The following is a 72,089-nucleotide window of genomic DNA, read 5'->3' on the forward strand; positions in this document are numbered from 1 at the left end:
GGAGAGAACAACAAGAAGGAGAAGGGACTAGTAACAGGAAATACATACATATTCTTCTCTTGAAGGTCTCGGTCATTTTTTTGGTAGAATAAGTTGTGGTGCACCACTTTAGTGCTAAGATGTGACACTGCATCATTGCATTTTACATGGCAGATAGTATAGATCTTGTTCCTTGTGCTGGCTGTTTACATAGTTTTGATAATCACAGATGCACACATGCTATCGTAAGCTTACATGTATATTACCCTTATTTGCATTGTTGTCTTTAATATTTCTCTCTGCTTCTGCTTTGTTATGTTTAGGTATAAGTTATTGCATCTGCTGCTGCTATTTGTCAGGAAATGTCCTACTGAACTTTACATGTATTACTGTGATAAACCAGTTTCGCCATTGATTTATTTTTCTAGTTCTAGCATATTACCTTATGTTAGTTGTAATGTTGCATTTGCATTGCTAATTTAGATATGCTGCTGTTTTTGTCACTTCACACTTTCGTCATTGTTATTTGTGTTAAAGTTTTTGTGCACCTGCATTGCCTTGTTCTCTAGTTTATGTACCTGAGCTCAGTAGATTTAAGTTAGTGTAAGAGATGGTATGCTATATAAGAGAATGCGGTATGATGCGTTGGGAAAGAATGCATTGAGAAGGTATAAGGAAAAGGACTGGAGAAAAGGAATTCTATAATGAGGAAAAAATATTTTGAAAGAAGAAATGAACAGATACAACAGGTTTAGGAAGGATCTCCTTGGAAGCGAATGATGATGAAAGAAAATCATGGAAGTATAAGTACTGGTTGAAAGTATAGATACTGATCGATAGGATTTTTTTTCTCAGAACAAATGTTGAAGTAAGAGAGGTCTGTGAGAATTAAATGAAGTTTTAATTGGAAATGAAGTGGTTTTGGTTGAGAGTAAAGCTTATATGAGCATGTAGTATATTAGAAAATAGGACAAATGAAACAGAGGCATAAAATGCTCACCGCAACGACTGCAGTATCAAATGGTACACCGAAATTTCGACACATCTACACTCGAAAACAGATCCTGTGGTTACCTTTGTGTTATTCCGCTATGTTTGTGTGTACCCTTGTCTCTCTGTTTTCTTTCCATCTCCTCGTGTTTACCTTATAAAGTAAATTTGGTAGAATAATTATTTTTCTTTCTAATATTAGGCTGCATTCACTATGATGAGGAACATTGTTATCCTCAAATCTAATCTCTGTTTTTGTACCATGCTCTTTACGTTATAAAGATGTTCACACAGTAATTTCTCTGTTATGCTTCTACTGATATTCTCATTTCTCATTTTTTTACTTATGTCATAATTCCTGTAATACATGAATATATGCTTATTTTTATTCTTTTTGTAAAGCCTGTATTACTAAAAATGTTCCTTACTATAATGATGCTTTCTTTACGTTTTAATTGTATTCGTATGCTGTTAAATTTTAATTGACTAGACACCTGCTCTTCAGGTTAAGTAAACAGTAGGGATTCATTTTACATCACACATTTGTATGTTGGTCATACTCCATGTACCAAAACTCAGAGATTTGGTGACTGTTTTTTCCAAAGAAAATTCCACACTGGCTGTATGAATGATTTTTATTGAATCTGCCACCGGTTTCCCACCACTTATCGGTGCGTCCTCAGGCAGTATACGCTACTTGTAACATAGTAACGTTGAACATGTTATAAATAGCGTATATTGCCTGAGGATGCACCGATAAGTGGTGCGGAAACGGTCGCAGACTTAATGAAAATCATTCATACAGCCAGTGCGGAATTTTCTTTGGAAAAATGTCGAAGTTTGGCTGTGGTTGCCCTCCCTACAAAACAACATGTTATATAGCTGTGTTAGTCCTTGTACGTCTGTTGATAATTTAGCAATAGTGTGGTTAAAATCATTGATGATTGTAAGGACACTGCAAAAAAAAAAAAGGAATTGTTAGTGAGTACACAAGTAGTGGCTCAGGGACTTGCAATACGCATCAGTACTGACTACACAATGCTGGTCCATGGACTTGCTATATCATCATCAAGACTCTTCAATTGTGATTGTGCACACGCACAGTCGTAGCATATGGCTGCTGATCATCTCTACAAGAACAACAGTGGGTCTGCACCTTTGGTGTCCACTACTATCATAATCTCCACAAGGACTACTGTGGATCAGCTCTGTCGTGAAGCAGCAATACTACTAATATTCTTCAAGACTTTGACTGATACTGCGTTGCGTCTACTCTGTTCTGGCCCACTACCAATCTTACGATACCATAGATATACTCACGCCAAAAGGCAGCACTGTGGTCCTGTGGAGTGGTCAACACTACTTCCCAAGACTGCGTGGTTTTCCACAACTTACTTGACCATTTTCATATTTTGCTCAGCCTTTGTGCATTAAACTGTCGCAGACTTCTTTTCTGATGAATGATTAGGACTATCTTTGGGGAATCTGAGGAGAATTTTTCCCTTATTGACCAAGAGCATATTACTTAACCTCTGTGTGCATGTGATCTATTTGATATTGTTAACATAAAAACATTTTACAACTTAGTTTTGGCCACTGCCCGAATCAATTTGTAATATTTTTCAGGGGAGCAGCGGGGCTATGTAAGTAACCTGTTTGTATGTTGTCATCCTATAAACTGTTTTAATATCGCTGTCAGCGTTCTGTGCCCTCAGAAGGAGATTCTGTGGTTGGATGGGCTAGCTGTTGTCGAGTGGACAGGGAAGGACTTGGACATGATTTTCTTAGTGGAGACTCAGTGTTAGTAGGACATGAATTGTAAAATCAGGTTGGGTGTAGTTGTTAGGGCTTGGGTGTTGACCCAAAATATCTTAGAGGTCTTCGTTTTAGGCTATACACAAACGACTTGCCAAATTTGAGCCGAACCGGTTGGCCATGTCTGAGGCCTTCCCATTGTAAGTGGAAAGAGATTAAGTGGTAGCATAAACTATTTCTATTCTTATCGATATTGATGGAAGCGTCTTAATACAAACTGGCCATAATACGACGGTATATGGAATAGGAATTTTGCAAGAAATTAAAATATTACGCGTGTTTTCCAGAGATAATGTACTGCGTTGTGAGAATTTCGTTGTGTGAGAGAGCAATTGCAAGATAGTTCGGGTATTTATCTCGACATAATATAAACAGGTACTGTATTTAAAGAGATTTGATGCTTGGATTCGAGCAGTAGCTTACATAACGAGAGTTGTTATCTAAATTGGCCTATCGCGTAATTACTGCTGGATATTGGTGATCATTGTCATTAAAATACACTCCTGGAAATGGAAAAAAGAACACATTGACACCGGTGTGTCAGACCCACCATACTTGCTCTGACACTAAGAGAGGGCTGTACAAGCAATGATCACACGCACGGCACAGCGGACACACCAGGAACCGCGGTGTTGGCCGTCGAATGGCGCAAGCTGCGCAGCATTTGTGCACCGCCGCCGTCAGTGTCAGCCAGTTTGCCGTGGCATACGGAGCTCCATCGCAGTCTTTAACACTGGCAGCATGCCGCGACAGTGCGGACGTGAACCGTATGTGCATTTGTCGGACTTTGAGCGAGGGCGTATAGTGGGCATGCGAGAGGCCGGGTGGACCTACCGCCGAATTGCTCAACACGTGGGGCGTGAGGTCTCCACAGTACATCGATGTTGTCGCCAGTGGTCGGCGGAAGGTGCACGTGCCCGTCGACCTGGGACCGGACCGCAGCGACGCACGGATGCACGCCAAGACCGTAGGATCCTACGCAGTGCCGTAGGGGACCGCACCGCCACTTCCCAGCCAATTAGGGACACTGTTGCTCCTGGGGTATCGGCGAGGACCATTCGCAACCGTCTCCATGAAGCTGGGCTACGGTCCCGCACACCGTTAGGCCTTCTTCCGCTCACGCCACAACATCGTGCAGCCCGCCTCCAGTGGTGACGCGACAGGCGTGAATGGAGGGACGATGTGTCGTCTTCAGCGATGAGAGTCGCTTCTGCCTTGGTACCAATGATGGTCGTATGTGTGTTTGGCGCCGTGCAGGTGAGCGCCACAATCCGGACTGCATACGACCGAGGCACACAGGGCCAACACCCGGCATCATGGTGTGGGGAGCGATCTCCTACACTGGCCGTACACCTCTGATGATCGTCGAGGGGACACTGAATAGAGCACGGTACATCCAAATCGACATCGAACCCATCGTTCTACCATTCCTAGACCGGCAAGGGAACTTGCTGTTCCAACAGGACAATGCACGTCCGCATGTATCCCGTGCCACCCAACGTGCTCTAGAAGGTGTAAGTCAACTACCCTGGCCAGCAAGATCTCCGGATCTGTCCCACATTGAGCATGTTTGGGACTGGATGAAGCGTCGTCTCACGCGGTCTGCACGTCCAGCACGAACGCTGGTCCAACTGAGGCGCCAGGTGGAAATGGCATGGCAAGCCGTTCCACAGGACTACATCCAGCATGTCTACGATCGTCTCCATGGGAGAATAGCAGCCTGCATTGCTGCGAAAGGTGGATATACACTGTACTAGTGCCGACATTGTGCATGCTCTGTTGCCTGTGTCTATGTGCCAGTGGTTCTGTCATTGTGATCATGTGATGTATCTGACCAAAGGAATGTGTCAATAAAGTTTCCCCTTCCTGGGACAATGAATTCACGGTGTTCTTATTTCAATTTCCAGGAGTGTATTTGGATGTGTCTATTCGTAGTGTAATTGTGTCATTGTTCGTTCTCAAATTTGTGTAAAGAAAGGGTGCTGTGTTTCAGTATTTGATATTCGAGCCGACTGCATAGTCATTGGTTGATGTTGTCGCAGTAGTACTCGTAATTATCCTAAGGATGATCAGTCTTCAATTTGTTCCTTGAGAGTGCGATTACGGTACGAGCTAGACTTCGAGTGGTCGCCAGGCGCTCCACTACTACTGGAATCTTCTAAAGTAAGATAAAGATCCGCTGTCATAACATCGACTGAGGAATTAAAAACTGTGCCAAATTAAAGCTGTAGTAGTCGATTGATTCGCCCAAGTATTTTGCGCGGCAGGAAACCATACATTAACGACATAGTGACGTTGGTAGAGTACGATCCATTGTAAAACTGGCAGATGAAGAACAAGCTGGTGAGAATGGAAATTTATGAATCACCCGTGACACAGGACGGAATATCTGCCGCTAAATTGTTCGCTGATGGAGGTAAAAAGTTCTTTTTGGAAATAGCGTTTCACAGATTCTTAGACGTAGTACGTATGTGGGATGTTCAGACGAACAGAAAAATGAAGTAAGAAATCGATGGCCTCATCAATATACTCGATAGAACAAAAATAAACAGCCACTCATATTAGCGTACAAAATAATATTTCCACTTTCTTTTGGATCGTTAATCTCTTGACGTAGAGGTATTTTCTGTGACCATGTGGCACAGCTTCAGTCGTCATTTGAAATAACAAAACTCCGATGAAATTATTGCCTGTCTGCGACAGGAAATTACAAAGAAACAAATGTCATACCTATATACGTTGTTTCCTTACATGCTGATTAAGTATGTTTGACACCGAATAATAACGTCTACTTGCAACGTATTCGAATTCGCCAATCACTGTCTACTTCAAAAAATATATTTCAAGGCCATATTATCGTGCTATTTAATTATCGGACCACTTCTATCAAAATCCTCGCTAAACGTATCTCAGATTTCTCTAAGAGATTAGCAGTTAAGATTTGCCGCACAACGTAAAGGTAATTTATGTATCTAATTTCTGGAACCGACTAGAACAATGTGATTTGCAGAAATGCACGCTGGGCAATTGTGTTTCAGCGTTAATAAAGTGAGTCCTGTATTAAAGAGGAACAACCATTGTTAGCACTCGAAACACCTTCACACTGGCCTCCATCACAGCGTTTAGCGAGATCTGTCACCAACTACCCCTATCAAAATGTTTGTCAACTACTGTACTGTCAATTAGGGTTGTAGAGTGAGTCACATTGTTAGCAGGAAGAAAAGTGTTCTGAGATGCAACAAAATGAAGATGTCTTTTTACTAAATAGAGTATAGGATTAAGCTCAGCGGGTTTCATTTAGATCACAGCTGGCGACAACTGAAATGAAAGGAGTGTAATAGAGATGAAAACAGCATAAGAGGAACTTAAAAAAAATGAAGACTAGTTTCAATACAGCAGTGCCCACGAGGTCATACAATTGCTGCAATATGCTGCGACACAGGCATAATAACAAAGGGTTGCTACACAGACCTATTTTACGGATAAAATATATTATTCCTTGTAGGCAGATCTGAAATAAATTTCTTTTCTGAATAGGGCACTCATCATGCATTTCAGGTGGTCTTACGTCCGTTATAGCAGTGTAAATTACCAAGCGTCCCTGAAACACCAGTAATACGAAACCGAGATAAAGGTTGCCATGGTCACAATGCCCTGCAATTTCAGTGGCTTCACACCACATGAAATGTGATTTTTAATTGCTCTGCTGTTAACTAGTTACTGTGATATGACAATGGTATGTGTAGGGTCTCAAGTTTTGTAAAATATGCAAGAAACATAAATTAGTTACAAACTACGGCATACACACAATTCATTCAACAAGAAAGCGCCACTAAAAAAATTGGGATTTAGTTCATGACATGTTCTATATCCCTGCTATCATTGGCGATGATGTAGCGCAAATGAATAGCGAAATTCTGTATGACCCACTGAAGTATTTGAGCATCGCTCTTGTCGATGACCTCCTGAATGGATGTTTTAAGCTTATCACTGGTTTTGGGATTATTGCTGTACACCTTGTCTTTAATATAGCCCCATACGAAGAGTCGCATGTTATCATATCCGGAGGATATGCTGCCAATCGAGGCTCCAGCCAGCGGTCTCTGGCTACTCCAGATCCAGAATGTTGTCCCCAAAGTACACCTTCAGAAGATTAAACACTCTCCTGCTTCGATGGGGTCGAGCTCCGTCTTGCATGAACCACGTCATGTAGAAACCAGGTTCACTTTGAATAATGCGATTAAATCATCTTATAAAAGATTCACGTACCATTTGGTAGTCACCGTGCCATTAAGAAACATCGTACCGATTATTCCATGACTGGCCATTGCATATTACACCGTCATCCGTTGAGGGTGAAGAGAATTCTCGGTCACGAAATGCTGATTCTCAGTTTCCGAGATCCGCCGTTTTGCTTCTTGACAAACCCATCCAAATAAAAGTGGGCTTCGTCGCTAAGCTAAACCATGCAAGCATGCTTCCGCATACTAGCTCCCGTCACGCCCCGAGGCCAACCGTGCAGTTTGCACGTCCTAACGCAAACCGTTCAGAAGTTAGGAAGATTTTACATCGTACAATTCAATAACTGTTAGCCTGTAGGTGCCTGTTGTTCCACTAATGACCTGCAATATTAAGAGCACTACAGCGCTGATGAACCAGCGGCTTTATTATTGTTGAGCAGGTTATACAGTTTCCACTGCAAATGCGCTGTACTTGTTAGTTGTGTTTTCCATCTCGACATTTCAGCTAAATTAAACCTCTATTGCTGCTCTTATATCTAACCAATAATGAAAAACGTTAATTATCTAGCACGACTGCTGCGGTAATTTATGTCGACAACAGGATGACGTTAATTTTGTCTGTAACTTCAAATTTTTCATATTGCATAACATTCCATTTTCTTCTTTCTGTTGTCAGCAGAATGTGGAGGAATATATATTTTACAATAAATACATTTTAATGCCACGTAAATCAATGTTGCATAAAATAAAACACAGGAAAATGATTTGTGAAATGAAATGTATCAGAGCAAGGGTGCAACATTTAGTAGTAATCATTTCTTTGAAGGATTAAATATTTAAAGTATTGAACTAATTAGCAAAACATGTATAAATTCACGTAACTGTGCTGTACATGTCGTAAATTCCTACCTTAAAGAGACGTTACTCGTAATTTATTTGAGATGGAGAATGCAGAAAGCAGAAAGAAGAATGGTCGAGTGATTACATTGTGATTAATCATTTAATGCGATCTTTTATATTCATTTTTTATCACCAAAACCACTGAAATTATACGAGCAAAGTGTACATCGTCCTATTGAGCTGACAAGCTTTCTACTGGTAAGGGAAATTTGTGCTAATGGTTGGAACAATAATCTTGCAGAAATTCCGTATTTGTAGGAGACTCGCAGTTTTAGTTGGAAGGAATGGTAGCTGACTGCCAAAAGGATGAGTCACAATCTCGAGGCTGCTATACACCGGCAACCCAAATGCCCCCAACCTGGCTCCAATGAAGAAGATGAAATTTCGGTTGTTGTTTCGACTGCATTATTTAATGACTGATGTGCCAAGTACACACTTTATTTCATAATGAGATTTTCACTCTGCAGCGGAGTGTACGTTGTTATGAAACTTCCTGGCAGATTAAAACTGTGTGCCCGACCGGGACTCGAACTCGGGACCTTTGCCTTTCGCGGGCGAGTGCTCTACAATCTTTTTTTTAAAACTTTTATTAAAAAATACAATGTTACACATTCCAAAGACATACTAAGTTACACATATATGAAGTTATTTAAACACAACGGTTTGATCATTTCAATTACGCTGACGTTAAGGAAAGGCAACAGAAGATTGTGTTACTGACTAATTACCAGAAAGAATTAAATTAAACACAAAGAAATTTTTTTTGACGTTCAAACTTCATCGTGAAGAAGTAAAATATGCACTTTGAATTACATGAGCTGCAATCTTTACAGAACCATAATTTCTTTATGATGGATATCAGCAAGTTGGTGGGATAATTTTAAATATAAAACAATTTAATAAGAATGGCGGAAAGGCGGTATATAATAAAGTTGACTAGCCTTCCAACTACACTTTCTGGACAGTAATTGAATATTAAGTATCTGAAGTGATCAGATCTGTATAATCAGTCTTTCACTGCAAAACTGACTTACGCATCACAGTGCAAAAATGAACAGGGCATGTGCCAGCCATTGAATATTACATTTATCAGATAGAATCTTACGGTTTTATCGAATCGATAAGGACATTTCTATAAAAACTGTATTTCCAAATTTCTAGTATAAGCCAATAATGCACCTATAATATTTTCTGTTTTGACACTATTAGACACACAATCTCAATGTCACATCAGTTCTGTACATTAGCTTATAAATTTCAAAAACAACTCTCTGAAGTAGAAAAAACACACATCATAAATATACTGTAAAATCTTAAATAGTATCCTTGAGGTAACTACAATACATCACTGTCAACACAGTCTTCTTTTTTATATTAACCACTGCCCATTCTTTCAGATACAATTTTAACATATTACCGAACTTTTTCTTGTGATTCGAATAGCTTCTAATTTTGTGGAACTCACACAGCATGTGTACCTTGAACTCTATGATGCTATCGGATCCTAATTTCTTAAGGGCATAGTTAACAAAATTTTCCAGCAACCAGTACACAGCTTTATTTTTTGCTTCTGGGAGATAGCGTGCTTCAGGCCTGTGTATCAATGACAGCGATATATACTCAGGGGATGTTCTTGTAATCAGAGCTGTTTGCTCCCGGGTCCACTTCCAAATATTAATGTGACCACAGCAAGTATATCTATGAATTACTGTGGCATCTAGATGGCATTGTTGACATCAATTTCATTCACAGAGTCCAACTGCGTGCAGTTTTTCATTGGTGCTAACTATGTTGTTAACTGTATTGTACCATGACGTTTTAAATATTAGACGTAAGCACATTAAAACTAATGTTTTTCCAAATCTCAGTCGACTGAATGTTTGGAAACTGTCGTTCTAGTTTGTTTCTTCCTTCGCTTTTCTTTCGTTCCCGGATTATGGCTCTCGATGTTAAGTGTCAGGACTGCCTGAGTTCGACAATGACATAACTAAACTCGACATAGAAAATCCTCACGTGCTGTAAGCGACTGTTGATATTCTGCACGTCAATCGTGGGAAGCAGACTTGCATGTTTAACGATCTCGAAAAGTTGGCTGGTTATGCTTTCTCGCGAGTCTCTTATTAAATTAACTTGCCTATTGATAAAAAGAGCAGAGGCTTTATCCGTTATATCAGTTAATCCTAGTCCACCATTTTTAGGTTCTAAAGTGGCTACTTTAGCAGGTACTCTGAACACTTCACCTCTCCTCAAAAAGTTGGAGACTTTGGACATTATTCTTCTCGCTATCATTCTCGGTACTGGAAACAGCTGGGCAGTATAAAAAGCCATAGCAAGGATGCATGAGTTGATATACTGTGTTCTTTGAACTTGGTTCATATATAGAGTTAAATTCTCTACAATGGCTCCTTGTACTTTATCTGCTGCAACTTTCCAATTTAAAGCCGTCATTTTCATAGGGCATGCTATCAGGGTGACCCCAAGTGTTTTGTGTTCCCGGACTAAATTTGCCCACTCGACGTTGATATTATCAAAACCTCTGAGATTTAACATCTTACTTTTTTTCGTTTGCATTGGCTCCAGATGCTCTACAGTACGAAACAATCACTGTTGATAGCGTGGTTACCTCGTCATTATTCCTTATAATGACCCCTATATCGTCAGCATAGGCTCTTATGACGCTTTATAAAAATCTAAAAACAATAAAGCACACTTTATGTTTGTTACAGAAGTTATTGCAATGATATCCTTGAATTATGAAATAAAAGAAATTATTCAGATGGTGAAGGGAGACGAAAATTTAATAGTCATGAGTGACTGGAATTCGAGTGCAGGAAAAGGGAGAGAAGGAAACGTAGTAGGTGAATATGGATTGGGGCTAAGAAATGAAAGAGGAAGCCACTTGGTAGAATTTTGCACAGAGCATAACTTAATCATAGCTAACAATTGGTTTAAGAACCATAAAAGAAGGTTGTATAAATGGAAGAACCCTGGAGATACTAAAAGGTATCAGATTATATAATGGTAAGACAGAGATTTAGGAACCAGGTTTTAAATTGTAAGACTTTTCCATGGGCAGATGAGGAGTCTGACCACAATCTGTTAGTTATGACCTGTAGATTATAACTGAATAAACTGCAAAAAGTGTGGAATTTAAGCAGATGGGACGTGGATAAACTGAAAGAACCAGTGGTTGTACAGGGTTTCAGGGAGAGCATAAGGGAACAACTGACTGCAATTGGGGAAAGAAATACAGTAAAAGAAGAATGGGTAGCTTTGAGGGATGAAGTATTGAAGGAAGCAGTGGATCAAGCAGGTAAAAAGACGAGGGCTAATAGAAATCCTTGGGTAACAGAAGAAATGTTGAATTTAATTGATGAAAGGAGAAAATATAAAAATGCAGTAAATGAAGCAGACAAAAAGGAATACAAACGTCTCAAAAATGAGATCGACAGGAAGTGCAAAAGGGCTAAGCAGGGATGGCTAGAGGACAAATGTAAGGATGTAGAGGCTTATCTCACTAGGGGTAATGTAGATACTGCCTACAGGAAAATTAATGAGACCTTTGGAGAAAGGAAAACCACTTGTATGAACATAAAGAGCTCAGATGGAAACCCAGTTCTAAGCAAAGAAGGGAAAGCACAAATGAGGAAGGAGTATATAGAGAGTCTATACAAGGGCGATATACTTAAGGACTACATTATGGAAATGGAAGAGTATGTAGATGAAGATGAAATGCGAGATACGATACTGCGTGAAGAGTTTGACAGAGCACTGAAAGACCTGAGTCGAAACAAGGCCCCGGGAGTAGACAACACTCCATTAGAACTACTGACGGCTATGGGAGAGCCAGTCCTGACAAAACTCTACCATCTGGTGAGTAAGATGTATGAGACAGGCGAAATACCCTCAGACTTCAAGAAGAATATAATAATTCCAATCCCAAAGGAAGCAGGTGTTGACAGATGTGAAAATTACCGAACAATCAGTTTAATAAGCCACAGCTGCAAAACACTAACACGAATTCTACAGACGAATGGAAAAACTAGTAGAAGCCGACCTTGGGGAAAATCAGTTTGGATTCCTTAGAAATGCTGGAACACGTGAGGCAATACTGACCTTCCGACTTATCTTAGAATAAAGATTAAGAAAAGGCAAACCTACGTTTCTAGCATTTGTAGACTTAGAGAAAGTTTTTGACAATGTTGACTGGAATATTCTCTTTCAAATTCTAAAGGTGACAGGGATAAAATACAGGGAGCGAAAGGCTATTTACAATTTGTACAGAAACCAGATGGCAGTTATAAGAGTGAAACCTTCCCGTCTAATATTGGATGAATGTTTGCTTGCTGACTGAACGCTGCGTCTCTTAAAATCTTTTAACTGCTGCTCTGTCAAGACTACCTGCTGATTATTACGACGAAACATAAAATGTGTTGTCGCCGTGGCCCTCAGTCGTTACCTGAAATTATTAAGACTGATTCTTACCTTTAATTATTTATACTGGATCGCCATCTGACTGCTACAGCAAACTGTGGAATGAATATACTTACTTCTCTTTAACATAATTATAAGCTGCTGGTGGAGTTTCATAATACTTTGTGACTGGAATTCTTTAAGTTGAAGTTAATTTAGATTTGATAAAAGCTGAAGCTCAGTTTAGACTTTTCTTTTAAGATAACAATAAATTCCGTAAAGCATTTACGTGAATGATTTTGGGATAGAAAATTCTTAATGCATTTAATCTGGTAGAAGTTAACTATATTCTGAGAACGATCTTGACAAACAATTACAAGGGGCATAGTTCTTTACAAAAATTCTTAAAAACTAGCATTGCGCTACATATAGCGAGTGGCTGGCGAGCACACCGCTTCTTTCAAAGTGTTAATTCATACCTCGCTTACAGCGACCTCCTCTCATGTCTCGCTAGCTACGACTGCCTCGTCTCACATCTTACTCGCAACTGCTCGCTTCCAACGCTCAATGCTACAAAAGTGCGGTCTCGCCGCCAACAATGGTTTTTGGTGCAGACAATCCCTGCTACCATTACATATGTATTACTGCGCGCTGTTTCCCGCTCTTTCTCAAAATGTATCTATGCGCGGTTTCCCGCTCTTTCTCAATAATACACAATGCAATTTAATTAACAAAACAATTTAAATAAGAAACAGTTCAGATAATTACATGCTAAAACAGTTTAAATACGCCTATTACATAATTACATATGCCGCTACTCGGCTTTCTTAAAATTTTACTACGTTGTTGAGTCATATGGACTCAACATAAGTATAAAATTTGATTATAGAAAATAGTTTGAACAAAGTGTATACACAAATGCTGTCATACGAAATGATTTGTCTATCTCTAATAAAGAGAATATGTAAATAGAAAGGGTTTTAGTAGGAATTGTACATCAAGTAAAATTTGGTTCCCTTAAATTTAACAACAAGAATAAGAGTAAATGTGAAAATCAATATACAGATCATATGAAGCAATTGAAAGTTTACATTATGAAACATTTAATTCAAATTGGCATCTCTTATATAAAACATTCAGTATTAATTATCGTCAGTGCACGGCATGACTTCAATAAACATCTTCTGGTACTTCTCGTCCGCTCCAGGCATGACCTATAAAACACTTTATCATAATATTAACCGCTGCAAAATCACGTCAGCTCCCGGCATGACCTATAAAATTTCTGTAATGGCAATTAGCGTCAGCTATCTGCGTGACCTAAAGATTCACATCCTTATTCTAACTAAAACTACGTTTCATTTTGATGACGTGTGACAACAATGCTGCATTCTGGAATAAAGAGTACATGTTAATGTTACCACTAAAATAATTGATTAATGAACGATCTATATTATCAGTTTAGCTATTGCAAAAATCGACATTTTCTTAAGTAATTATGTCACGTTATAAAAAAAAATTTCTTTCATTTATGAGCTCTCAGTGCACAAATTCATACGTCGTGTCGTTGTCTGCATGTTCTCTTTAAGTTAGGAAATGTTTCTCGTGTTTTTATTTGTCTTGGCTGGCGTAGCATCATTAAGTACTGCTGTGTTCTTTAAGGTGCGGTGAAATATTAGCGGCCCGCTGCGTGTCGCGGCTTTGTTTGTTACTGAAGCGCGCTGAAACTACCATTGTTGCATACTTACGTGTCACGCCGTCCTTTCGTCAGCTGAAATGCAAAAATTTAAGTCAAGAAATGTTTCACGTTGGATACATGATGATTCCCTAATGATTTCTTCTTACGTAGCGTTTCCACATGCACTACATTAGCGTGTGGAATATTACGAACTCTGTAAGGGCCTGCATACAGAAGTTCGAATTTACGGCATCTGTGCTTACCTTTGTTGGAAAGAAAATGAGTGCGAATCAGTACTTTGTCGCCAATCTCGTACTTCTGTAGTCGACTTACCTGCTTCTGTTGTTTCTTCCGCCGATCTGCAGCTCTTTTAGTGTTTGCTAATGCTGTGTCTATTATTTCACAATGTCGAAGCCTACGCGTCTTAGGAAAAGTAATTAGTTCGGTAATTTTGTTCGTTGGGTCTTTATTTGTCAGTATTACGGTTGGTGATAGCATCGTAGATTCATTGGGTATTGCATTTATCACTTCTTGAAACTGTAAAATATATTTATCCCATGTTGTATGTCTTTTATGACAATAAATTCTGCATAACTTCCCGATCTCTTTCATTATTCTTTCTGATGGGTTGGAAGAACTGTGATATCTTGATATGTAAATAGGTGTTATGTTCTTACTTTCTAACATTTTCTTCCATACGTCTGACCTAAACTGCGGACCGTTATCCGAAATAACCTTCTGTACACGTCCTACTACTGATAGAAAATCTCTTACAAACGCTCTTGATACTGTTCTTGCTGTTGCTTTCCTTAGTGGAGAAAATGTTACAAATTTGGATGTTAGTTCTACAGCTACAAAAATATAACTATAACCATTATTTGTTCTGGGGATTGGACCGAAAAGATCCACTGCTGCCATGTGTCTTAACTTAACCGGTATGATGGGATACAATGGTGGAATGTGTGACACTGTTGATGATTTAGCTTTTTGACATATCTTGCATGATGCTATTACTTTTCTTATGTGTTTTTCCATGTTATTAAAGTGGCAATTTTGTCGCAGAATCAGAAAGCATTTCCTCGCTCCGTAGTGTCCATAACTTAGATGTGTATACCATATCAGTTTATTTACGATCCCTTCCGGAATGCATAAAAGCCAATTATTACCGTCTCGGTATGATCGAATAAAGAGTATATTTTGATGTACAGTGTAATGAAGTCTGACTTTAGCGTTACTTCTGTCTTTCCAAAGCGTTACAATCTCTTTCAGTGTTTCATCTTTCTGCTGTTCTCTCTCTATATCCTGTAATGCTGCTGATATAAAGTTTTCGAAAGCTACTTGTTTAATATACATAATACTATGGTTGTTGTAGCAAAAGGTATTTTCTTTCTCCATGCGTTTATTGTGAATGGACCTCGACAATGCGTCGGCAACAGTATTCTGCGTGCCTGGAATGTGTATAATGGTAAAATCAAACTCTGGTAAGTATAATTTCCAGCGGCTTAATCTATCGTGCGTAAGTTTTGCTGACAATAAAAACTGGATTGCTCGGTGATCGGTATATATTGTTGTATGTCGGCCATATAGAAAATGACGGAATCGCTTAAAAGCGTAAATTACACATAGTGTAATACAGAATAATTGCGCTCTGCTGGAGAAAGTATCCTGCTTGCAAAAGCAATGTGTTTCACGACTGTCTTATCTTCTTCCTTTATTTCTTGGAAAATATGTACTCCTAGTGCTGTGGTTGAACTATCTGTTGCAACGGAAAAGTTTTGTGTTGGGTCAGGGTGTGATAACAAAGGTGCTTTTAATAATGCTTCTTTCAAGTTCTCGAATTCAGCTTCAACGTCTTCATTCCATGACCAAAGTGTGTTTTTACTTGTAAGCTGGTATAGCAAGGGCGTGTCTAATCCTTTGTAGTGGATAAATTTTCTAAAATAATTGATAAGACCTAAAAAGCTCCGAAGTTCCTTTTTGTTTGTTGGCACGTCGATGTCTTTCAGTGCTTGCAATTTGTCAGGGTCTGGTGCGATACCTGTTTGTGAGATAATGTGCCCTAGAAATTTTATTGACGCTTTACCAAATTCTGATTTACGCAAGTTTATAGTTATACCATTCTGCTCGAATGTATTCAGTAATTGTTGAAGAGTATGATTGTGTTGTTCCCAGTTTTCTGCTGCAATTAAAATGTCATCGACATATGTAGTAATTTTGTTTTTCAGATCTTGTAGTAGAATAGTATTCATGCCTCGTATAAAGGCGGCAGACGAAATCGTTAATCCAAACGGAAGTTTACAAAATTGATAGCATTCCCCAAAGCAAAGGAATGCCGTATATTTTCGGCAATTTGGGTGTAGTTGGATTTGCCAAAACCCTGATTTGAGGTTGAGTGTAGTATAAATGGAGGTGCCATGAAATTTTTGCAGTAACTCTTCTAACGTCTGTGGTCGGTCGGTTTCTGTAATGATTATTTTATTAACTTGACGTGAATCTAAAACTAAACGTAGTGATCCATCCTTCTTTTCAACAATGTGTAGTGGATTTATGTATTGGCTGGCTGCTGGTTCTATTGTTCCTTGATCGATCATTGCTCGTAATTCTTTCTTAACTGCTTCTGTGTGTATGTGTGGGATTGGATAATGCTTTGCTTTGAAAGTCTCGTGTGGTTTCACCTGAAATTCGTACATAAATCCTGTCATTGTTCCTGGAACATTGGCAAAAACTGCTTTGTGTTGTACCAGAATATTTTCAAGTTCTGTGCGTTCTGCGTCGCATTTTGCTACACTATTGTCTACCTTGCGTGTAATTGTCTCGAACATATTGTACTCCTGTTCCTCTACCAAGTCATTATTAAGTGTGTTCGTGTATAGTGCGATATAACAATCGTTATCTTGAGAATCAGTAATAATCTCGATCCTGTGCATATTTTGTTCTTCGGAGGATACTGTGTTTTGAAATCTTACGATCACTTGTCAAGATCGTTCTCAGAATATAGTTAACTTCTACCAGATTAAATGCATTAAGAATTTTCTATCCCAAAATCATTCACGTAAATGCTTTACGGAATTTATTGTTATCTTAAAAGAAAAGTCTAAACTGAGCTTCAGCTTTTATCAAATCTAAATTAACTTCAACTTAAAGAATTCCAGTCACAAAGTATTATGAAACTCCACCAGCAGCTTATAATTATGTTAAAGAGAAGTAAGTATATTCATTCAACAGTTTGCTGTAGCAGTCAGATGGCGATCCAGTATAAATAATTAAAGGTAAGAATCAGTCTTAATAATTTCAGGTAACGACTGAGGGCCACGGCGACAACACATTTTATGTTTCGTCGTAATAATCAGCAGGTAGTCTTGACAGAGCAGCAGTTAAAAGATTTTAAGAGACGCAGCGTTCAGTCAGCAAGCAAACATTCATCCAATATTAGACGGGAAGGTTTCAAGAGTCGAGGGACATGAAAGGGAAACAGTGGTTGGGAAGGGAGTAAGACAGGGTTGTTGTCTTTCCCCGATGCTATTCAATCTGTATATTGAGCAAGCAGTAAAGGAAACAAAAGAAAAATTTGGAGTAGCTATTAAAATCCTTGGAGAACAAATAAAAACTTTGAGGTTCGCCGATGACATTGCAATTCTGTCAGAGACGGCAAAGGACTTGGGAGAGCAGTTGAATGGAATGGACAGTGTCTTGAAAGAAGGATATTAAATGGATATCAACAAAAGGAAAACGAGGATAATGGAATGTAGTCGAATTAAGTCGGGTGATGCTGAGGGAATTAGATTAGGAAATGAGACACTTAAAGTAGTAAAAGAGTTTTGCTATTTGGGGAGCAAAATAACTGATGATGGTCGAAGTAGAGAGGATATAAACAGTAGACTGGCAATGGCAAGGAAAGCGTTTCTGAAGAAGAGAAATTTGTTAACATTGAGTATAGATTTATGTGTCAGGAAGTCATTTCTGGAAGTATTTGTATGGACTGTAGCCATGTACGGACGTGAAACGTGGACGATAAATAGTTTGGACAAGAAGAGAATAGAAGCTTTCGAAATGTGGTGCTACAGAAGAATGCTGAAGATTAGATGGGTAGATCACATAACTAATGAGGAAGTACTGAGTAGGATTGGGGAGAAGAGAAGTTTGTGGCACAACTTGACCAGAAGAAGGGATCGGTTGGTAGGACATGTTCTGAGGTATCAAGGGATGACCAATTTAGTATTGGAGGGTAGCGTAGAGGGTAAAAATCGTAGAGGGCGACCAAGAGATGAATACACTAAGCAGATTCAGAAGGATGTAGGTTGCAGTAGGTACTGGGAGATGAAGAAGCTTGCACAGGATAGAGTAGCATGGAGAGCTGCATCAAACCAGTCTCAGGACTGAAGACCACAACAACAACAACAACATCCTTCAATTCTGCATTGCGCACAGTTCTGATGTTGACTAATAATTTTATCTGTAAGTCATAAAATTCTCTTGTTTATTATCCTAGCTATTAATTTATATCTGAATTCAGCAGTGAAATTGGAAGAAAATTATTTAGGTCTTCCTTTACAATATGTTTTGCACCAGAACAATTTTACTCTCCTTAAATTCAGCCGGAAACATTTTACCATGAATAACCTCATTTACAATGTCCGTGATTTTCGCACATACTATTGGCCAGTAACGGATGTAAAACTCTGCTGGTAGACCATCCGGTCCTGGGGATTTTTTTGGTGGTGAGACGCACAGAGTCTGATACACGTCTTCTTCACTGACAACCTCGAGAAAATTTTTGTGGTCATCTTCTGTCAGCTGTGGGGCTAGGATGTCATGGAATTCTTCCAAGGAAACATCACTACTCTGATGTAGATAATATAGCACGCAATAATAGAGATAAATCTCGTCCATGATATCCTGCTGGGTTCTGCGAATCGTACCGTGTTTTGTTCGAATTTCAACAATAAAAGTCCTTCTCCCGTATCACTAAATGATATAGGGAAGTAGTTTCATATTCTGACACCGATTTAGCCTTCGATTTTGTTTTCAACCCTTCCATTTGACTTCTTTTGATATTAAGTAACTTCACATTGACTTTTTTGATGTCTGCTATCCGAAGCGAGGAACCTGTTGAGACTTGATCATATAGATCTCTCAAAACGGAATAGTAATCCTCTATAGTGCATTTCATTTCCCTTGCGCTGTGGGCACTGTATTGAATACGAACTTTCCTCAACTGTGGCTTTACCATTTTAACCCACCAGCCAATAGCAGTGGCATATCTACTACGGGCTCGCAGGCATATTGCCCATGTTCCTTTAATCAGATCTTCTAAATCATGATTTACTAACAAGGAAGTGTTCAAATTCCACTGATTCTTGAATCGGCGAACCGGCTGTCTTGTTAGATACATGCAAGCTAAGACACTTGAATGGTCTGAAAAGTACGTGGGAATGGCTTCTACTTTTGTCACGGAAGTTTCAAAATTTTTTTAATTATATAGCCTATCAATCCTGTTATGTGATGTTGCCGTAACATAAGTGAACTCAACAGTGCAGGGGTATTTGATTTCCCATATATCCCTTAATTCTAAACCAGTAACTAGTTGTTTTAATTCACTTGAGAAATTAAAGTTAGGTACCTGATCTTTTCGATTTAAAACACTATTAAAATCACCTCCAAGTAATAACTGTCTTGGCGATTTCTTTAACAAGTATATCAGGTCACGTTTGAAGAAAAGTGCCCTGTCAGCTCGATGAGAACTTCCTGAAGGGGCTTACAAGTTGATGATAGTCACATCATGGATATTTAGTCCTATTTCCCTTCCGGATTCCAGTCATTCCACATCGCTTACTGTAATCCCTTCCCTCCCCAAAATAGCTCTTCCAACTCTTATTTCGGGAGACACATTTTTGTAACTGACAAAGCCGCGAATTACCAAATCCGAAATTAGAACTTCTTGTAACAGGGCAATATCAGTCGCGGATTCATACAAAAATTCCTTAAGGGCCGATAATTTCAAACCGGTCGTGATTTTATTTATGTTTATAGTGGTGACAGAATAGGATTGCGTCATTGTGCTGTCACTATGTACTAGTTTCGATGAACTAATTTAGTTTCCTGTGGTTCAGGATTCAGTTAAGTTGTGACAGTTTTCTCGGAAGGCTGAACATGGAATAACACTTCAATCAGTTTATTAGTTAATGTCCCGTTTTTTTCTACTTCTGATGTTTTCTCTTGTAACGCAAGCAGACTGATTTCCTGGTAAACTTTCTGACTTTTCCGCCAGTGATTCGTGTACGACCGTTTCGGACCGAACATTCTTTGGGCTTAGGTTGCCCTTACCGGATTTTCTCTTCCCTTGGTTACGAGCTACATTCTCATTTGGTTGCGTCGGTATTTTACTTCGCGGCTTATCAGGAGCAGTAGCAGAGTCTTTTGCAATTTCGGTTGCCGGCGCCTGCCCTAAGGTGTTGACCGTGATTTCACTTTGGCCACCACTTCCTCGTTCTTTATTAATTTCACTTACTTTCTGATCGACGGAGACTTCAGTTTTGCAACCTCTCCCTGAATTTGTTTATTAACAGATAGATTCTGATCTTTGCAATCGGCTACTGCACCTGCTACTTCTTGCAAATTAATTCTGCTTACACCCCCTTCATTTCCTGGTACTGTATGTGTATTATCTTTCTGTTCATTAGTTTCCATTCGTATTTTGCCTTCAGGTTCCTCAGCCTCCTCATCGCACTGTTTTTGCTTGCGAAGTGAGGGAGTGGGACAAGACAGCTCGTCCTCTGAACAACTATCAGTTATCTCAAGAGGTCGTTTTTTCGGTTGCGTTTCAGTTTCACGAGTAGTGCCAACAGGGTTTCCTTTTGTTGTCAAAGGGGGAAATTGATTGTTATCGTGAAGGGAGACACCAGCGTGGCCCGCTGCGTTAACATCCTCATCCAGTTGTTCCGGGCTATTCTTTGGTAACAGATCATTTGAGGTAAGGTTCTGACGCTGTATCAAATTACTTTTAAGAACAACAGTTCGCCGCGGACATTCCTGTCTGAAGTGGCCGGTTTCGTTACATATATGACCTGTAGCTTCCTGACCTGTTTAAACAATTTGTGCCTCATACCCACAAACAGTTATGTGAGACGTAATATTCGTCTTGACGCCCATCTCTACACAGCGGACCCCGTTAAAACAATGCAGTTTAAAGAGAGGCGACCATCTTTCATTTGCAATTGATTTAACGTCTCCGCAGTTTGAAAGGGTTTACTTAATCTTACCATTTTCAATATCAATGGGAGGATTCAAGACACGAACGGTTTTGTAATGAATGTCCGCTCTATAGATGGAAACCTTACTTTTATAACCATTTCTATGCACAAAATCTACTTCATAGCCCCACTTTCGTAACACAGTATTTTTCCTGATCCAGTTGCCAGGTATGAACGGTTTCAGAATTTAGACCAATTACCTGTGTAATCCAGTCATCTATTTCCAGGGATGTCGGCTGAACAGGACGGGAGTCCTTGTCAGAAGCAAATACCGGAGCATTCTTCCTGAGGTTTGTAGCCATGGTTAATCCAGCGAAGCAACTTCGGTTAAACAACCGAAATTCCAAGAAGCAGCTGCAATACCAGACAGAGCGATCAGTTCACTAGGAACAGGAACAAACACGGAGATTAACGGACGGACGGCACTCGGCAAAGCACAAGTACAGCGACGTAAACACTGAAGTGCAGGGCGCGGCTGAAACGGAACGCTTTACTTCTGCCAGTGTCTCGTCTCCTACCTTCCAAACTTTACAGAAGCTCTCCTGAAAACCTTGTAGATCTAGCACGCCTGAAAGAAGGGATACCGCGGAGACATATCCCCCAGGCTGTGGCTAAGCCATGTCTTCGCGGTATCCTTTCTCTCAGGAGCGCTAATTCTACAAGGTTCGCAGGAGAGCTTCTGTAAAGTTTGGAAGGTGGGAGACGAGGTACTGGCAGAAGTAAAGCTGTGAGGACCGGGCGTGAGTCGTGATTCGGTAGCTCAGAGATCAGTCTGCCTTCGGCAGGGCAACAGAGCGGACGCGTCCGTGTTGACTGCGTGCGGAGCGCTAGCTCGCCTTGTTTACATTCTGGCGGCCATTGCTTAAGTGCCGGCTTACCGTGTACGATCCATGGCGAACCGTTACCGTAAATCAACACTCCGATTTACTTTCTGCAACGATTATGTCCGACCCAAAGCGCTCGAGGTGGAGCGTTTTCTGCGAGAGGAAGTGAAGATCCCGGTGACCGATATGATCGGCATACATTTGTCAGTCGTGAGCAGTACGGTCTATGTTAAAATCATTAACGACGCGGCGTGCGAACGCATACTACGTGAGACCAAACAGGGGCTCCGCTTGCTGATGGGAATGTGTGGGAGGTAACCGTCGATCACGCAGGCTTAGGTATGCGAACGATACGCATTTTCGAATTGCCGTTCGAGCTTCCTGCTGAGGAAGTCGTCGCGGCACTCCGCCCATACGGCACAGTCCACGGCCACACTGCGGAGAAGTGGACACAGTTTCGGACGTATGCTGTCCTAAACGGGGTTCGACAGGTCACCATAGATCTCCGAAGCCATGTCCCGTCCTACTTACAGATCGGCGGATGCAATGCAATAATTATATACGACGGCCAGCCTCGGACCTGTTCAGGGTGCGGCAAAGAAAGCCACCTTAGATCCGAATGGCTACAACGGTGTATTATGCAACTTCTAGCTGCTGAAGAACCACCTACGTCGCAACCTACAGTGCTACCTATGACCTACGCCGCTGCTCTAGCTACTCCTACCGATCTGCAACGTCGCCTGGTCACCACATACGACGCCACCAGCGAGCCCGACGAGACACCGACGGAGAGCGCCTCGGACGGCCCGCCGCCTGGGCCGGCCATCGACGCCGCTCCGACAATGCCGACGCAACCGGACGCTGACCCTGACCCTGGAAACACGATGGATATCAACTCGTTCATCGTTCCTACAGCGGCCTTTCTGCCAGAGCGACGCGACTTCCTTCCGTCGTCGGACACGGCGGGTCGCACAAGGAAACAACGTTCTCCGAAACGTCGCAAGCGAAGACGTCGCACTGTTTCCGGCCAAGAGGAGACGCTACAAGGCGAGGGGGACGCAACCGTCGACCAGCACGAGGCCTCAGAACCCGATACTGCTGAGGAAGACGTTATGAACGAGGAGACATCCACCGGTGTGCCTGCGCCTCGTGCTGACGCTGAACTAAAACATGAACGTATCACAGGCGACACTACACCACGCACCATTACAACATCTTCTGCAGACAAAATGGAAGATACACCAATGTCCACTTCCACGGCGTGGCACGAGGAGGAGGTCGAGGAGCAGGACCCGTTACGGGGCCCTGCGCGTCTCCCCAGAATCCCCTGCGGGCCAGCGTTACAAGTTCTGCCCGGACGGCGGAGCGGACCAGTCTTCAGCAGTCCGGCACCAGGCCTACCGGATAGCAACCATCAACACCAACAACATCCGTTCCAGGGTGAAAATCTGCATTATGTAGGAGATGTTCTGGGCTTCGGATACTGATTTCACCCTTCTGCAGGAAGTTCATTTGGCTAATCTCCGGGATATCAATGGCTATACCGCCCACGCCTACGCGAGTGATCCTATGGGCCGCGGAGTGGGCATCTACGTCCCCAACGGGATTTCTGTGACCGATGTCGCCTTCCTTCCATCAGCTCGGGGCATGGCACTCACTGCCATGGGGACACGCATCATTAATGTCTACGCCCCCGTAGGCACCGAAAGACGGCCAGAAAGAGCCCAGTTTTATTCCGACGATATCGCTCCCCTGTATTTAGGGCGTTATGACTACTGCCTACTAGGAGGTGACTTTAACTGCTTTCGCCCTCCCAAAGATCATATACACCACTATACTACATGCCAGGAACTACGTATAGTGGTGCGAGACCTCCTGCTTCATGACACCTGGGAAGTTCAACACGGCGACCGTTCTTACCGAACCTTTCTTACCAATCATTCCACAAGCCGACTAGACAGGATATATGTCTCACAAACTCTTAGATCTACGATACGGGGCGCCGAAAGCTGGCCGCTGGCCTTCTCCAACCATTGCGCTTACATCTGTACCGTCTTTCTTCTGCCGCAGTCAGTATGGTGCAGCTGTCCGCCATGGAAACTCAATACGCCACACTTGCATGACCTGGCGTGTCGCCAACAAGTCACTGAAACGTGGACAGCCTGCGAACGACGCCTTCCCCGCCACCACTCGACACTGACATGGTGGTTTGACTGCGTCAAGCCGGCGATCCGGAGGACACTGATGAGATACGGGAAGGACATGGCCGACTGGCACCGCAACACTGTTGACTTCTATTATGAGATTCTCCGAGATCTGGACGCTCAACCGCCAACCCTGGACAACCAGTTGGAACGGCAAAGAACTAAGGCGAAGATAATTGCACTGGCACGCAGGAAACTGCAAGGTGTCGTGATACGGACGCGACGCCACGATCACGTTTATTTAGAAATTCAATCCATGCATCATATAGTGTCCGACGAACGACGGCGTCGTCGCAGATAATCACCAATTTGACCACACCTCATGGCAGGCAGGTGACCACTCAGAATGACATCGTCCACGCATTCGTCGAGCACTACCGTCGTACTTATAGTGTAGAAGACGCTGAAACTGCAGCAGACGACTCCATTTTGCATAACGTTACGTTCACTCTCCCCCACACGGAGGCGGATGCTTTAACAATGGTGGTCACGCGAGACGAAGTCAACACCGCAATCGCCAAGGGTGCTGTCACCAGATCGCCCGGCATTGACGGCTTACCGATTGAGTTTTACCGTACCTTTCGGGACCTCATGGCACCACGGTGAACGACTATGTATCAAGAACTGATGACATCTGAGCAAGAAATCCCACCCGCCTTTCTTGAGGGCATCATCATACCAGTACACAAACCAGCCCGTGGTTCGATGGTCACGAGTTACAGACGGCTCACCATACTCAATGCCGATTACAAGATTTTCGCGCGCTTACTGGCAATGGGGCTCCGAACAATACTCCCTCATATCCTCTCGCCAGAGCAAACGATGCCTGGAGGACAGGTTAACATACAGCCTGCTACAGGGGAATGCCGCGACTTAATTGCGATGGCAGCGGCCTGCAGACTCCGTGCAGTGGTCGTCGCTATAGACTTCGACACTCCTTCGATAAAGTGCGTCATCGTTTCCTGTTTTCCGTGGCAGCCCGAATGGGTATCCCCCCTCCGTTTTGCGACGTCATCCGGCGTCTTTACGACAGTGCCAGTCCACGTGTCCAGGTCAATGGACGTTTAGCAGGGCCGGTACCTATCTGCCGTTCGATACGGCAAGGGTGCCCCTTTCTACCTTCATGTATGTCATTGCCTTGAGCCCCTATTTGGGGGCTTGACAACCAAGCTCTCTGGCCTCAGCCTACGCCAACTCACCTTTCGCTGTCGGGCATTTGCTGATGACCTCCTCCTCCTCATTCGCACCGGCTCTGCGATTCGAGAAGTCCTCGAATTCATTACCCGTTGTGGGGCTGCCGCTGCCAGTGCCATGAATGTCGCCAAATATTCTGCAATGCACATTGGACGAGGCCTCCAGGAGGGTGAAGTGGCACCTTTGCCGCTTGTGCGGACTTTCCGGTACCTGGGCATTACCTATACCCCCACGGTCACACGCACAGCGGCAACGAATTTCCGTCGCAGGTTACACGTCATCCGCAACGACGTTCGCCGAACCTCTTGCGTCGCCAGGTCACACTTCAACGTGTTTAGTTTCTCAACCTTTATGTGGCATCAAAATTTGTTCACATCGCGCACGTTCTCCCTCTGCCAACTGCAATTGGGCGCAACCTTCAGGCGTCTTTTGGTTATAATCTCATGGCTGGTTCCCTGTTTAAAGTCCGTTATGAGACACTTCCCCTGCCCTCACGGGATGGTGGCGTCATGCTCGTCAATGTCCGTATGCGATCTGCAGCCTTGTACATGAGTACCATGAGAAAACAGTGGATGGGCCAGGGTACTTCTCTAGCACGCACCTTGCTTGAGGTCCTCATACCTGCTTCCACCTGACCACCGGTGTCTGTCGGCCATATCGCGCCTCATTTGTCCCGTATTCCGACCTTTTTCGTCGACTACAGTTGCATACACACCAGTCTACCAGATACGCACCCAGCCAGGACTAAGGATTTATACAGCCTGCTGCTGCGCTGTATTCCCCGGAATGTGATGGAGACCAAACATCCCTCCATCCAGAGGCCCATCGTGTGGACTACCGTCCACGAGCCCTTCCTCCCTACGAACGTCTGGGCACTGTGGTATCACATAGTCAATAGGAAATTTCCCACGAAGCAGTGACTGCACAACATTGGCTTTTCAGAATCCATTCTTTGTCTCCTTCGCCAGTAACTGGACACTGACGAACACCATCTGACATGCACCTCATCGCAAGATGTATGGCGCTTCGTGCAGCAAATCATTGCCTGCTATCTCCGGATGGCACCAGACACAATCTGACCTCGAATGTTTCTATACCCGGAGGACAGACATTTTCCCGCCGCCAAATGTCACGCTATTACGTGGGTCAAAGGGTGGGCGTTCGCTTATCTCTTTCATGTAGGACCTAAATCCCGCCTCGACTTCTGGACCTATTTACGAACAGCCCATGCAGCTCTCGAAAAGACGCCACGTTACCGAACATTATTTGCTAACTATCTCCGAGCGTGTTAGACCTCCACTGAGTTGAGGGGGCGGGGGGGAGTGCCTGGCTCGGAGGGCAACTACACCTCCTCCCCCAGCGGTGCCTGAGTTTCAATCGCCTACGATAGATCCTACTTCTGACCTCCGCGGATGGGAGAGCGCGTCACAAATTGCGCGGATTTTATTTCTTTTTGCTTTTCCTTTTTCTTTTCTTTTTCTTTAACCAGAATATATATTTCTATTCTCTTTCGTCGATGTGTTCACGTAATTTCTTGATAATGGTGAATATTACAAAAACATATGCAAATAAATAAATAAATAGCAACGCCTTCCACAATTGTTGATTACTGTGTCTCCCACTTCCCTAAGCACAACGGGCTCGGTGATGGTGAGGGGGACAAAAGGAGTCTGACTTGAAATCCAATGGGTTCTACCCACACAGGTACGAAACAAAGAGAAAAAAAGATGGTTGAGCACTTGCCCGCGAAAGGCAAAAGTCCCTAGTTCGAGTCTCGGTCAGGCACACAGTTTTAATCTGCAAGTAAGTTTCACTATATTTCGTGTTTTATGTAATTCAACTCAACTGAAGCTACTTATGAAGTACTACGGTACAGTACATAAAATTAATATTATCAGAATATATGAAAATTCGTACTGTAGTTGTGCTTCTCTAACTTAGAGTCTACTGCACCGAAGTGTTTGCTCTTGCAGAGGTTATTTCATAACGTCTAGTTTCGAACTAGTTATTTAATTTGGTGTGAAAAAATCATTTCACTGAGCGAGGTGGCGCAGTGGGTAGCACACTGGACTCACTTTCGGGAGGACGAAGGTTCAAACTCCCGTCCAGTCATCTCGATGTAGTTTTTTGGTGATTTCCCTAAATCGCTTGAAGCAAATGCCGGGATGGTTACGTTGAAACGGCACTGTCGACTTTTCTCCATCCTCCCCTAATGCTATGGGACTGATGACCTCGCTGTTCGCTCCCCTTCCCCAAACCAACCAGCCAAGAAATAATTTCGAAGAAGTACTTCACAGTATTAAAGGGTCACTTTTTCTAAGCCACGTAATTACCACCCACCTCGACATTTGGGCTTGATATTTAGCTCAAAGGTGCTTAAAGATCCCCCCTGTAATGGTGCAAAAGAATGGTTCCAAGCGACTGGACGCTGGGGCTCAAGGACGCATCCCCATTGCCGTAAAATACCATTGGACGAGTTTATTTTTGTGTGTCTACTTTTGGCGAGAACGCAGGGGTATGCGACATTGACACATGGGTGAATAAAACGACAAAATGTCATCTGAAACTGTCAGTTTGGCAAAAGCCTCGGTGAGACCTGCTCACATTTATTGAGAATTTTTGGAATGCACTTGTACAGAGAGAACCCATGACGAAATTCTTGGCACTTGTAGACCGGCAACCCCATCGAAACTCTCCGATTCCCTGGCCTTGGCGTAGTATGGGACCCAAGTGCAGCAGTTTAGCGGCGGAACAGCAACCTGCGGAGCAGCCTACCTGCCGTCGCCTGGTGCTCTCATCATGGATTCTGTACGCTAAGGTCCACTTTTGAGATGCTCAACAAAGGCGGTTTGGTGACACCGAGGGTTTTGCCGAAATGTGGGTCTTAGAAAAGTCCTTTGGAATTTTATTCACGCATTTGTCAGTATCACCCTCTCTCTCTCCCACTCACCGTGATCACGCCACACGAGGACGTGAAATAGAAAGGATGAGAAAGCATAGCACCCTTCGCTGTTTCGGTTCCCTTTCACATTTCGTCAGTGATTGAAGGTCAATGTTGGTTCAAACACGAAAGCAAAAAATTTTGGTAACGCTGCGCTCCAACAGGAGTCATATCAACTTTAATGTGAAACGTCCCAAGGTGTTAGCAGTATCAAAGATAGGAACAACGTCGTCCTGTTGCACTGGGAAGTGTGTTTTCTGAAAGTGTAGGAAACAACGCTCCAGGGAAAGCGGTGCATTAATTGGCCTGAGGCCTTTTCATGCCGTTTCTGAGCGGTAGTGCTCGGAATGTTTTCCTCGGCCACCCATGAGGAAACAGCGTCACTTCAAAGCCGTGCGTCGCCTTTCTGAGCTCCATCGCAGAGACGTCAAAAATGGGTTAATTTTTCGTAAGGGGGCTCTCATGACCTTCCCATTATGTGACACATCCGTGGTGACGTTGGAAGTAATTGTGGTGAAGCTTGGTGCCAATGTGACATCATTAACCCACGTAACACGTCACATGAACTTCTGAAGAGAGGTCTTATTTTCGTATGCGTCAGTGTTGCTATTTGAACCGTCGTCGAACCAGAGGGCGCCGTCACAGGACCCCACGCTTTACACAAATATAGAGGAAGGTCTTCGAGCCAAATTCCAAACTCAGGCGTAGAAATGGTTTGGAATTACAGGGTTTCATTAATTCTGTTGTGTAGTGTAGTTAGAAACTATTCGGAAACACTACAACCTAAGTGCATGTAGTGATATGTCCGCGTAAGCAGAAGTAACTAACGGTTAAAGTCCGAAAACAATTTATTGGGCTGTTCAATTAACCGAAACAAATTCTCCAAGTATAGCACCAACACAAAACAGTGACCCATCTTCGAATCACAACTACATACAAGAATAATAAGGAGAACAACTGGAGTAATTTCCTACTAGTCTACGCCAGAGACTTCTCCGTTTTGTACCAAACCTAATCCAGAGATCAGCGAGAAGATCCAAGCCGGGCTGCCAGGGCCGCAGCTATCCACGTCTGCTGGCGGGCGATGAACTGCCGATGTGCGGACGAGCGCCGGCCTTTATAGCGCGGATGCGTACCTTGGAACTACTTTCCATCACGCGGTTTGACGTGTGAAAATAGTTCTGGGATCTGCAGCGACCTCTCCCTTATGTTTATGTGGGCCGGTTGTAGCCCCTGGTGGCCGCTGGTGTCTTAGCTTGTTGTTGTTGTGGCCGTTCATCAATATTGCCTGTCGATAGAGTAGTGCTTCGGTGTGTCTGCGAAGAGGTAAACGCGCGGCTGCAGGCTGTCAGTTTGGTTGCTGATACTTTACGCACCGTGATGTCTGGTGGAGAATGCCACAGCATGTAGGACGCTAATCAAATTGCGAGCAGTTTAGATTCCCGTAAACTGTGATTCCTTGCAGTTAATAACGAACGTTTCTCTCAGGACTACAATAACTTCTAATTAATGGGACTTATCAAAGTATTTATGTTATGTCACTGCTGTTGATGCAGCACCTGGGTCAGTTTCCGGACCTTAGTGTACCGTTATTCTGAAAGGTGGGAAGGCAAACTGACATTGGAAAACCAGTTTCAGTATTTACTTCCCAACAGGAAGAACGCGACAGTGGCGACGCTGCCAACATTGTTCTGAATATTAACCACTCCGAGGATGCGTAACGAAATCTACAGATTTGAAGTTTTTCCTGTCTTCATCGCTTGTAGGTATACTTCACATCGAGTGTACCTACACGCGATCAGGACAATAAAAACTTCATATTTGTTGCTTTGTTTACACTGAATTCATTGATCGCCCTCCACCCAACAATATCAGGTAATTAGGATCTGAGGAAGAATTCTGAGAGGAGATAAGTGGTCAGCGATCCCAGATAGCTCCATGACTGGCGTTTCACTGCTCGTCTCGGCGTGTCGTGCAGTCTCGCACACCCGTGGCGGCGTTTACGGCAGATTTGGGATGGTCTGTGGCGAAGGAGAACCACGGGTTACTGAATCGTTCGGCGGCACTCTCTTCGCAAGTCCATGCGTCAGCGGTGCAGCATCGAAGTCGCAGAGCAGGCTGCGAATAAGTCTGCAAGCTTGATTTTAATCCTCAGAGCTACAGCATCGCGCTGTCTATAAATCTAGGGGTGAGTCTCTGCCTCCTCTACCAGACATTGGCGGTGCTACGTCGCTAGAAATAAAGTTTGAACAGCAATTTGTTTAACTCACCTTAATCTGAGTCCTCAATATGACAATATCATCTAGCCTAGATTTCAGCGCTTCTGAAATAGGAAGCTGTTAGTAAAGTCACCTGCAGATTGTCACGATACCATGTTATTGGTTGATTGTCTACCAGCGCCTTAGATTTCTGTAGGAATGAGCGAGATGTGCACAACTTTGTTTCCTATGGGTTTCACAGCCAAGTGTCCCTCTAGGCAACGCCCGACAGTTTCAGTATGTCGCCGATGCAAGAGACTTCTCAGAATGGTGTCTTCCAGTAATCATGTGTCGTCACTGGATAGAATGTCGAGTTACCTCTATCGTCAAAGGGTACATCGATCAATGCTTCAGCATCTTTTACGTCGTGTGCCTTTCTCTGTGTTACAGCATCTGTGAATACAGAAAGTTTCTTCGGAGAGAGAACCTTCAGAGAGTGCGCTTTGTTACGCGCTTTTCTCACTGTTTACGTTAGTTAATCCTCTACATTCTTAGTAACGTTGTTTGAATGTCGGCTCGTAATTTTCTAAGCTCCGGACGTTGGACATCTTTCGTGAGTAAAGGAATAGGAGATTTCCTTTGAAGATTTTGATTGTCTGTGAGGAGCTGTTCCACAGGCGCTCCTCCACAAAGGAGTCCCAGCCTGTAGATTTGTACCTATTGCAGTGTGATCTCATCGTTCAACAAGCAACGCATTATCCAATACATGCCCCTCATCACAATCTCACATTTCCGAGAGATGGGACCACCCATACGTTTCAGCACAGGTGAAGGATACTCAGTTAACTACTACAGACGAGCTCTTTGCATTCCATGCCGAGGCTGCTTTTGGTATGGCTTTACTGCTCCTCAAATACTGATGCCAGTGCTGACAGACCACGCTCCGGCCGATACGAAATACTTATCACCCAATTTTGGGAAAACTATTAAGTGAAAAAAACTTATTTTTGCTCGTCTCACTGTCTAATATCTTCACTCTACAAAGAACTGAATTTCTTTTCCTTATCCGTCATACTTATTGCGCACCATTAAATTAAGTCAAGAGTTAAGAACGCATCGAGTAAACTTTGATTACGGTTTATTTCGACTAATACAGCGCAGTGAGTGAATTGTAGGTAAGTTTTTTATATTTTATTTAAAACAGCATGCAGAAGGATGTCTCATTTCGTAATCGCGTTATTGTATTTCATATCCGCAAAATCGTCGAGTGCGACAGAGCCATTCAGATCCACCAATGTATTCATTTATTTAGCCATTTAATGCATTGCAGGTGATATATGTTCTATAATAACGTATTAGGACTTGATATTTTGATTATACAGTAACAATTGCACATTGTATTCTACTGCTTAGTACATCTTAGATCCACCATTTTTTATTTATTTAGCAATTTTATGCATTGCAGTTGATAAATGTTGTATAAGAACGAATTAGATCTTGATATGCACATTGTATTGTACAGCTTAGTTCATCTGTAGCATAGGATACGGCATAATACGTTTATGGTATTTCACAGTGTTTTCAGTTCTTGTCCACAGTGTGTGACTACTTACCTCACATTTAAATTACACATATAAAAATATTTTGCTTTTGCTTTCATCACATTTTTGGGTTGTCCTTGCAATAATACGTAAATTCATTTCAGGAATGAAAAGGATTTCTCCCCACTACTGAAGACAGTAATGCTCTTAATGTGACTGATAAAACTGTTAAAATTTTTAGCTGTTTCAATTATGATCTGCAGCTTGTTCGTGGTTTTTCATTGGTCATTATGTATTTCCTCTGTTGTACTGATGAATAACCATTCCTACTCTAAAAGTCCAAAATTTAAAAGAATGATTTCATCTTTAATGCCAGTCCTCGTCTATCTTCTGGACTATCTAGATTTTGGCTTTTATGCCACTATCGAGTGCAGTTCTGAAAGTTTTAGGAACTTTTAGCATTGCACTCGTTAATGGTAGTAAATCCGTTGCTACGGGAAATAGATACAGTAATACACAGTAAAATGGTGGATTACTCTATCAAAAAAATGTTGCATTACTGTGGGTCAGCACAATAGAAAACCTTTTAAACATTCTATAAGCTACGGAAACCTACTCTGTTTTTACTTGAGAGCATCTCCAGCTCTGTTCCGTGCTTTGTCCGTGGGATGCACACATTATATAGTTTCTGCTTTAACCTAAAATCCCGAAGGGACAGCTAAAAGTGTCCTATTCGCTCTCGACAATAGTTAAATTCCTATGGCAAGTCAGATCAAAGTTTGTCTCTTCAACACCTTTAGCAGAAGATCGCAATATTGCTCACGTATAGACGTCGCTGTTTTCAGCTGACATATACGACTATATTATGCTGTCGCGTAAGACAACGACATCGCCATCTAGTGATAAGTCGCCCCAACCATCTCCCTTTTTCACTTCACCGTTATCTCATGGGCTCAGCTCTCTCGCTATAATGACTTCTACACGCATTAATCTGCCTGCAGTATGTTAGCAGTACGTATCGTTGAAATCACTCTGTAATTTTGTGTGTCGATTCCTGTATTCATCGATTTATCTCTCTATTAGTGTCTTCTTTGTATGAGGGTAGTATAAAAACGCAAGTGACTCTTGCGCTCAACTGTATATTTGTGAATTCTGACAGAATACTTCCCAAATGTTAAGATTTAAAGTGTTTCATCTAGTGCTGAATACCCTAACCACTTTCCTGAGTCTTACTTACTTAATTACTAACTTGTAAGGGCTCCCCCTCCGTTCAGCAGTTGCCTTGTTTTCCAATTCACCAGCAGTCTTCCGCATTCAGACTGACGTTCATAATCTTTCCAGTTGATCCTGCTCTCCATGTTTCTCTAGATCGTAAGCGCTTCCTTCTTTCTGGCTGGGGCCATTCCACTATTGTTTCTGGCACCTACATGCTTCATTAACCGTACATGGCCAAACCACTGACGCGCTCTTTTCTCATTCCGTTAACCGACTGGATTTTCCATGTACATTATCTCCCTAAGTCCCTCATTTCTGTTTCTCTCTATTATGGATATTCCAGCTGTCTTCTTCAACCCATCCATCTCCGTTGCCTGTATTCTGTTCCTCTGCCGATCCCCCAGGGCCACTCCTCCCGCACCACATGTTAGTATAGTTTCAGCTAATGTTTGCAAAATACTCTTCTTTCATTTCATATTGCAATGTTCACAGAACTCAATTTAACATCTTAATTGCTCCTGTTACCTGCTGGACCCTGTCTTCCGCCTTTGCTCGACAGCTTTCCGAGGTATGTATAAATCTGTCTTACTTAAATATCCACATTACTTTAATGGTTCCCAGCGGCTGTTCTGTAACCCTTCCGTCTCCTCATGCATATAAATTTTAGTTGTAATGTGTAGGGCTAGACCTTCCAGTCTAAAAATTAAAGTGTAACGCATCTAAGTACGGACGGTTAGCAGCCACGGTCGAGACTAAGATACCACTTCAGTTCGTTTCAGCTCATAAACGTACCCTCCAAAATACAAATGTGCGCCCTGCCAACACTGAGGCGAGCTATGTACAGCCTGCCGCCCAGCTTTTGGACCCACTACGATTACAGACTACCAAAAGTAGCCCCGGTTGTACACTATTTGATTGCTTGCAGAGTCTAGCTGTAGACGAGCAAAGTTTAATTCGTATAGTAGGTCCAGACTATTTCTACATGGACGATAGACCCGTCGGCATAAAACACATTTGTACGAGGACCTGCTGAAAAGTAACGCCTCTGAATGTTTTTTGTGTGTGAAATCTTAAGGATTTTTCAAAAATTAAACACACTTTATTTACTGTCTCCATCTTCATTTATCATGTCTACTTATTTGTTTCTCAAGATAGTCACTCTGGTGACGAACACATTTCTCTCACCGAGAGTCTATTTTGTTGACACCGTCACTGTAGAATATTGTCTCTGTTGACGGAGCTACAACTTCCCCTCTGCTTGCACCGTATGAACACTATGAAAGTGAACTCCTCCAATGCGTTCTTTAAGTTTTGCAAACAGGCAAAAATCTACGGGACCAATTGCAGAGAGTATGGTGGACGATTGACGACCTGAGGCGTCTAGCTGTTGCAGATGTCTCGGCCATCGTGTGTGTTCTGATATTGTCATGTTGATGGAGAGTGCGTTTTATAAGTGGACAAACTATTTCTCTGCTAGAATGGGATTTTCACTCTGCAGCAGAGTGTGAGCTGATATGAAACTTCCAGGCAGATTAAAACTCTGTGTCGGACCGAGACTCGAATTGGGGACCTTTGCCTTTCGCGGGCATGTGCTCTACCGACTTTTTATTTTCTGTTATCTTATTTTGTTATATTTTAACGCTGAATTTGTTCTAGGTGGATGTCCAATGACACTCATTTAGGTTCTTCGTTGATCCATGCACTCGGTTTTCTGTTACAGAGGGTAGCTAACCCTCTGACCAAACACGCTAAGCTACCGTGCCGTCCACCTACTGAGCTACTGAAGCTCGACTCACGACCTGTCTTCACAGCTTCAATTCTGCCGGTACCTCGCATCCTACCTTCTTAACTTCACAGTAACTCTTCTCCGAACCGTGAGTAGTACTTGGGTGGGTCAGTCGGTAGAGCACTTGCCCGCGAAAGGCAAAGGTTCCGATTTCGAGTGTCGGTGTGGCACACAGTTTTAATCTGCCAAGAAGTTTATTTCTGTTCCTCACGTGCCGACATACTGCAATATTACGTGCTAGAGTTCACGTCAGAGAGGGTTGTAACTTGCGTAAGGGGAGTGGGAATATCGACAGGGTAACATGCATGACATGTGCCATCTAAGATCATAATGAGAACAGCCTTCGTAAACCATTATCAACGCCAATAATAACAGCAATGAAAGAATCTGCTCTCTAGTGAATTTCCTTCTCATCTTGTTCATCTGCGTGGATGGCCAGAGATATTTTCCTACTTAAATCTCATGTAGCATGTCCGAAATTAACTGGTATCTTTGAACAAGGATCTTGACCACTGCTCAACTCTTCACCATGCACGTCGTCTACTACCTACAGAGCTCCTGAACTACATATATACATATTTCCCATTTAGTCTTTTTTAATGTGTTAATGGTTTTTTGTAATTTTCCTAGCTTTCTCAAACACCTTCCGGGAATTCAGTCCGGTAACACTTTCAGCGACCGTCGACATTTCGACAGAAGAACATCCTTCCATTTTCGAGGCAAACTGCAACTGACGGCCGACGTACATGCAAATGTAAAACCTCGGTTCTCAGACTGAAGCTGGACAGATAACACACACGCGCTGAACACTAGTGCCACCAAAGATGACCAGTCACAGTATCGATAGTGAGACTACGAATTCGCACGAGAGGCAGCATTGACTCTGTCCCTCTGTTTTTTGACGAGGGAGAGAGCCGGATTCCAAACACAGTTTAAACAACAACCTCCATCGCTCTTAACGAGGTTTCTCGCTAATTTTATCTCAACTGGTCACTGAATAAAAAGTAAGTGGATGTCAGCACATGCAAAAAGAGATTAGTTAATTCAACACCAAACATGGCATCTATTAACAGTATCGAATCATACAGAGGAAAACGAGTTAAGAGTGAGACCACATCGAAACTCACTAAAATATCAGAGTAGCAGACAGATGGAGTTGCGATAGGTAGTCCGTTGTCTCCTGTGATCGCAAATTTGTTTATGGAGGACTTCGAGGAACGTTCATTGGTGTCGGCGCCTTTGAAACCCGTCTGTTTCCTTAGATATCTTGACGATATCTTTTGTTGTTTGGCATCATGGTAGTGAGGCGTTGAATGCCTTTCTAGAACATCTGAACCCGATCCAACCGAACATTCGTTTTACAATGGGGGTGGAAGAGTATGGTTGCCTTCCCTTTCTTGACGTGTTGGTTAGGAGGAAGGACGATGGATAATTGGGACATGCAGCATACAGGAAACGTACTCACACCGACTTGTACTTACAGGCTAATAGTTGTCACCATCCGGCTCAGCGTGAAGGGGTACTTCGTACCTTGGTACACAGGGCACATGTCGTTTCTGGCGCTGTGACTTTGTCGGCTGAGCTGTCCCATCTTGAAGTTACATTTCGTCAAAATGGTAATAGTGATCGTCAGACTGAACGTGCGTTGTGCTAACGACAAACTGTACATCGGGTGATTGATGATAATTTTGAGTCAACACATAAGTCTACGACCTTTTTGCCTCACGTAGGAAACCCTTCCGACAACATAGGTCTATTTTATGGAAATACGATGTGAAATATGTTTTACGACCTCCATCTATAATTAGAGCGCTTTTAAGCTCTGTTAAGGAGCCTCACGAACCGTGACAAGACGCCTTAAACAGCGTAATACCCCACACGGCACACATCATTATATCTCACTACACAAAAGCACATGGACCAAAGATGATCATGTTCGACTATGGTCCTGGATTAATTACATGTTTCCATCCCTCGCTGTACTAGGGTTCCTTTAGGATCACTGCTCACACTGAATTATGTACTCATCCGAGAAGAGCTCTTATCACCATTTCAAACGGTTACTGGTCGTCGTTGGGAGCGACTACCTCCATGCCGTCGCCTTGGACCCGTGGAGCTTGAGATTGCATGCCTGCTATCCCGTTAAATGTAACCGTAGCGTATATGTTTGACAAGGGTCCCTTCTTGTCTGTTGCACTATGGAGCGGTCTTTTGCTGCTCTCTTTGGTCGACTTCCCCTTCCTCGTAGAGCATGTCTGTGGTTCGGCACCCCTCCCCATGCACGTGTAACAACGATCTAAGTAATGTCAAATTCCTGAGCTACACTCGTTTCACTTCATCCTTCTTCCAGTTTCCCGATGAATCAGCTTCATGTGAAGACATAAAGCTGTTGTCTTCGAGCCATGTTGTAATCAAGAACACGACCACATAACACCATAACCGCTCGCTGATTGACAGTGGTTCTCTTTTCCCGGGTTTTATACTGCCTCGCGTTATGGGCCACCCACATTTGGCGGCATGACCACGCGGACCTCCACCATGTGACAAGCTTTCTCTGCACAACTGAAAGACCTCCGGGCAATATGCTGTCGCACTTTTATTCCACTGACAATTTTATATGTTATGGCACTATATATACCTCGATCTGAAGTTTAGCGGAGCAGTGTATATGCTTAATATTTATACACTACTGTAAATTCCCGTATGTAAGTCACGAGAAGTGAAGCTGTACCTTTAATGGAGGATACATTTATTGCGAAGCTATACAGCACAAAGTACAGTATAAAATATACGTTGATGTGTTGCAAGTCAGATATGGAAGCTTGGGAGACCTACAGAGACTGAATAAGAGTCCCTAACCGTTTTTTCCACCAACCTGTCGTCTTCTACAGTTGTGTCCCCAGGGCAGAAGACAGCTCGTCGGTCGTGGGATCTTCTTCGGTCGAGGCCGCTATCTTATCTTCTCGAACTTGAACCTGTGTTTGTGTTTTTTTGTGGGATGCCACTCGCCCAGGTTAATCACTGTATCTACAGAGAACGAGATCTGTAGTACTGACGGTGATGGTAGGCGAGACCTCCCTTTAATATCTCCTGTTTGTTTATATTTCAAATAATCACTTTTTACACTGTCTTCTACCACACTTGACACAGCTTTCTTAATAGTATGGTAACTTTTCTGACAACTTCCGATATAGTGTACGACGTGTCTCTCCGAAACAGACCTGGCCGGAGTGGCCGTGCGGTTCTAGGCGCTACAGTGTGGAGCCGAGTGACCGTTCCGGTCGCAGTTCGAATCCTGCCTCGGGCAAGGACGTGTGTGATGTCCTTAGGTTAGTTAGGTTTAATAAGTTCTGAGTTCTAGGCGACTGATGACCTTAGAAGTTAAGTCGCATAGTGCTCAGAGTCATTTGAACCATCCGAAACAGAGATACAAGTCTGGCTCTGAACAACACCCGAAACAGTCTGACAGGCGCAGCCGAAGTACTTCGTCTCCCAGGCGCGCCAAAGCCACCCAAAGGTGTCCGAAGCACTTCGGTTGTAATATCATTACTCTTATGTTTGTCAAAACTATTGAAATTTAGTAAACAAAAGAAGTAGACTCGTAAGGTTCAAATGGCTCTGAGCCCCTTGGGACTTAACATCTGAGGTCATCAGTCACCTAGAACGTAAAACTACTTAAACCTAACTAACGTGAGGACGTCACATACATCCGTGCCCGAGGCAGGATTCGAGTTTGCGATCGTAGCAGTCGCAGACTGAAGCGGCTAGCACCGCACGGCCGCAGCGGCAGGCGATTCGTAAGGTAATGATGAGAGTTTGTCATGCTGAAAACTGTGTTAAATACGGAGAAAAGTAAGTAAATAATTAATAAGAGAAGTTAGGCGTTTTGCCGGCTGACACCCAAATGTGCCGATCAATCAGAAGCAAGTTCAGTGCAATTGGCGGAGTCTCCCACGGGAATGGTACATACGGTACCATCTGTTGTTTCTGTCTTACTCCACTTTTGTACTGTACGCTACTTCACGTGTATCAAGCTGCATCAAGGGGAGCTTCTAGCAGGATACAATACTGGCGGCCACAGTCAGGAATATCCAAAAGATCGCGGTTGTTAATGCGTCTTTATATGAAGCCACTGTTCGGAATTTCACAAAACACACACATTCCAGGAGACACCAATCACTTGATGTTTTGCGCACATCTACATGGATGCGGAGCGCAGACAATGCACAGCAGCCTGTAGTTACGCAGCCGACGCGAGCGGCGTCACAAAGCAGCGCGCCTCTGCCTGTAGACCCAGGGTTTCTCTGTCCCTCTAATGGTACGTGCCGCCCTCCTCCTTTTCAGTATCGGACGACCAAAGGCAAGGGCACACAAAGAACTTTTAATCATCGTCTGTATCTCTCTCTCTGGCCGTACTTCTGCTATAAGTTAATCCACACGGTGAGAGAAAGCCGCGCCGTTTCTGCTCGCTTTCATCCTACTCCGAGTTACTCTGTCTCCGTCGATCTATCTGTCCCTGTACCACCATTTGTCCCCTGGCCTTTTCTTCTCCTTCATTATCGATCCTGTTGGAAAACGAGGCAGCTGCAACAGTGATTATCACTCCTCTTTCACATCTCTCTGCTTATTCGTCTAAGGAAAATAACTTTGTGAGTACAAATTACACAAACAATCCGAATGAGTAATATTTTCTTTCATTTATACTTACGGCAAAGACGATAATTTGCTTCACACAAATTTGGAGTTAGCGTGGTCCCTTGTTACTTCCCTGTAATGAATTGTAAACAACCAAGTTAATGACTTATGGAACGAACCCCCACCTAAGAGTTTGTTGGAAAACTTCGTCTTATATCACAAGTTTTTCTGTTCTGGAACCTGGTATTTACTTTCCATAATATAATTTGTGGCCAGTTACAGTAGCATATCTACGTTCCCACGAGCTTCCTCCCTGGAATTTCAAACATTCTAATACTTATTGATGAGCACACCACAATAGGTAGATGAATTCGGTGAAAATATCAATTCATGTTTTCGACAAATATTACGCAAATGTGTCAGTAGTCACCGAAAACTGAGGAAGCGTAAGCGTCTAAGCACCTTTGTAGCAATAAAAACTACACAATCGAACAAAAATTATAAATCACTAAGGCAATTTTCAACACTATGTTCCAAATTTGCTTCAATAAACAAGGAAGCATCTGAGTCCCATCTTTTCATCTTGAAACGGATACAAACATTTCAGTTCTGAACGGTCCTACAGGTGACAGAAACTCATCGTGTCGCTCAGTGGAGAGGATGAGACTGAACCTGAAGGTATACCAGCTATATTTTGAGTCACCTGCTATTTGAACTGGGCTAACACTTGTAGAAACAAATTATCACAGATATCTGGAGCAACGGAACGTCACTTTCAACTGGAGAAAGTCACATGCTCCCCAACGTTTAAAGAGAATTAGGGCAACAAATGTGGCGAACTTAAAAACAAATAACATCTATATTAGATTTTAGGAATTAATAAATACGTACAACACTACCTAATAATGACTTTTATGGAGGACGAACTGCTACGTTAACGTAACTGACAAAAACTGACCACGAACCACGAAACAACGGGCATTCTGATACACTTCATTACTAGCCGGAGAGCAAAATTCTGTTTATTGAAACATTCTTATCAAACATGATCCTAACGTTCCAGTCAATAACGCACTGATTTCATTGGCATCCAACAAATAACCAGAAGTACACATTCATTGGGAGAAATGTAAACTGAGCCAGTGAAATAAATATTGTCTGAGGGAGACAGATGCCAACCAAACGATACTGGCAGAATATTTAGGAGGTAATATTCATACACAAAGGGGACAGCTAATATAGCACTCGTCCCATAGATTTTAGAAGAGGTTCATATGAGAGTAATCCATAAAATGTACTATTAACGATAACGTTATGAGATATGGAGCAAGTGAGAGCTGTAGTGCAAGAAAGAAAGTAAAAAAACAGACAAATAGCGAAACAAGAACATCGCAGTCGTAAATAATAAAAAAAAATTATGCACATGTTCCTATGAGAGAGAAACGTGTTTATTAATAACGTGTGTGGTAAGGTGAACAATTTTGAAAGACAAACGATAAAAGACAGTCTTAGCTTCCGGTAGGATTCGCAGAATTTGTTCAAAATTGGTTGGAGTATAAATAGAAGACGTATTTTCACATGAAGACATTTTCATTGTAAATACTTAACAAATACGACCTTTTGTCGACAAGCACTAAAGTATAACACTGTATAAATGATGTGCATGGTGTACCAATCGTAGAGCCACAAATTCTTCGGCATGTATTTGCTACGCATTCCTCTGTACAACAATAACCATAAAAATTACACGTCGGAAACATGCGGCGCTTTCATTGCGACAGTTGCAAGGCTCCAAACCTTTTTAAAAATAGTTGGTGGCATATTCGTAGTGTAATTCTTCAGAGGAAGTTCGAGATACACGTTTGTGGGAAATTTATATGAATTCACGACATTATCGTAGGAAACCAATCGGCTCTCTATGAGAGTTTCGGTCGGTCCACTACAGAGCAAGGTACCAATTTGTTCCCATTAGCCACGGACAAAAATTAAAATTTTCAGAGGTTCATATCTCAGGTTGGTCTAGGGGCAGCGTCTTTGATTGATAATCAAAACGTCTTCGGTCCCGGGTTCGATCCCCGCCACTGCCCAAATTTTGGTAAATAATCAGCATTGGCTGCCGAAGACTTCCGGCATAAAAAGTCAGCCTCATTCTCCCAACGGCCTTGTCAAAGAGGGCGGAGGAGCGGATAGAGGTTCACGGCACTCTCTTGTCCTAGGGGTGGGATATTGCCCCTAAAGGCGGAAGAATCGGCAATGATCAACGACATGAGGATGCAGAAGGCAATGGAAACCAGTGCATTAAAGACACGTAACGTGCATCCACAGGACATGTGGTCTGTAGTTGAAGAAGTGTCATGATGATCACTCCATTGGCCAAAGATTTCGGAATAGTCCCCCATTAGGATCTCCGGGAGAGGACTGCCAAGGGGGAGGTTACCATGAGAAAAAGATTGAATGATCAACGAAAGGATAATGTTCTACGAGTCGGGGCGTGGAATGTCAGAAGCTTGAACGTGGTAGGGAAACTAGACAATCTGAAAAGGGAAATGCAAAGGCTCAATCTAGATATAGTAGGGGTAAGTGAATTGAAGTGGAAGGAAGACAAGGATTTCTGGTCAGATGAGTATCGGGTAATATCAAGAGCAGCAGAAAATTGTATAACAGGTGTAGGATTAGTTATGAATTGGAAGATAGGGCAGAGGGTCTGTTACTGTGAATAGTTCAGTGACCGGGTTGTTCTAATCAGAATCGACAGCAGAGCAACACCGACAACGATAGTTCAGGTATACATGCCGACGTCGCAAGCTGAAGATGAATAGATAGAGAAAGTGTATGAGAATATTGAAAGGGTAATGCAGTATGTAAAGGGGGACGAAAATCTAGTAGTAATGGGCGACTGGAAAGCAGTTGTAGGAGAAGGAGTAGAAGAAAAGATTACAGGAGAATATGGGCTTGGCGCAAGGAATGAAAGACGAGAAAGACTAATTGATTTCTGTAACAAGTTTCAGCTAGTAATAGCGAATGCCCTGTTCAAGAATCACAAGAGGAGGAGGTATACTTGGAAAGGGCCGGGAGATACGGGAAGATTTCAATTAGATTACATCATTGTCAGACAGAGATTCCGAAATCAGATACTGGATTGTAAGGCGTACCCAGGAGCAGATATAGACTCAGATCACAATACAGTAGTGATGAAGAGTAGGCTGAAGTTCAAGACATTAGTCAGGAAGAATCAATACGCTAAGAAGTGGGATACGGAAGTTCTAAGGTATGACGAGCTACGTTTGAAGTTCTCTAACGCTATAGATACAGCAATAAGGAATAGCGCAGTAGGCAACACAGTTGAAGAGGAATGGACGTCTATAAAAAGGGCCATCACAGAAGTTGGGAAGGAAAACATAGGTACAAAGAAGGTAGCTGCGAAGAAACCATGGGTAACAGAAGAAATACTTCAGATGATTGATGAAAGGAGGAAGTACAAACATGTTCCGGGAAAATCAGGAATACAGAAATACAAGTCGCTGAGGAATGAAATAAATAGGAAGTGCAGGGAAGCTAAGACGAAATAGCTGCAGGAAAAATGTGAATACATCGAAAAAGATATCATAGTAGGAAGGACAGACTCAGCATACAAGAAAGTCAAAACAAACTTTGGTGACATTAAAAGCAACGGTGGCAACATTAAGAGTGCAACGGGAATTCCACTGTTAAATGCAGAGGAGAGAGCAGATAGGTGGAAAAAATACATTGAAAGCCTCGATGAGGGTGAAGATTTGTCTGATGTGATAGAAGAAGAAACAGGAGTCGATTTAGAAGAGATAGGGGATCCAGTATTAGAATCGGAATTTAAAAGAGCTTTGAAGGACTTAAGGTAAAATAAGGCAGAATGGATAGGTAATATTCCATCAGAATTTCTAAAATCATTAGGGGAAGTGGCCACAAAACGACTATTCACGTTGGTGTGTAGAATATATGAGTCTGGCGACATACCATCTGACTTTCGGAAAAGCATCATCTACACAATTCCGTAGACGGCAAGAGCTGACAAGTGCGAGAATTATCGCACAATCAGCTTAACAGCACATGCATCAAAGCAGCTTACAAGAATAATATACAGAAGTATGGAAAAGAACATTGAGAATGCGCTAGGTGACGATCAGTTTGGCTTTAGGGAAAGTAAAGGCACGAGAGAGGCAATTCTGACGTTACGGCTAATAATGGAAACAAGGCTAAAGAAAAATCAAGACACCTTCATAGGATTTGTCGACCTGAAATAAGCGTTCGACAATATAAAATGGTGCAAGCTGTTCAAGATTCTGAAAAAAGTGTGGGTAAGCTATAGGGAGAGACGAGTCATATACAATATGTACAACAACCAAGAGGGAACAATAAGAGTGGACAATCAAGAACGAAGTGCTCGTATTAAGAAGGGAGTAAGACAAGGCTGTAGCTTTTCGCCCCTACTCTTCAATCTGTACATCGAGGAAGCAATGATGGAAATAAAAGAAATGTTCAGGAGTGGAATTAAAATACAAGGTGAAAAGATATCAATGATACGATTCGCTGATGACATTGATATCCTGAGTGAAAGTGAGGAAGAATTAAATGATCTGCTGAACGGAATGAACAGTCTAATGATTACACAGTATGGTTAGAGAGTAAATCGGAGAAAGACGAAGGTAATGAGAAGTAGCAGAAATGAGAACAGCGAGAAACTTAACATCACGATTGATGGTCACGAAGTCAATGAAATTAACGAATTCTGCTACCTAGGCAGTAAGATAACCAATGACGGACGGAGCAAGGAGAACATCAAAAGCACTCTCTATGGCAAAAAAGGCATTTCTGGCCAAGAGAAGTCTACTAATATCACATACTGGCCTTAATTTGAGGAAGAAATTTCTGAGGATGTACGTCTGGAGTACAGCATTGTATGGTAGTGAAACATGGACTGAGGGAATACCGGAACAGAAGGGAATTGAAGCATTTGAGATGTGGTGCTATAGACGAATGTTGAAAATTAGGTGGACTGATAAGATAAGGAAAGAGGAGGTTCTACGCAGAATCGGAGAGGAATGGAATATGTGGAAAACACTGATAAGGAGAAGGGACAGGATGATAGGACATCTGCTAAGACACGAGAGAATGACTTCCACGGTACTAGAGGGAGCTGTAGAGGGCAAAAACTGTAGAGGAAGACAGAGCTTGGAATACGTCAAGCAAATAATTGAGGACGTAGGTTGCAAGTGCTACTCTGAGATGAAGAGGTTAGCACAGGAAAGGAATTCGTGGCGAGCCGCATCAAACCTGTCAGTAGACTGATGACCAAAAAATAAAAAAAAATTATGGCAGAGATAATGAGTCAAGTGTTCCGCTGCAGTGTGGAAATCTCATTCTTGAAACATCCCCCAGGCTGTGGCTAAGCCATATCTTTGCAATATACTTTCTTTCAGGAGTGTTAATTCTGCAGGTTTTTGCAGGAGAGCTTCTGTAAAGTTTGGAAGGTAGGAGACGAGACACAGGAGGAAGTAAAGCTATGAGGACGGAGCGTGAGGCGTGCTTGGGTAGCTTAGTTGAAGTCCGCCTTTGACTGCAGAACAGCTGACTTCTTGACGTCCCGGCTGCGAACGTTCGGGGAAGAAGCGGTGTTTACACCGTCGTCACTCGCCTGTGTTACTGTTCGAATCGAACGCAATGGCACACAATTTCCGAAAAACCACGATATATTTCACGTTCTGTAACAAGTATGCAAGACCGAAGGGTTTCGAAATCGAATGTTTCCTGAGGGATGAAGTGCACCTTAATTACACGGAGATAATTGGAATTCATTCATCAATCGTGAGCAGCACTCTTTAAGTAAAGGTGACTGACGACGCATCATGCGATAAAACCACTGAAGCCACCAAACGCGGATTCCAATTCCGACACTCCGATGGTCATATTGGCGAAGTTCTAGTAGTTCATTCGGGCCTGGGCGTTTGTACGATTCGAGTCCTCGAGCTGCCTTTCGAGGTACCCGAAGCAATCCAGCCATACGGCATTGTTATCAGTCATACGGCCGAACGCTGGGCAAGTTTTAGCACGCATCCAGTGCTCAATTGTGTCCGACAGGTTCGAATTGCCCTTACGAAACATGTGCCATCGTTCATAAACGTCGGCGGCTGTAGAGCTATTTTCATCTATGATGGACAGCCGTGGACATGCGCCAGGTGTGGTGGTGAAGGACATCTTCGATCTGTGTGTACGCAGAGGAGACTCGCGCAACTCCTCAGTGGAGACTTCCAGAATCCGACTACACCAACGTCACTGCCGATAACTTACGTAACGGCGCTTCGCGAGGAGGTGACGCCGAGGTCGGAGCGAACTATCGAACCAACGCCGCAGTTGATTAAGGCGCCTTCGGGTCCCACTGAAGAAGAAATGACTCTGGCCAACCTCCAATCCCAGACACTACAGGTGGTGCACAAAGAGAATGACACCATCACGCCAGGAAAAAGTAGCTGAAGTGGAACGGGCCCAGGACGTCGTGGCGTCCGCGAGAAAGCAGGAGATACAAGATTCCCCAATACCATAGGCCGAGGATAGGGCCTGCAAACAACTCTCGCCAAAGCGCCGCAAGAAAAGCCGACTACTCTGCGGAGACGCTCTCTTGCCTTCTTGGGAGTCCAGTGGAGTTTGACACTATGGACTTGTCCGACTTGTAACCACAAGCTTCGGTTGTCAGGTGACCATATGAATTCGCACAGTGAAAAGATGTCATGTCGTTCAGACGACGCATCCGCACAGGGGCCTGACACCCCTTCTGCGGCGGAGTCTAAAGTTGCGAAAGAACCACAGATGCCACACATCAATGCCACCCAGGGAAATTTGGAGCACCCCAATAAGATCTGCTGGGATGAGCAGGACGACGAAATCACCGATGAGGACCATTCTGTTGGTGGGAACTCGCATCCGTCGGCATCTAAAGGAACCAAATGCCGCAGTGACTCTTCCGTCGGGCGATACGGTGAAATTTCGTCATTTTAACATCATCTGGAGATGAAAGTCCGTCGAACCCACGCATACAGAGTAGGGACAGTGAACGTAAATATCATTAGATCGATCGCAAAACAGCAGTTGTTTAGGGACATGATATACGCGTCGGATGTGGATATACTGATGGTGCAGAAAATTTACATTCCTGAGTTCCAGGAAGTACATGGATACATCTCCTACACCTCGCCTAACTTGAACAACGACAGTGGAACGGCGATATTGGTCCGAGACGGGATTCCGGTGCGCGACCTCTCTTATCTGCCTTCGGCACGAGGACTGGCGATAACTGTTAATGGAATTCGCATTCTCAATGTTTATGCCCCTTCCGGCACAGACAATTGACGGGAGAGTGAGAGATATTATTCGGAAGAGATTATGCTCTTATTTACCGGCAGATTCGATCATTTCATTATAGGTGGTGACTTACAATGCGTTTGAGCCCAAAACGACCAGGGTGCACATTACAATACCTGTCCTGAATTGCATGTGGTCTGCCGGGACCTGGAGTTAAGCGACACCTGGGACAGGATTTGTCGGAACCGTGAGGGATATACTTTTTTTACCAGTCACTCGGCGAGCAGACTTGATCGAATTTATGTTTCGACTAGCCTACAGGATAAGGTGGTCGACGTGGAACCATGGCCTGCGGCATTTACTGATCATATGGCTTACATTTGTCCCATATCACTCCCTAGTCAAACTGTGTGGAGAATACACGGGGCATGGAAGCTCAATTCGTCACTTTTGGCGGACCCCGAATGTCATCAGAGTGTCGAGGAGGTATGGGCCACTTGTCAACGCCGTCTACCAACATATACTTCCGTGCGTTAATGGTGGGTCGAGTGTACTAAACCGGCAATAAGAAGAGCTCTCATAATGATGAGGATAAGACGAGATGGCAAAGAGACACTCTTGATTATTATTACTTCATGCTTCGTGAGCTATCATTCCAGGTGCCGTCTGCAGAACATCGTGCAGAAGTTCATCGTGTCAAGCCACAAATCCTATCGATCACTCGACGACGACTGGCTGGCATCCCAATACGGGCAAGATGTCTCGACACCATCACTGGGGAACGTACCTCGATGCACCGTGTGTCGCGGGATCATAAACGTTACCGCCGGGCATTTGTAAACTGCTCCACGGTTTAGATGGCCGTCAACTGACAACACAACAGGACATTGCAAATGAATTTTTAGAGCATTTCCGCGACCTCTATGCCGGTACAGCGAAGGACCGTCGAGTGGGGGAAGACATACTGCAACATCTGCAAACGACATTGACAGAGACGGATAAGGCAGCACTTATGGAGCCGCTCACAGAAGACGATACAAAGGTGGCACTCACAAAAGGAGCGGCCCATAAATCACCAAGGCCTCTTTGCACGACTACCAGCATCTCGTCTCCACTGGCGATATCTAGGACAATATTCCCTGATCAGGCTTGACTAGAGGTGCGAAGTAAGGTCTCCTCGGCGTTAAGCGAATACCGTGACGTTATCGCCCTTACTGAACGTGCAGAATGCGAGCAGCGATGGCATCTGTGGACTCCGATAGTGAGTTCGACAGGATAAACCATGACTTCTTAGCTTCAGTCATGAGCCGAATGGCGATTCCACCTGTTTTCATCTCCATCGTTATGAGGCTAATACGAGGGGCTACATTGAAGGTGACTGTAAACGGTCGGGAAGCGGGCACGGTTCCCATTAACAGCTCAGTCCTACAAGAGTGCCCACTCTCCATGATGCAGTTTACGATACCACTTGAGCCGCTGATGTGTGTTATGAGCCGCTCACTTACTGGGATAGCTCTTAATGAGATCTCTTTCGTTTGTCGCCCATATGCGGAGGACATGATCCTTCTTCTCACATCAGGACATGAAGTGCGTGAGGCTTTTGAACATCTAGACTCCTACGGGACAGCGGCAGGCGGTGTCGTTAACATGACGAAATCCAAAACTATGCACATTGGACGGGGTCCTGAAGACGTACCGGGACCGTTTCAGACGGTGGAATCGCTGAGATATCTGGGGATAACATTTACACGTTCACTATGGCGGTCAGCGACGGCGGGTTCTCGGCGGCTTGTGCAAAATGTTCGTCTGACGACACGCAACAATTCACTAAGAGCCTTTGACATGATCCAACGTGTGGCATACACCAACGTTCATACAGCCTTACGACTGACCCATTTAAAGCTGATCCTACCAATACCGAAGGGTATTGCAGACCGCCTCATGGCTGCTTTTGGGTATTATGTTAGTACTGGGATGTTGTTTAAGATCATATATGACACGTTAATGCTACAGTTCCGGAACGGTGGCCTCAGCCTCACAAACGTGCGAAAAAAGCTCTGGCGCTTTACATGCGAGCGATGATGCGAAATTGGCAACAATGAAAGCATACCATAACGTCAGCTCTGACAGAAGTACTTGTTCCGCCTTCGTATGAACACCCTATTGCGGTGGGCCACATTTCGCCTTCTCTTGCACACATTGCCTTATTTCTTGTTGATTATAGTTATTTTCTTCTAAAAGTACATTCGACGAGAATACCCACGGCTCGGGAGATCTATAGGTGCTTGATGGATCACCATGTCCGCAACATAATGGAATTCAAATACCCATCGAGAACTTAAAAGCACACTTGGTGTGCAGTCCATACTCCATTACTGTGAACAGCAGGGGGGTCGATGTGGTATATTCTTATAAACCACAAACTTGTGACCAGGAGTCGGTGACATACAATTCATATGGTCGATTCTCCTCTTTTCACTAACTGTAGACTGTTACCAACGGAAGAACATGGTTTAGTGCGAGCCGCGGAGAGGGACGTCTGGATGCTGAAGCGTCGAATACTGGCCTTCTTTCGGCCCACTAACTACACAGAAATCACATCCGATGTACTTTTTCTACAGGACAAGACCTTTTGCCAAACAAAAGACGTATGCGGTCAATTGGATCGCTGGACATGCGACGTAATATTTGTATTCGTACGATATTAAGTCCGTGATGGATTATTGCATGTATTTACACGTACAACTCGAGCTCATACGGAGTCATACGAATTACAGGACTTACTTTTCCAATTTTTTAGGAAGTGCTTTTCACAACCCGCCCGACAGCTGGGGTGTCCCAGAAATAAGAAGACTCTTGCAGCAGAACGACGAGAGACAGTACTGCGTGTTTCAAATATGTTGGCATATTGCACAATGAGAAGAAAACTGGCCCCTATCTCTATGCGCCAGTCACGGCTGGATTACGTTAACGTGAAAAGAAACAACGATTGTAAACACCGAAACCGCCTCAGATAATGGTCCTTCGAATGGTCGACGCAGGAGAAATATATGCCACACACAGTGGCAGAAATAGTGAAGATTATGTGGCTTTCTGCCAGATTTATGATGCGACAACACGTGCTCAAATGATTGTGATGCAGAAGATAACTTCATTTTCACTCCTGCCCATCACTAGGATTGTCATTTACTTACTTCATGTAAAAAAAATAGGGCGGCCTTAGCGTTGATTTTATGGTTTTCAAATTGTTTTTGCTGTCTCAATACTTTCCTTATCCTAGGACAGCACAATTGTACGAATAAACATTGTTTGTTTAACCTGCCTTCCAGTTTCACAAAAAACTAAAAAACAAAAAAATGGGTTCGCGCTGTTGGATCATAAAACGGAGGATTCGCGTTTTTCTTTTTATTTTATTTTTTAAGTAGAAAAAGTATCACAGCGACGAGGAAAAAAATGATAAGGCGACCGCTCGCGATAAGTGGAAAAAGAAAAATTAAGTTGGTCACTTTCCCGCTAAAGGCAAAAGTCCCGAGTTCGAGTCTCGGTCTGGCACATAGTTTTAATGTGCTGGGAAGTTTCATATCAGCGCACACTCCTCTGCAGTGTGAATATCTCATTCTGGAAACATACCCCAGGCTGTGGCTAAGCCATGTCTCCGCAATATCCTTTCTTTCAGGAGTGCAAGTTCTGCAAGTTTCGCAGGAGAGCTTCTGTAAAGTTTGGAAGGTAAGAGAGGAGATACTGGCAAAAGTACAGCTGTGAGGACGGGACATGAGTCGTTCTTGGGTAGATCAGTTGATAGAGCACTTGCCCGCGAAACGCAAAGGTCCCGAGTTCGAGTCTCGGTCTGGCACACAGTTTTAATCTGCCAGAAGTTTCATCTCAGCGCACACTCCGCTGCAAAGTGAAAATCTCATTCTGAAAATAACCGTTTGTTCATGGGCAGTTCCTGAGAAAATCCCAATAAACCACTATTTTTGGCTATCAAAAGTAAAAAATTGTGGCCACAGTCACCTCTATAATTCCTATTCAAGGCGGATAGTGCAAATTTTTACCAGACATTCTTAAGATGATATTCTCAGGGAACTATCAATCTTTATTGTTATTGCTATGCATTACAGAGAAAAAGAGCCCCAGAATTACAGCACCGACGTAGAAACCCTCTAATAAGTTTTCAGCCATTTTTACACTATGAGCCGCAATTATCTACATAAATAACAACGGCAAATTACACAGTAACTGTTAATTTTCCAGATATTCATGCTGAGGCGACATTTTTCCTGCGTCCGTTATGAAGATACACACGAGACACCATTATTTCTGGGCACCAAAGTTCCATTTGTGGCCGTAGCCAATTATATAATTTCTTTCAAGGTGAATTGTCGGAAGTTTTAGCGTCAGTTCTTAAGGCGATGTTCTTGGGGAACCTCGAAACTACACTCCTGGAAATGGAAAAAAGAACACATTGACACCTGTGTGTCAGACCCACCATACTTGCTCCGGACACTGCGAGAGGGCTGTACAAGCAATGATCACACGCACGGCACAGCGGACACACCAGGAACCGCGGTGTTGGCCGTCGAATGGCGCTAGCTGCGCAGCATTTGTGCACCGCCGCCGTCAGTGTCAGCCAGTTTGCCGTGGCATACGGAGCTCCATCGCAGTCTTTAACACTGGTAGCATGCCGCGACAGCGTGGACGTGAACCGTATGTGCAGTTGACGGACTTTGAGCGAGGGCGTATAGTGGGCATGCGGGAGGCCGGGTGGACGTACCGCCTAATTGCTCAACACGTGGGGCGTGAGGTCTCCACAGTACATCGATGTTGTTGCCGGTGGTCGGCGGAAGGTGCACGTGACCGTCGACCTGGGACCGGACCGCAGCGACGCACGGATGCACGTCAAGACCGTAGGATCCTACGCAGTGCCGTAGGGGACCGCACCGCCACTTCCCAGCAAATTAGGGACACTGTTGCTCCTGGGGTATCGGCGAGGACCATTCGCAACCGTCTCCATGAAGCTGGGCTGCGGTCCCGCACACCGTTAGGCCGTCTTCCGCTCACGCCCCAACGTCGTGCAGCCCGCCTCCAGTGGTGTCGCGAAAGGCGTGAATGGAGGGATGAATGGAGACGTGTCGTCTTCAGCGATGAGAGTCGTTTCTGCCTTGGTGCCAATGATGGTCGTATGCGTGTTTGGCGCCGTACAGGTGAGCGCCACAATCAGGACTGCATACGACCGTGGCACACAGGGCCAACACCCGGCATCATGGTGTGGGGAGCGATCTCCTACACTGGCCGTACACCTTTGGTGATTGTCGAAGGGACACTGAATAGTGCACGGTACATCCAAACCGTCATCGAACCCATCGTTCTACCATTCCTAGACCGGCAAGGGAACTTGCTGTTCCAACAGGACAATGCACGTCAGCATGTATCCTGTGCCACCCAACGTGCTCTAGAAGGTGTAAGTCAACTACCCTGGCCACAAGATCTCCGGATCTGTCCCCCATTGAGCATGTTTCGGACTGGATGAAGCGTCGTCTCACGCAGTCTGCACGTCCAGCACGAACGCTGGTCCAACTGAGGCGCCAGGTGGAAACGGCATGGCAAGCCGTTCCACAGGACTACATCCAGCATCTCTACGATCGTCTCCATGGGAGAATAGCAGCCTACATTGCTGCGAAAGGTGGATACACACTGTACTAGTGCCGACATTGTGCATGCTCTGTTGCCTGTTGTCTATGTGTCTGTGGTTCTGTCAGTGTGTTCATGTGATGTATCTGACCCCAGGAATGGGTCAATAAAGTTTCCCCTTCCTGGGACAATGAATTCACGTTGTTCTTATGTCAATTTCCAGGAGTGTATTTTCGGAACCATTCATCGCTACAGAAATACCGTGGTTCAAATTTATAGTAATTATGCTTGTAAAATATGCACGTTCTTACCGAGAGAGGTGGGGCAGTTTTTAGCACACTGGACTCGCATTCGGGAGGACGACGGTTCTATCCCGTCTCCAGCCATCCTGATTTAGGTTTTCCGTGATTTCCCTAAATCGTTTCAGGCCAATGCCGGGATGGTTCCTTTGAAAGGGCACGGCCGATTTCCTTCCCCATCCTTCGCTAACCCGACCTTGTGCTCCGTCTCTAATGACCTCGTTGTCGACGGGACGTCAAACAACACTAACCTAACCTAACCTAACCTATGCACGTTCTATCCGGCCTCAGGTATAAGTTTAGTTTCAACTGAGGTAGTGAACACATGGCAAGTACTCTAAGGTCGTCGTAAGGGTTCTCAGGCCATCAAACTATTATTTTCCTCAGCATTCTGTCACCAGCAGAAATTTATGACGCGCTTTCTCTCTTTAATATATATATGCCCACCTTATACTGCAGTGTCAAGAAACACGCAAAGAAAAAAGACTTAACATGCCTCAAAAGAACTTAAAATGACAGCCAAAAAATAAGCAACACTCGAAAGTCTGCAGTTTCAGTAAAATATTTCTAACAATATTTTTACTAAGATACAGATCATAAGCCGTGCATTTTAGATGAACTGCCATCGATGTGCAAAGTGTCCGGAAACAATGTAAAGCAAACCATTTTGTGTAGACATATTAACCTAATTTTTTGGTGTTTGTAAGCTTCAAAGTATATAGATGTGTCGATGGACCGTTATAAAAAAAAACAGTGGCAAGTGCTTACTAACCTATAGTAATTGTCTTAGAAGAGTGTGTATAAGCAGCACACGCTGCTTAGAAGAGGAAGAAGGTAACCAGCAGAAATATAGTCATCTCGGGTAACAAAAAAGGCGAATATCTTCCTCTTCAAAAGTCTCTAACCGAGAAGTGGTTAATCAGCCTTTGCATCAACAATTTTTCCGTGCGAACATTTTCACCCTTTTTTATGCTGGATGAGAGTAGCAGAAAGTGAGGGTCGCTGGAAGAGAGATGAGTCAGTGATAGTGAGACAGATAATGAGACAGTGAAAAAAAAGAGAGAAGGATACAGGAAAAACTGCGTTGGGAACCAAAGAGAGAAGGGCATATTGATGGTCAGTGAGAGACAGCGGCAGTAAAAGTGGAAACGAGGTAGATGGTGATTACAGTGGGAACAAAAGAGAGAGGAGACATAGGAAAAAAAAATACATATGAGATCATACTATGGCTTTGAGGACCTGGACCGTCTGATACTGGTGAACCTTAATACGCAGGCATAGGGGAGGGCTCATTTTGGACCGCAATATTAAACAAGTGGTTATAGTGGAAAATATGAGTAGAACCACCAAGAATTTTTGAACGGTCGAGGTCGAGACAGTAGCAGTAGGAAAGAAAACAAAAGACGACAGTGGGATGTACTGAAAATCCGTGGGAGAAAAAGAAGACAATGGGAGAGAGGCTTACATAGACAGTAGCAAAGACAGTGGGATGGTGGAAATGAAGGCTGAACTACATTGAGAGACTCGATAAAAGAATTTAAAATGTTCTATAGTAAAACTGCGAGAACATCTTCACAAGCCAAAACTTTTTGTGGGGAAGACGGAATGAGACGATTGAAGGAACCGGTTCCCCTCTTTTAATTCAAAGTCTTCTAAAGAGGATTAATTCACCATTTTGTGGCTCGACAGAAACATTTTTCTGCTGGTTCGCTTCTCAAAGAGAAAAACGGATACCAACACTGTAGAAGTACCACATGAAAAACATCCTTTGCAACTCGTGACACGTTATTCCATATCTGACAGAAGCAGCGCAGTCTTCTCTGAAATCCGTTGAACATTTCAGTGGAAACAAAAACAAGGAGATTGCAGACAACGAGAGGATTACCTCTAACGAACGCCGCAGGTTTGTTTGCAGTATCAGTACAACGAAAGTGGAACGGAATTAAACGGACTTGAACAAAATCGAGTTCTGAAACCCTTATAAAAATATTTCCCATTTACTTGCGAGTTATCGTAGTACGACATTATCAGAATTCATTTTCTGTGATCCTGTACGCATTTCATTTGAAGTGGGCCACACAACACAGCTCTCACCATATCGAGAAAAGGCGCTGGCCCCTAGAAATATCTTCAGCAAATATTGCGGGCCACACGACTACGCTGTGTGGTGGCCGTGCTTCTACGTGTCGGCACACACACATTCAGGCCATGCCAAACAAAACTGCACATGCAAATGCTGAGAGCACACGTATCTAGAAAGCCTTTGGCAGACGTAATATTCATAAATTTAAAAAAGAAAATTGCATCTCGCATGCCAAAAATAGAATTGCCACTACACAGTGCTCCGCTAGAGTCTCAACTGCTTACAGTAACCTCAGTAATCATTATCAGAGACAACTGTGTTAGTATCAGCGAATACATCTTAAAGTATAGCCATAATATATCTTTCATTTTATATTTAGAAGTCGTGGTCTCATGCAGAATGAAATTTGTAACAGGTAAATATACTCAAATGGTTCAAATGGCTCTGAGCACTATGGGACTTAACTTCTAAGGTCATCAGTCCCCTAGACTTAGAACTACTAAAAACTAAATAACCTACGGACATCACACACATCCATGCCCGAGGCAGGATTCGAACCTGCGACCGTAGCGGTAGCGCGGTTCCAGACTGTAGCGCCTAGAACCGCTCAGCCACCCCAGCCGGCTAATATAATCAATCATACGCTAGCGTGCAAAACTTAATAACGAAATAAGCGTACACACTACTTAACGTAAATTATCCTAAGGACAAAGACACACACCCAAGCCCGAGGGAGGACTCGAACCTCCGCCGGGACTAGCCCCACAGTACCTGACTGCAGCGCCTGAGACCGCTCGCTAATCCCGCGCGGCTAAACTTAACAACGAAAGTAACCTTCGCCTGATGTATCACTACCAGGTAACATAGCTCGACGGAGCTTGGACCCTCCATAGAAGAAACTGCTACATCAAAACAGGGAAGGTAACCGAAATAAATATGCAATGAGACGAATAAAAAGATACTTTCATTCTAAATGATTATATACACTGAAGTCACCATGGTTTGTGATGGTCCCCCGGACATTATAAAACAGGGCAAGTGATCACCGCGAGCGGCAACAATGAGTACTTTAAAAACGTGCTCTCTTGCACGCGACAAGGTTGCTAAGGAGTTATTGACGTAGGGCGTTCCACCATTCCTCCACCTGCGCCGCTGACAAGTACTGGTTGTCGTTGGATATTGGATATGCTGACGTGCTGCAATGCATTTCTCCAACGAGTGCCACAGGTAATCTGTTGGACTTAAATGAGGGGGGGGGGGGGGGCGGGGGAACAGGAAGGTCGAATATGCTCTCGTTCCAAGAGCTCCTCTACCTGTGCTGTCCGAAGCGGTCGTGCACTGCTATCCATAAAAAGGAAGTAAGTGCGGTATGTGCCTCTGAAAGTACAGGCATCGGGAAGGAGTACTGTGTCACAAGAACGTTGCCACATGAGTGTACTGTATTGAAAGATTTGTAGGTGCCTCCACACACATTAACGCATGCACCAACGATGTCAATGTTCGTTGGTGCTTTAAGCTTCGTGTTCTTACCTCTCGTCATATGCGGATACGTTCCGCATTGTGTAGCATGATTAGATTGGTATCTGAAACATTATTCTTAAGCACTCATTAAACCACTTTGTATAAGAATAATACAAAGAATACCAAAGATTCATCTCTCTCAAACATTTCGAACGTCTTGGAAGTTTTGTAACACTGCTATTCTATACTGTTTTTAATAATCAAATGTGTAATTTAATTTGTCTGTTAAACGATCCTGTTTTTTATTCTTGTGGTAGTGTAGCGTTACAGCTATTATGCGACTGCAGTTTGTTACGTTATGGCAAGCTGTTTTGGAAGCCTGCAGTCGAGTAGCGTTCGGTGATGGCCGGTATATGGCCTGCCGTTTGCATCATAGTCACACCTGTCCCTAAAGCAGACGGTGAGAATGCTCACTGTGGGCGTACTAAAATCGCTTATTCACTCGCCTAAGAAACTAAATAACGACATTAAAATTTGGCTGTTTTATTCAAAATTTAGTAAATGACGTTTCATTATTCAGACGAACTTTGTGTCAAAATTTTATACCGTTACCTATAATAATTTTGGAGATATAAAAACCTAATTGACCTTAAAGTAAATTCAAACAGTAACAATAATAGTTTACATTTCTTTCGTTATTTGAAAACAGTAATATCACTCTTAGTGTGCTGATTTATTTTATAAAGACTTTCAAAGCTTTCGACACTTTTTCACTCATAATGGATTTAACAGTTTAAAAGTTAATACTTAAATGTTGTGTTAGAGTGAGAGTAAATGAGAGTGAATGTGAGTGTGTATGTGGGAAAAACGACAAATTTCAATTCTATACTGTATTACACCTTACGTAACTAGCAAGTGTTACGCAACCAGGATGTCATGAAAAACTGTGAATTCCCCCAACTGGCGGATGACGTATGTCTAATGAGCGTTTGCTTTTGTAATAAGGCAGCCAGAAAGGTAATAAGAGGATAATCAGTTCTAAAGTATATTTGAAGCATAGTTTTCTTTTATTTTTCGTTTGGTTTGGTGTAACATTTTGTTAATACTTGCAGTATGAAATCTGCGAATGTTGATTGGAGTAAAAAGATTGAGCGCGAATATGACCATGAAAGGTGAATCTGACTGGCTGTCCGTTTTGATCAACCAATGAGAGTAAAGTCTTTTCCGAGCATTGGGATGAGTCATACGCCCTGAAAGAAACGGCATTCAGTCTGTTGTGAACTAGCTGAGAAGATCATGTTACACGTATTCAAAAAAAATATTTGTAAGATGTAGAAGTGACTGTTATATCGCGTTCGGTTTATATCGCTGTTCAAGTAGATGCAGTTACGGACAGTTCTGTGAAGTATAGAAGATTTTGGAGAGTTTTTTGTAGAGAAAAACGCCTGTGTAACTATCGGCCGTTGTAAAGAATTCTGCGTGGCGTCTTCAGTATGCATTTACACAACATTTTTAGCGAGCATCTTCTTTTGAAGAATCCACTGAAAATGACCGAGTGTGACTCATTTTTTTGCAGAGTACTGACTATATTAATCTCGTAGTATTTGGGGTTGGACTTAGTGCTTTTCTGTCTCCCTAGCGCGTGATATGCATTAAATAGTAGTGGATGTGCTGGCGATGTAAATGTGGGCTTGTTGAAATCGTAACTAAAAGACAATAAAAAACATTAGTGTTGGTAAGCGAACATTTTCAATAAAAGAATGAAGCATACATTTTTCGCACTAGAGATTTACAGGTTTATTTTGTTACCTGAGTTACGCGGACTTTGCAGTCGCAAGTATAGACGATGGTTTTCTTCAACAATGCTTTTAACATAGTCTACATAGTGCCACCGAATGCAGAGCAACAGATGGTGAACGATCGTTAAAATGAGGTAGGTGGACATTATTTTTGCAGCTTGCTTCACAGATTGTATCGAACATGGAAAACACGCCCCGCTACAGTAGCCCAGAGTGGATGTCAGTCGAATGTACTACTGCTTACTTGAAACAATTACCTGTTCATTATATTTAATCGTGAGTAATTACTATTAATACCAATCACCGCCCTCATCTACAGTGTTATGAATATAACTTTTATTGTACTTGTCTGATTTTCAAAGGCAGTGGGCCTGAATTTGGAAATGGACTGTTCGATAATGAGACGATGGAACACTATTCGTGTACTATGGTTAACTCTTTAATAATCGGAGGCAGAAGAACGTTAAGGTTAATATGCCTATCGTTTTCTCTATCTTACTTATTTTTCCGCGTAATATTTGTCCTCAACTGACCGGTCACACAACATCGAACAAAGACACCCCCAGACACGCCCAAAGGCCTACTGCTCCCCGACATTTATCTTACATGGATGCTACCATAACGACTTTTAGTACCAAACGAAGCAGCTACACATCACTCTGATTGTATCGCTTGCATTTTCATAACACGATTTTTCAAACACTGAATGGAGTAGTTTACGAACTACAGTCAGTCACTATAAGTTTCAACTTGAAAAAGTGTTGAACCAGTAAATTTCAGTGTTGTGAAAAGTCGTCTACAATGTGGATTTTTTCACGATGTAACAATATATATTGAACATTGTCTTTTATTTTTTCATCTAGTTGTATGCCTCTTGTCATTTTGCATATTAAGTCTGCTGCACGCAGTTTAATTCAATTATTTTAAATGCTGCGAAGTAACACATTGTAATAACTTTTCATGCCGTGTAGAATGAAAAAAACTGGAAGATTACTGAAGGTGGATTTGATGAATAACATAGACACTGAATGTAAAGTCGATAACACTGAATGAACAGTGCTGTCTATCCAGCAATGCATGACATGAATCCGGTAACTTGCGAACACTGGCGAAGATGAATCAGGTGCGCAGTGTCGGTATTTGCAAGGAAGTTAGATAGCTACTGAAACTGTTGATCCACATGCAGAACTGTCTGTTAGATTGGCCACTATGATTAACGCTAATTTTGATCCTTTAGTGAAAGAGAACGTTACTTTTCAGTTTGCTAGAGAACTTGTGCTAGAGAACAACCGTCACAGATCAATGATAGCTTCAGATGCATTCGGACACAGATACTGGATTTATAACAAACCTGTGAAGATATATCGGAAGCAGTCAAAACGCTAACAGATGACGCCAGTGTATTAAAAATGGTTCAAATCTCACTAGAAACTGATGTAAGAAAGTTGACGGAGCGATTTAGTGGTTTGGACTTTAAACAGATGTTAATGAAGCATTGAAGTTTTCAGAAGTGTTTAGCAGACAGATAAAAGAAAAAGACTGGCTGATTACTGAACAACTTGAGAGGGAGCTACGTGCAGGTGAACAGTTTGTTGGTACAGAAGTCTCACGAGAATCGAGTACTTCTGGCGAAACTGTCCGAGCTGACTTATGACACATAAAGCATGTATTAACGCAAGACTACCCAAATGACGCAAAAGAATGACTACCCAGTTTACTGACCTAATTCGTATAATAATAGCAATGAAAGGCACAGCGTGCTACACGTCACCCACACCAGCTCGCATGACCTCTGTATTATAGAGCCTGTTACTATGAAGCACCCGACAAGTCAATCCATTTTCCAAATACTCATCTGAATGAGAGGGGATCAGCATCTAAGTTAACAATGGTACTTTTGGACGAAAATGTTCTAAAGCACCAACAATTTCAAATGTTCTCTCCAGACAAAATGGCACCTCATCTGACGGTTCTTGTGAAGGCTTTTGGAAGAGTCCTAACCTAGACTTGAAATGAGAAACAAAAGATTCATTTCGCCCCTATTTACACTCAAGGAGAGGCAGTCCATTGGCCACTGAAACTGCAGAAAACTGTAGCACCTATCATCAGTCTGAGTGGGTGTTCTAGTCTAAATAGTAGTCTGAATGGGAACAGGAATCACTCCAAAAAGAGGTTTCCAATCCTGAAGTGTATGACGCTGAGCATGATAGTCTCAGGAAATATTCTGACCATTACATCAGTAAAACGCGCTGTTTGGATGAGCCCATATCACATAAAGACGTACTGTGATACTAGAAGCTGTGATACCTAACAGTATGAGTTGATGAATGCAGCAGACAGCCAACTGGAGCACTCCTTATCAGTTCTTGGCTCTATACATATAGCACATGAAGACTTTAAGAATAACGACAACGGTGGCGCAGCTCCAGTGCATTCCTATTGGCCCACTGAATATCGTGGTAACCATGCTGCACCTTATGGCGCACTGTGAATCAAAAAGGGAACGTAAACATACTACGTTCGTCGCGCTGTAGGCAGCAAAGGAGCGACAATAACAGTTAAAATACCGCGTACAGTTACAATCGAAACGGAACACATACAAGTCAGTGAAGCCCCACTAAAGTATTCAATGGCAAACCGACTTATGGACGCTACCCCCACATTAAAAAAAACAAAAACAATGCAAGTGTGACCGAGTCAAATTCGGGAAGGCCTCCGAACTGGACACTACCATGAAAACCATGTGGTTCACATAGTTAAGGTGTCACAGGAACATCATTCAACTATGAATAATTCATCAAACGAGAAGCATCTACACCATACTCCCTGATGACGGTTGCAGGATGGAATGGGAGCAAGGATTCTAATGAGGTAATTAACCCTTTGAGTACTGCAGACGTGATATGCCACGGCGCTCAACCTTGCTGCGAGGCCTGTGGACGTTGCTTGCCGCTGAAGTGGGCTTTGCCGTGGGCTCAGCAGACGGCATTCTCCTTGAGGCCTAGCCGGTACGTGGTTCCTATTGACGGCTTATACCGCACTCGGTTCCACTGCCTGTGGGTCTGCTGACGTCAATAGCCGCTCAGGGCTGCATGAGGGCCCGTCGAAAGTTCTTTTGTGCGGTGCACTCTCTGGGATGGATGTACCATATTTATTCTGTACCGCTGTCCCTGCTATCTGGGAAACAATCTGCTACGGATTTGGCAGTTGCTGGTCGACATTCGTTCTAGCTGGTTCGTGTGATCTTTTGCAAATCTGCTTTTGTGGTGCCGCTTAGCCAACTGCCGTTTTATCAGGATTTTTAGAGTTCTGTTACTTTTGAGTCCCACAGACAAATGGCACAACGGAGTCGTTTCACTGACGAAGAGATACTGACAAGGAGTGACAGTGACAGTGAGTGTGGAATCTCTAGTGCTTGTAGTGACGATGAAGATTCATCAGAATAACCTCGTAGTAATACACCTCCACGTACTTCATGTAGTAGAGCTCGCCAGGATAGTTCTTCTTCAGATTCTGAAAGGAAGGACGAATCGATCCATAAAAAGCCACGACTTAGTGAGAATGAGAAATTTGAGTGTCAAAAACGTGATTTCAGGACATAATTGCCAACTAGCACCGGATTCAAGCGTTCTAGCCTTTATCATTCTATTTCTATCAGAAGATCTATTGAAATTAATGGAACTTAAAACGAACCGGTTTTTTTTCAGTTTCACTGTGGCAAATAAATCGGGTCAGTCCGTCCTCGACGATCCACCCTTAAAGATACAGGTTTTGAGGAAATGTAAGGCTTCATTGATATTTGACTTCTCATGGCTCGTGTTAAAAAGTTTAGAATAAAGGAATATTGGTGCAAAGATATACTTCTGAGTACTCCAATTTTTGGCGGAGTTATGTCCCGTGACCGTTTTATGTTGCTTTTGAGAATGTTGCATTTTAGTGGCAACTGGGCCAATCGTGAAGATGACAGTTTGTTTAAAATTAGGAAAATAATTGATACAGTTCGCGTGGCGTCCCTCAGTAACTTTAATCCAGACAGAAGACTCTGTGTCGAAGAAATCCCATTATAGTTCAACTGTCGCTTAACGTTTAAGCAATACATTCCTTCGAAACGATGTAGATTTGTAATCAAAACATTCCTGTTGTGGGACTGTAAAACTTGATACGTCTTGGATTTCATTACATACAAAGGCACAACAACAGAAATTGAAGTCCATAATTTGGGGAATTGTGGTAACACCTTCTAACATTCTGCGTGGTGTCTGTTTGTTCTAAGTCGTGTCTCCCTACAACTTTCGCGCAATGACGCTCTGAGAGCGTTTTCCAGGCAATTGACTAGATTGAACATGGGACCTGTCGCTGGTAAAGAGACGCCAGACCACATATGACATGTCGAGTTCAGAAGAGTTCAGTGAGACTAGCGATGATATAACCAAATACTTAATGATTTCAGCGTCAGCTCCACTGCACTCCCTGTAAAAGGATCTTAATACTAACTAAATTTAGTGGAAAGGGTTCAAGGCTTTCCTATTTTTAGTTAGAAGGTAAAATAATGTCGAAAAACCAGTTACGTTTAACATAAGAATTTTTATGCTACTCACAAAACATTGTTTATAAATTGTACTACTGATAAAAGGAAATATTTTAATACAAGTTGATAAAAACCAACTGCATTCAACAAAAATGTGAACAAATATTCCTTGAATGGGTTTCCAAGTTCTATAATGGTTCGAAGGATGACCTATGTCATATCACATCTATAATCTAGGTTTAAATTAAGCTTCATAAAGAGGAAACTATCAAAAATGGTCTACAGTGATCCTCAATTATCTTTAATTACTTATTAAACCTGTCATAAATTACAGTGGCTGACGTGGCTTCTCAATAATTATATAACAGAAAAATCATCGCGTTTCATATTTTAACTTCAAGCAGCAAATCTGAATGCCACAAAGGTTAATTAACGATCAACACTAGTATAAGAATACATAAAAAGGGGATGTAACAGATGAGACTTCTGCAGTTCTGAGTGAAGCCTTACGCGCTCTTATTCCGCATCACGAGCGTTCATTACCTTGTCGGTGGTTGGACAGCGTCAGGGGTGGCTGGGGGTGCAGCTCCACACACCTCGCCATCTCGGTAGCAACTCTCTAGAACTTATTCTTACTACAGTTTACTGAAGTTGGTGTAAGATAAAGGTATCTGGCTGTGTTTTCAACTGACCAATGAGTATCTCAATGTCAACCTTAAGCTCTGCCTACTAAAATTCTGTCCATCCAATGAGCAACGTTATACTTTTCGTGCCGAGGCAATGATTTTAATGTTTGCTTCATAACAGAGACGCGTATAGTTTCACGCTAAAACTTGCAGCTGGTGTGGCCCCTTTAGTGTTACTGTAAGATCTATACTGTTCTTCTGAACGGCTCTATCTTTTAACATGGGCTGGGGAATGGACCTGTTGGCGGTTGGCCAGTAATGCGGGTGTCCCATTGTCCCGCTCTTGTCATGGGGCCTTCTAGCCTACACGTCTCTGTGCTCGGCTTCTGTTCTCGTTTCTCCCCTCGGAACTGCATCTGTTTCACGGTGGGAAGGTATGACATGTATTTAGACGTTATTGTGTTTGTCTGTGGTATTCCATTTGCTCACTCATTGATCGTATTACTTTGGTTGATTTAAGGTCGGGATTTATTCGGAGCTATGTGAGAGATTGTCGTATTTGCTATCATGTTAGGGTTTCCATAGAAGATGTTGGATTTGCCTTACACCTTACAACCTATGAAGCCATACCCTGAACGTGGGCATACCCCGTATGTCGACAATTGGTATAAAAGTCCAGTCTTGTTCTTCTGGCTTCAGAACCAGAGAACAGTGGCATGCGGTACTGTACGTAGAAACTGTTGCAACTTTCTGAAGCTACAAAAGAAACTGAAACCAGGAGAAGTTAAGTTTATATCAACTCACGCAATGTGTGCCATCCAGTGGCAAGAGAGAAGTGTTCATGCTGACCACCAGCAACAGTACAGAAATGCGTGACACGGGAAAGACAAACAGAACGACTGGAGAAAAAGTAATGAATTTTTAATGTGTTATTGATTACAATGCAAATATGGAAGCAGTAGACCACTCCGATATGCTGTTAAACTCTGTTGCATCTGTGCATTAATCTCTTAAATGGTACAAAACGGTTTATTTTTTTCATGATGTGGGCCTTTGTGTTTTGAATGCTCACACTCTTCACAGATAAGTAACAGGGAGAAAAATATCATTAGCGGATTTTCAGTTATGTCTGTTACGAGAACTTGTGGAAAAATTTGCTACACAACGGAGAAGAGATAGGAAAAGATGACGCCCTTATGACGAGAATCCTCTTCTCTTTACTGGGAGGCACTTCCTACATGTCATCCCAAGTAACCAGACCAAGAAAGGCGAACTATGGCGTAGATGTACAGTCTGCTCGAGACAGAATGTGCGTCGAGAAACGAAATATGAATGTAAAACATGCTATGCACCTTTGTGTGTTGGCACATGTTTTGAAACATACCACACAAAGAATTTTAGCCAATTTTCTACAGCTGGAAGATGAAATGAATCCCTTAACTCTTAGAAAAAATTACTTAAACATTAAAAAAATACAAAAATTAAAAAGAATTATTAACTTCGCAATTTCCAGTCCCAAGCTCGAATGAGAAAGAAGGATGGGAAATAAAACTGTAAAAAAAAAAGTTCATTTGGAATTAGAGGTGACATTTAGTTAAGTAGTTTAGAAACATGAGTATTTCCTCATCTAGTTCTTAAACAAAAGTTATAAATCGTTGTTTATTTCTACTGTAAAATAACAATTGCGTCCCATATGAAAAGAATTCAGAATTGTTGAATTTTTTAAGTTTCCTTGGGGATAATTTATTGGGTTAATGCTCTCAAAATATAGCCGTTAGCTTCAAAACTGTGTCTCGGCGTCCAGACGGTAGTTAGCGGGCGAATTATTGCGCTAGTACAGAAGAACGTCAATATTTCGTCGTTACGGACTCTACAGCGTTTACATCGTAAGTTGCGTACAAAATTCTGACAATTACGTTTCAGTATGCCAAATAAAACACGGATGCATATTGAGACATTATGACGATTCTCAAGAACTTATTGCAAATGAAAGAAAGCCTTTGATGAGGAGTTATATGTTAACAGCATAAGCAGTTTGAGTGTACATTATGTCTGTCGAGCGATTTATCTCCAGATTCAAAGCTACGGAATAAGTAACGTCGGCGATCATACTAACTGCGAGACTGTCACGACCGCCTCGGTTCCAGAACTACTCAGGCCAGGGCGAGGACGGCTGAACGGAGAGCTCAGGCACACACAGTATTCCGCGGAAGTGGCTGCCAGTGCAGGTACGATAGGGCAGGTAACTCAACTCACATCTACAGGAACACTGTGTACTCGGAATTTGTAAGTGACCAACAAAAAACTGAACTACGAAATATATTGTCACTATATGCCAATGTATTTTGTATTCTACCTGAAATTAGGAAAGGGTATAACACGTGGGAGTGCTCCCTTCTGAAAATAATTTCTGACAATATATTCCATCCCACTAGTCAAGAGGTACGCAATACTGCATTGGAGAAAAACTGAAACGTCCTTATTACTGCGTAGTAGCGTATTACTAGCTCTGACAAAGTCTGGTTACCGACGCTGGGTCTGTCAATAAAATTAAAGTCCAGTGAGAACTGGTTCAGATAAACTAGAATAACAGCTAGGAAAATATAATGAGGAAGCATTTCTAACCATAATTAAGCTCCCCTCTTCTTACTGTTAGGTGCTCCTAACAGAGGATTGGTGTAAGTATACAGCTTTTAGTTTTGCAGGAAGATCAAATTCAGGATACTACTCTTTGGACTAAATGTGAGGAATTTTCATTATAGCTCTGGATAAATTGCTTGGCCAGGAGCTTTTACATAGTGTTACATGGTACATAGATGATATTTTATAGCCACTCCGATACGGAAACAGCATGTCGAATTGTTAAAGGAGATGTTAAAGACTTTTTAAGTAGTGAGGTAACTGCCAGATTAAAGAATAGAGATCTGCAAAATGTAAAATTAAGTTTCTAAGACATATCATTTGAGCAATAGGAACTGTACCTGATAGCGAGGAAACTAAAGCAATAGATAACTTCCATCGCCCACTTCAAAAAGGTAATTAAAAACCTTTTTGAGTGCTTGGTTGCTTGTTTAGGAGATTCGTCTATAACGTGCTCATGAATGGTATTGTGTTATAACATTTGTTACGTGGAAATGTAATATGAGTTTGGTCAGTACAATATCAGGAGGCTTTTGATAAAATAATACAAGCTCTAGATCAACTGGGATCTTACACCACCAATTTCGAAAGGGAGTTCTGTATTGCATCAGGTTCTGGGTTACGCACTTGTTTTTTTCATGTTATAGTCAAACATGGTATACCCAATTCAAATATTATCAATTTTGCCAGTAAGTTATTGAGTAAATGCGAAAGATCTTGTTCAGCAATGGAAATAAAAGCTCTAGCTCTTGTATGATCGTTTAAGAAATTTCACTATTACATATTTGAGAGTAGTATGAGAGTCTTCTGTGACCGCCAGACTTAAAGTTTGATATTAATTTTCAATCTTACTCATCTGGGACTTTATATATAATTTTGAAATTATACTAATAGATGGCAAGGATAATGTGGTTGCTGACGCTCTCTCTAGATTTCCTCAAGAGCTACCTATATTTTCAGACTTGTTTGCCCAGGTGTTGGACTACAACTACTACTGATGAGAGATCTGACGCATAAGTGCTATTATTTGAAAATCATTAGAGAAAAGGAAGTTATACTAGATGCAAGATGGACAAAAGTGAAACAACTTCTGACACAACATCTCCTCAGAGGACGTGGCAGTACTCTAAGTTGCATATCTATGTCTTATTTCATTGGTGTGCTGCTGATTTAGATTTTTGATAGTTCTGTATTCCGTCCACTAACCAAGCCCATTTAATGTAGTCCACACACTTCACATGACGGCATTTAAGAATCGAGATACGTAAAAAGATATTTGCTTTATACTGTTATCTCACAAGCTGCATCGATATGTGCGTCAGTTACTACACACATACCAAATATGTTAAAGCCTACACCTTTAACATGTTTAGCAAGATAGTATTACATGCAATTCTAAAATCGAATCCAGGTTAAATCATTCCCGTTGATGTTGCAAGACCCCTACCTCAAACCAAAGGCCATTATGTATGTAATAATTCTTTGCGATTTATTTTCTAAATATATTGAGCTTTACGCTACCAATCCTGCCCAGAGCAATGGATTATTATATTCCCAGATTTGGTAAACCAGGAGTCTTACTTTCAGATAACGCCTCAAAATTTATTAACAGGTTATGGAAAAACTTTTTGCAATATCAGCACATTACACAAATGTTAATTTGGAGACTTGATCTCAAATCAGACTCGACTAAGAGAGTTTGCAGATAATTCACTCGCTTTCTCAGAACATATACACTTCATTGGCAGATAATGTATTGAATTTGTGGCTCATTTTGGACAAAGAGACAATAGCTTGCCCCGTACATCCATCTGACCCACCAAGCGGAAGTTGTGTTAGGAACAGCTGAGAGGAACAAATGGATAGATCGTAGTTACCGTAAGTCTGAAAGTGAAGTGACAAAGGAAAAAAAAAAATTCGACAAACAATCATTTCGCTGACTGACACTCTCACTTGCGGAAATCAGCATGTGATAAACAACTGGGACGCCCTCAAAGCTTACAAGTAGGTAAGAAAATACTACTAAGGCCTCATCCTACGCCCTCCTTCCTACGAAAAATAAAGGGAAAATGACAATAGTTGCACACTGGTTTGTACAAAATAGTTAGAGCCCCATGTGGGGAAATGCTGTCTCGTGGCATATCACGATTCTAATAAAATTAAAGGCATGTATCGTGAGAAGGACCTGAAAAAATATATATAGTTACAGTTTTTATGTCTGCCTTTTTATCTTCACCGCTTCCTATTTTAATTTGCATATTCAGTTACTTATGTGTATGTGGTATGATGAATTCGTGTTCTAAATAAAACTGTCAGGACACTGTTTGCAAATTATGTATATGTTGCCCCAAGAAGGAATTCAAGCACTGGTGTCCATTTCTATGTGAGGTATATGTAGTTATGTTGTAGCCTATTAAACTAAGACGATGTACTCGACAAGTGAAACCTGCATTGAGCTGGTAATATCATATTTTGGGCATATATGAACTTTTATTGCGCATTTGGCATGAAATGCTGCCGCAGAAGAGAAAGAAACATTTAAATTTTGTAAATATGGGTATTCGGTTGGATACTAAGTGATACCAGTTAATCCTTTTTTTCTCTTCTTAATCTAGCTAAGAACATTTTTGTCATTTGAGCAGTGTAGAAAAAGAATAAGCATCAGGTTTGTTCATAAAAATGTGAACATATACAATGAATACTACATCGAGAGTTGTATGACGCTTCTGATGAATAACATTAACATTTGTGGTGCACAAAACCGAATAATCTGTATTCTGTAATTATGAAATGGAACAGTTGAGAACCGTACCTTCTTCATTCAAACAATGAACTATATACATAAACTGTAAGGCAAATCATCTTAGTTCTATGGTACGTTAGAGCCATAGGAAAGTGAACGTGTAATTATCTAGGAAATCTGTTTTATATTTTAATGATTTGTAGTAATTATTGAGCCTTCCTTTATTTTCCATACATGTAAGTAACTGGAAATAGTTGGAATGTACCGTGAATTGCTTACTGCATGTTTGGTCATATCTGAGGTTAGACATATTTCTACATGCATTTTCTGTTGTTTTACCTGTATGCTGTAAGATCTGTAGTTCTCAACCTTTAGTAATGTAGTTTCACCCACTGGCAAGTGGAGTTTACGTTGAGGTTGTTAGCCAACAATAGATAAAAAAATAGTGTTCCCCTATTCCGTTTGCTACGGGTATATGTGCCTTAGCTTGTATGCCCTTTTAATCATTTTAATAAAGTATTTATTTACTTGAGATTCTCTTTTAATGAATATACATATTGATAACTTGACTCGTCATCCGTTTGGAATGTATTATTTTGAAATTGCATATACAAGCGATAAAAAATAATAATCTTTGCAAACGACTTCAGTCTGAAAACCAGTCAGATTTCTTTTACAAAATTCTGTACGTTCTATTTCCGAAAGACTAAGAAAGTGAAAACTGAGCAGAATAGCTCTCTACAATGACTTCGTTGTGGTTAAGAATCGATAACGTTTGTGAAAGACTGCCACATATACATTTACTGAGAAAATAGATTATACTAAATACTGTTGGGAAGGATAGATTTAAGTCAGTAACACGACATTGATATCAACAAATCGATTGTTATTTCTATCATATTAATCATTTACACAAAGGATGAAACCCAAGACAATATAAGAGACTTATCACGTTGTTAGAGTAACAGAGCGAGAGAGCTCAGCGTTCATATAGTTGTCAGTTTTACAGAGGAAGAATCAAGATTATTTGTCGTTGTTGAAATACATGTACGTTGAGTTTATATTATCTCTTCAGATGTAGTGTATTAGTTATTCTCGTTTGATGTTTCTATTACGATGTACATACGTCACACACGAAAAAGGGACGATAGAATGAACCTTGAATTTTGTGAACTACTTGTCTCATTCATAAAATTCAGCCATAGCGAGCATTGAATAAATATCCCGTAAATAGATGAAATTACGTAGTTCTTAATGATCTGATGGGTATTCAATTGATATTAACTCACAAATATTTGAAACTTTTGATTATCTCTTTAATATAGCTACTTGAATATTTCATTGTACCATTATACACTATATGATCAAAAATATCCGGACACCTGGCTGAAAATTAGTAAGAATTTCGTGGAGCCCTCCGCCCATAACGTCAGAATTCAATATGGTTTTTGCAAACGCTTAGCCTTGATGATAGATTCCACTCTCGCAGGCGTTAGTTCATTTAGGTTCTGGTAGGTTCCTTGGGGAATGGCAACCCATTCTTCACTGAGGAGAGGTATTGATGTCGGTCGGTGAGGTCTGACACGAAGTCGGCGTTCCAAAACATCCCAAAGGTGTTCTACAGGATTCAGGTCAGGACTCTCTGTATGCCAGTCCGTTACAGGGATGTTATTGTCGTGTAACCAATCCGCCACGCGCCATGCTCTATAAAGAAGTGCTCGATCGTGTTGAAAGATGCAATCGCCATCCTCGAATTTCTCTTCAACAGTGAGAAGTAAGGAGGTGCTTGAAACGTCAATGTATTCCTGTGCTGTGATAGTACCACGCAAAACAAAAAGGAGTGCAAGCCACCTCCATGAGAAACACTACCACACCACAACACCACCGCCTCCAGATGATACTCTTAGCACTACACACGCTGGAAGATGAAGTTCGCAGGGCATTCGCCATACCCACACCCTGCCATTGGATCGCCAATTTGTGTACCGTGATTTGTCACTCCACACAACGTTTGTCCACTACTCAGTCGTCTAATGTTTAAGTTCTTTGCACCAAGCATGGCGTCGTTCGCATTTACCGGCGTGATGTGTGACTTATGAGCTGCCTCTCAACCATGAAATCCAAGTTTTCTCATCTCCTGTCGAACTATCACAGTACTTTCTGTGGATCCTGACACAGTTCGGAATTCCTGTGTGATGGTCTGAATGCATGTATGCCAATTACACATTACGACCCTGTTCAACCGTCGGCGGTCTCTGTCAGTCAACAGAGGCGGTCAGCATGTCCGCTTTTGTGCTGTACGTGTCCCTTCACGTTTCCACTTCACTACCTCGTCGGAAACAATAGACCTAGGGTTATTTAGGAGTGTAGAAATCTCGCTTACAGACGTATGACATAAGTGACACCCAATCACCTGACCACATTCGAAGTCTGTGAGTTCTGCTGTACGCCCCATTTTCCTCTCTCACGATGTATAATAACTGTTGAGGTCACTGATATAAAATACCGGGCGGTAGTGGCAGCACAATGTACCCAATATGAAAAACGTATGTTTTTGGTGGTGTTCGGATACTTTTGATCACATAGTGTAGCGGGAGCAGTGGCATCTGCTGTGTAAGAGCACAAGAGCGCGTAAATACCCAGACTTTCGAAATCTTGCGAATTTATTGGTTGTTATTCTCTGAATGCTGTTAAACGTACCATAGGTGGTGCAGTGTGAGAGATAGGGCACTCAAATCTACCGTGCCGCTGCTCTTCGAAATTCTGTGAAACTTGGTAATAGGGTAGCGAGCACACCTTGAGTAGTGTACTTTTCACAGGGCTCGTGGGCATGTCAAACTTGCTTTACGTAATTGCCGTATGGGCAAAATACACATGTCATTGATAAATATTGTGCACGGTTCGTGATGTGCCTCGCCTTTCAAATAGAAATTTATGCTTGGCATAAATCCTGCTAGATGATAGCACACTCTTCATTAGTGGCAATATACTTACTGCGTACTGTAGTAAGATCAGATCGGACTACAGTATACATTGAAGTTGTACTGTCAGTAAACCTATTTTGTGTGTTTGTCATTGAGTTATAGTATATCAAGTTACAAATTTTATGATACTGTAATCCATTTGAGATTTGGCACTTTCCCATC

This window comes from Schistocerca gregaria, chromosome 3 (genome assembly GCF_023897955.1).
Source record: "Schistocerca gregaria isolate iqSchGreg1 chromosome 3, iqSchGreg1.2, whole genome shotgun sequence".
Lineage (NCBI taxonomy): Eukaryota > Metazoa > Arthropoda > Insecta > Orthoptera > Acrididae > Schistocerca > Schistocerca gregaria.